The sequence below is a fragment of the Macaca thibetana genome, chromosome 11, assembly GCF_024542745.1.
Source record: "Macaca thibetana thibetana isolate TM-01 chromosome 11, ASM2454274v1, whole genome shotgun sequence".
Lineage (NCBI taxonomy): Eukaryota > Metazoa > Chordata > Mammalia > Primates > Cercopithecidae > Macaca > Macaca thibetana.
This window is the reverse complement of record NC_065588.1, coordinates 67462414-67534502: the sequence shown is the minus strand read 5'-3', so window position 1 is coordinate 67534502 and position 72089 is coordinate 67462414. Positions and strand designations below refer to the sequence as shown.

At 37.0% G+C, this 72089-nt stretch overlaps 1 pseudogene across 1 annotated transcript; it reads left to right on the top strand.

The window, feature by feature from the left end:
• The first annotated feature begins 46620 nt into the window (after positions 1 to 46620).
• On the top strand, positions 46621 to 48834 carry LOC126930141 (60 kDa heat shock protein, mitochondrial-like; annotated as a pseudogene). Its single transcript, XR_007717467.1, has one exon. The product of XR_007717467.1 is annotated as a 60 kDa heat shock protein, mitochondrial-like (transcript).
• The last annotated feature ends 23255 nt before the right edge of the window (positions 48835 to 72089 follow it).

Below are 72089 nucleotides of genomic sequence, written 5' to 3'. Positions count from 1 at the left end.
CTATGTGAACTCCAGGCAGCTCCCTTATCTGGGCTTAGTGCTTGTGAGGACTGCAGGGGACCCCAGTGGTAATGTCTGCAGGTGTCCAGGGTGTTGACGGGAGTTGCTGAAATCCTCTTGCTTACCTCCTTGAGAGGGGGAGAAGTTCCTCCTGGTTCCCAGCTGATTCTTGTTGGGAGATGGGGTTGTGAGGTCCTGGTGTTTTCTGCTGTTTCCTGTGTGGCCATCCTGGGATTTTGTGCTCACCAGGGTTCTGTTACTCCTCTGATGCACGTGGTAGGACTTGAGGTTTCTAGTCAGCCATCTTGCTGATGTCACTCTATTGCTTTCTTCATTTTTTTTTTTTTTTTGTTAAAAAATGTAATTTTGAACTATATTGAAGAATTTTCAGCTTAATCTTTGACTTTATAAAACAGTTCTTGCAGGCCTTACTTCATATCTCCCAATGTGGAAGTAACTAGCCTCTCCTTTATGTTTGTAAAGACATTTGTTTTAGTAACTGTAGCCTTGTATTGCTCTTACTTACTTGTATATCTGTCTCCTTCCACTGTGCCATAAGCTCTTTGAAATCGGGAACCATGTCATATGCATTTTTAAAATCTCAAAAGCCAAAAAATTCAATAAGATAAGTTTTGGCCCAAAGTGTGCACTGTCTTTTACTTACTAGTAAGTAAAGAATAGATGCTTTGGTTCTTAGCTTTGTGTATTGCTCTTTCTAAACTAAAGCCTCTGAAGCAAACTATCATTTGTTATCAAGAGGAAAATGTCAAAAAAATCAAAACATTGCCATATGTGAATCTCGAAAGTAAGAATGTTTTAAAACAAAAGTGCTAAGCTTCAGAGGTACTATTTCTAGAAATGTACTCATAAATAAAAGAAGGTGAGCAAGACAGTCGTATACTAAAACAACCTGCTAGTATAGTATGTATTAACTCTCAATATTTTAATTTATTTTTCCTTTTAGGGTTTTTAGAGAGGGAGAATGTTAAAATAGAAAGAATGTGGCTAGATGGTGAGTCTTGGTTCTGACTACATATTATTGGGTAAATCAGTCATTGAATTTTTCTGGGCATGAGTCAGCTTCTTATCTGCAAAATAGGATTGCTGTATCATGCATTCTAATTTAATGATTTCATAACTCATTTTGAAAATAGGATGATTAAAAGAATCAAGTTCATTAAAAATGTTTTATTAAATAATTGTATTCAGATATATTAATTTTAAAAGGCTTATTGCATTTTAAATGTTCACAATTTTAATCTTGTGATTTACTTTCCATTCTCATTTTTCATTTACTAATATTTTAAATAATGTAATTTTAAAATTTATTTTGATTTGATTAAAAAATACATAAAAGTACAAAGAAGAAAGTATAAGTACTTAAAGCTTCCTCATCCAAAGAAAGAAACCACTGTTCATATTTTGCCATAGATCACTCCAGTGTTTATATTGTATACATTTTAAAAATCAGGATTATGCTATATGTAAATATTTTCTTTCTTTTATTCTTTTTTTGATATTAACATTATCTTCAGAGCATTTTCCTTTGTCATTGATTTGATATTCCTTTGTGTGGAATATCCAGAATTTATTTAATCGTTTTCTTTTTACAGTGTAGTTATTAGTTATTTCTACATTTCTAGTTAGAAAAAAAAAGGTGGGGGTATAGACTTCATTCTCATCATCTCTTGTTTATAAAGGCTGCTTATGGACTATAATGAAGTGCACTTCAAGTAGAAAACATAAAATTCTATACTCTTAAATTACTTTGCTATGCATGAGAAATCAGGTTGACGTTTGCCATCATCTAATAACTTACATGTACTCTCAATTTAGAGTTCCTTAATTATTAGTAAAGCAAGATAAACTAGAAAAATCAAGTAGCATGAGGAGAGCACATTTATGAATCAGAAAATGTTTCTAGAAACCTTCTTAATTAAGTGATTAGAATGGTTTATGTTCTGTTTTTAAAGTAGTTATTAATCCAAGTGCTACAGAGTCAGGCTAAGTAATGATAAATCCATTTATATAATTTTTTTTAATAGCACATAGCCATTATATTTAGTCACAAATATCTTTATATTACTTGCTAAATAATTATGGATAATGATGGATAAAAGGAGTCATCTGTAAATGTTTGTGATCATATTTCCTGCAAATGAAGATTTTACTATTTAAATTAAAAAACTATAAATTTCCAAATATTGTTTTGGAAAAAAAGTCCTCATGAGTGAAAAGTTATTAGTACACATTATTTAAAAAGGTTGAATACTCTGGGGAACCAGTGTCGTGGTTTGATGAAAGGGCGTGGATCCAGACCTTGGAAAGTCAGCTTTCTAATGTTAGGCTTATAACTATTTAGATTTTGTTCATAAGTTATTAAATCTACTTATGCTTCAGGTTCTGGCAAGCGATTTGAGAGCATAACATGAAAGTCTCATTTAGGTCTAAAATTTTACAGATCTGTAATTCTCTTTTTCTAAGTTGAATAAACAGAAACAGGTGGTTTCAGAAAAAAAATGGATTAAGAAATATGATACATTGATTGCAAAAATGGCCCTTATTCTCCTTCCCTCTCTGTATTTATGCCCATTGTATTTTGACTTTGAACTTCTTCCCATCAAGAGGCAGAGTCTGTTTCCCTACCCCTGGAATCTGAGTTGGCCTTAGAACTTGCTTTAGTCAATAGAATGCGCAGAAGTAAAGCTGTGCCCAGTTGATAGGCCTCTGGGGGCCTTTTGTGCCTTTGCTTCCTCTCACTAAACTTTGCCAGTCCCTTGAGAATCAGTCTGTTGGAGGATGAGAGACCACAATAGCAGTGCTGAGACAGCCCTTTTGTTGCAGCCAAAGCTTTAAAGCTAGCCGAGATCAGCAATGTTAACCCAACCAGGCTTGCTCCTGACCAAAGCAGCACGAGTGAGCCTAGCTGGAACCAACAGAACCATCCAATCACCAGCAGAACCTTGAACGAAATAAATGCTTATGTAGTTGTTCATTATGCAGCATCATTGTGGCAAATAGATAGCTGATACATAAACCTTTAGAGTACTTTGACATATATTGAATTTGCCCCTACCCTTTTAAAAAAGTTTTTTTTTTTTTTTTAGATTTTTAGTTGACAAGTAATAGTTGTATGTATTTACTACCCTTCCTCTTGAGTATTCAGGTGGGGTTGTTATTTTCATCTACCAGTACAATATCACAGCTGAAGGCATTTGATTCTGAGGGCATTACCTAAGCAATGTGTTTGTGACTGAAGTGGTCATTTCTTTCCATCTCTGTCACATCAGAGATGCTCCTTACATATTTCCTATCTTGTTGGATCTAGTACTACAACTCTCCCAGGTTGCCAACCAGAAAAAATCTTAGAGGCATACTTAATATTTCTTCTTCTCCATTGCCTCCCTGCCCTTTCTGCACTGTGACTGTCTTACTTGAAGTCTTAGTATCCTACTTCAGAAAAGTTACATTCATTAACTTCCTAGTTGATCTCTCAGTATAAGCTCCCCCAGAAGCTAAGTGTGGGAAACTGGTGAAAATAAGAGCATAGGGTCTCAAACGTTTCATAGAAAAAATAAATCAATCTTGTTGGAAACTTGATTTAACTATCAAAAGTACCCATTAGCTGTGGACAATATAAAGCAGAGGTCATAGTTTGTTTTTTCTTTTTCAACTTTTATTTAAGAATCAGGAGGTACATGTGCAGAATTATTACAAAGGGATATTGCATGATGCTGAGGTTTGGGGTATGACCGAACCTGTCACCCTTGTAGTGAGCATGGTACCCAATAGGTCATTTTTTAGCCCTTACCCTTCTCCCTCTCCCCCACCTCTGGTAGTCCCCAGTGTCTGTTGTTCCCATCTTTATATCTGTGTGTGCCCAATGATTAGCTCCCACTTACAAGTGAGAACATGCAGTATTTGGTTTTCTGTTCTGTGTTAGTTCACTTAACGATAATGACTTCCAGTTGCATCCATGCGGTACAAAGGACATGATTTTATTCTTTTTTATGGTTGCATGGTATTCCATTGTGTATACATATCACATTTTCTTTATGCAGTGCTCATTATTGATGGGTACCTAAGTTGATTCCATGTCTTTGCTATTGTGAATAGTGTTGTGATGAATATATGGGTGTAGATGTCGTATTAGTAGAAAGATTTCTTTTCCTTTGGATATATTCCCAGTGCTGGGATCACGGGTTCGAATGGTCGTTCAACACTTAGTTATTTGAGAAATCTCCAAACTGCTCTCCATAGTGGCTGAACTAATTTACATTCCCACCAACAGTGTATATGTCTCCCCTTTTCTCCACAGCCTTGCCAACTTCTGTTATTTTTTGACTTTGAACAAAAACCATTCTGGCTGGTATAAGATGGTATCTCATTATGGTTTTGATTTGCATTTCTCTGATGATTAGTGATCATGAGCATTTTTCATATGTTTGTTGGCTGCTGGCATGCCTTCCTTTGAGAAGAGTCCATTTATATCCTTTGCCCACTTTTTAGTGCGGTTATTTGTGTTTTGCTTGTTGATTTGTTAAAGTTCCTCACAGATTCTGTATATTAGACCTTTGTTGGATAATATTTTCTCCCATTCTGTAAATTATCTGTTTATTCTGTTGATAGCTTCTTTTGCTGTGCAGAAGCTCTTAGTTTAATTAAATCCTGCTTGTCAAGTTTTGTTTTTGTTGCAACTACTTTTGAGGTCTTAGCCATAAATTCTTTGCCAAGACCAATATTGAGAAGAATATTTCCTAGGTTTTCTTCTAGGATTTTTATAGTTGGAAGCTTTACATTTAAGTCTTTAACCCAAAAACTGGGCATGATGGCTCATGCCTGTAATCCCAGCACTTTGGGGGGCTGAAGCGGGTGGGTCACTTGAGGTCAGGAGTTCGAGACCAGCCTGGCCAACATGGTGAAACCCCGTCTCTACTAACAATACAAAAATTAGCGGGACATGGTGGCGTGTGCCTGTAATCTCAGCTACTTGGGAGGCTGAGGCAGGAGAATCGCTTGAACCTGGGTGGAGGAGGTTGCAGTGAGCTGGGGCGCCACTGCATTCCAGCCTGGGCAACAGAGTGAGACTCCATCTCAAAATAAAAATAATAATAATTAATAATAAGTCTTTAACCCATCTTGAGTTGATTTTTGTATATGGTGATGGATAGGGGTGCGGTTTCATTCTTCTGTACATGGAGAGCCAGTTATCCCAGCACCATTTGTTGAATAGGTAATCTTTTCCCTATTGCTTATTTTTGCTGAGTTTGTAAAAGATCAGATGGTTGTAGGTGTGTGCCTTTATTTCTGTGTTCTCTGTTCTGTTCCATTGGTCTATATGTCTGTTTTTGTACCAGTACCATGCTGTTTGGGTTATTGTAGTCTTGTATATAGTTTGAAGTTGGGTAATGTAATGCCTTTAGTTGTTTTTGCTTAGGATTGTTTTGGCCATTCAGGCTCCTTTTATTTGAGTTTTATATGAATTTTAGAATAGTATTTTTAGTTCTATGAAAAATGACATTGGTAGCTTGATAGGAGTCTGCAGATTGTTTTGGGCAGTATGGCCATTTTAACCCTATTGATTCTTCCAATCAGTGAGCATAGAATGTTTTTCCATTTATTTGTGTCATCTCTGATTCCTTCCAGCAGTGCTTTGTAGTTGTCCTCGTAGGGATCTTTCACCTCCTTTGTTAGATATTTTATTCAGTCTGCAATAACAGAAAAATATTTAAAATCTCAGCAGTAAAGAGAAACCAGCCATTACCACATGTATACCATTTGCTTCATTAAAATATTGTTTCCTTCAGTGAACTTAACCACTTGTTGGGAAATTGTATGAACAAATTAATCAATCATGGCACTGAAATTGCCTACTAAAACTGTTTATTTAGTTTGTTTTAATTTTTTTAGAGATAGGGTCTTACTGTGTCACCTAGGCTGGAGTATAGTAGTATGATCATAGCTCTCTGAAGTCTTGAACTCCTGAGCTCAAGAGATCCTCCTGCCTTAGTGTCCTAAGTAGCTGAGATTGCAGGCACATACATGTCTGGCAAATTTTTAAATTTTTTGTAGAATGTGAACACAGTCAGATTCTGTTTCTTCATCAAAAAGCGTTGCTGGAAGTTGTCAGATATGTTTCAATACCGAACTCCCCTTCAATGGCTAGGAGATGAGAGAGCAGCAGAGATGGGAAAAAAAGCTTTATAAAATTCTTCTGAAATTCTGCCCCCTTTCTTCATAATGCTCATGTTTCTCATGCTGAGAGTAATTGTGCACTTTGGGTGTTTAGAGAGTAAATGCTTTTAGGGGAATATTTTCTGGCTGACTTGATCAATCTTATATCTAAACTGAGCTTTTTCTTAAGATCATTTTAACTTTTTTCTCTCAAAATTATCTTGCTCAGATGGAGATCTGTTTTTCTCTCCAATAATTTGGGTGTCTGTTTCAGAAGCCCTATTAGTATCCCATGGTGTCTGAATGAGGTAGGCTGTCACCGTTGAGCACTTTTGGAGCTATCTCTATCTGGACTCATGCTGGAAATGCATCTGAATTTTTTTCCATGTCGTCATTATAGTTAAAAACTGGGACTGAAACACTGGTCACATTCCCATTATTGTGAAGTTGCAATTCCACTCACAAGGCCTGCAGGCTCTCCTCCTGCAGCTCAGGCTTTCCTCTGTGATGTGACACTGGAGTGCTGCTGTGGCAATTGTGGTTCACATAAACTGAGCTGTGCTCAAGGCTGTGCCTCAGTGGCAGATGATAGAGGTCAAGAGAGGACACTAGCAACAAGGAAAAAGCAAGCAGGAGTGCTGTAGCCAGTGCCATAGAGTGCAGAGCCACTGTTCTAAAATGTAAATAGCCAAAAGGATAGAACTCTTTACAACCATTTTTGTAGCAGAATGAAAGCCTAGTACCTGGCTTCAAGCTGCTAAACTACCTCCTGTTATGAAGATGTGAAAAGTTTTTTTGTTGTTGAATATAAACAATTAGCATACACAGCCTCTTCAATCTCCATGTGAATTTAGGATGAACTATGTATGACATGGTGCTGTAAATTCTTCTACTTGTGGACTAATTTTGGTGACCATCTTTCTGTCTGCAGTCTTAAGCAGAATGACTATGATGCATGTCACATTCAAATTTGATTGTGTAATAAAGCAGTTTTCTTTCTGTTCTATGATTGTGGAGTTTTTCTGGGGCTGGAGAAAATTTTTCTTTTAATTATTTTTTCCAAAGACTGTCTATAATTACCAGACATGATATAAACACATAAGGTGCCAACCAGAATTTACTGTAGAGGGGACTTTCCCTCTCAGACTTCCAGTCAACTCACACTTGTGCAACACAGTGCATGCTGTCCCCTAAATATGCAGGCAGAGTTGTGTTTCTGCCTGTTTGGTATCTGTAGTCCTCTACAGTCACTTCTAGAGAGGCTGGACCAAATTTCTACCAACTTCACCAGGCAACAATCAATCATTTTATCTCCCTCAGTGATTCTTGTTCAGACCTGAAACTGATTCAGAGACCATGGGGACCACAAACCTAATCAGAGTAACATGTATTCATTGAGTATACATGTAGACATGAGAATCTCCACTTTCCCCTTTTTTCTCTTGGTAAAATATTCACAAATGTGCAGGTAAGACCTGCTGCTACTCCAGCCATTCAGGCCCTAAATCAGCACCTCCACATTTTGTAACCAGGTCTCGAGATTTGGGAAATAGAAAATTTTTATCTGAAAAATGCACATACTTTTGGTTATCAAACTCAGACATTGAATTGAAAGTGCAGTTATGTCGTTCCCCCCTTTAAATTATGTATTCATCTCTTGAAACTGTTCACTATTGCCACAAGTAGATATATATTAAACTAATAATGCCACACTGGACACTATCTCATACCCTAAACCGTAATGATATATATCTAATCAATAACCAGTGTTATTTATTTAAGTAAATAAAAATTTCTGACAAACAACTCCATCAGCCCACTCTCTGTCCCTTTGTTTTTGTCTTTACAACTCCTCTTGCAACTGCTATTAGTCAAAGTGTCGATTCCAGGCAACTTGAGTCTTTGCCCCCAGGTTATAATCCTTAAACTTGACCCAAATAAATTGTCTACTTATATATAAAAAAATTTGTAGAAATGGGGTCTCACTCTATTTTCCAGGCTGTTCTCAAATTCCTGGCTTCAAGTGGTCCTTCTTTCTCAGCCTTCTAGTTTTTGGGATTATAGGCATGAGCCACCACTTCTGGCCTCTAGTTGTTGTTTTTAAATAATGTGTGTGTTTATCATCTTAGTACCTGGCATATCAAGACACTCAGTAAATATTTGTTGTTGTTTAGCTTCCTTTTAATCATTATTGCTTATTGTCTGAATTTCTCAAGTATGATGGAATGACATAATGCTGCATTGAATTCCATAATTTACGTTCCATAAGTATTTTCACATACTTATGTTTGTAATCAAGGCATGAGGTGTTTACACTGATAAATGGTTTCTCTTTACATCGGAACTAGAAACAGTCACTGTATTTTATGGCTTCATGAAAAGTACACTTCTGTGTATGCACATCAGCCTTTATTTTCAAAGACTGGAAGAGCTACAGAATGAAAGGCGGTTTGTGATTGTTAAGACAGATGATGGGCTTATAGCAGGAGTAAAAAGGATTTTGTGGCTGACACCTGATTTTAGGTGAAGATCAAAAAGATGAAAAGAAAATCTACCTACTGATGAGAAAAGGCATCTGGGGCCTTTCTGATTATCATTAGAGCTTTGACCAGATGTAGCAGTCTTACTGGGAAAGAGTCCTCTGTTGTGGGATTCCAGAATCTGAAATGCCATCAGGACCAGCTGGAGAGCACCCCAATCAAAACCAACAGATTCTCCAGGCTGACCCTGTCATGGGGTCTAGTTGTCTGTAGTCTTAAAAACTGACCTGGTGATTCTAATATCTGGGGTTGAATGTAGAATACAATATATACAATCTTTTTCTTCCTTTCTTTCGCCCTTCCCCCGCCTTTTTTTCCCCTGAATACTGCTCATTTCCCTATGTATAAAGCATCTGGATAAAGATTTTTGAACTAAAGATGTTTAAATGTACATTAGAAAAAGGGGTGGAAGTCAAGTAAATTTTTATGCCCTGAAAATGGAAAAATTTTTTTTTTTTGGTTAAGAAATTATATAGGCCACTGGTTATGATAAATTTTTATTATAAACCTTTAGAACCAACACTTCTATATTTAACCAGAAAAAAATCATTTATTTTGGGTGATCATAATTTTGATTTCCTTTATTTTGGCATCTGGGCATTTTTTTTTTTTTTTTTTTTGAGACGGAGTCTCGCTCTGTTGCCCAGGCTGGAGTGCAGTGGCGCAATCTCGGCTCACTGCAAGCTCCGCCTCCCGGGTTCACGCCATTCTCCTGCCTCAGCCTCCCGAGTAGCTGGGACTACAGGCGCCCACAACCGCGCCCGGCTAATTTTTTGTATTTTTAGTAAGAGACGGGGTTTCACCGTGGTCTCGATCTTCTGACCTTGTGATCCGCCCGCCTCGGCCTCCCAAAGTGCTGGGATTACAGGCGTGAGCCACCGTGCCCGGCCTGGGCATATTTTTAATAACAATAGATGTGAAAATGCCTTTGCAAAAGTATTATGTTATCATTTCAAAAGGTTTATTTGCAGTGCCATGTTGTTTATTTTGTACTGAAAGTTAAAAACTCCCCTTTTAGCCAGCAAGCTATCAGTTGTGACAGTTGACTGAAAAGGGAGAGTTCTTGAAAGGGAAGAAAACTTATGAATCCTTTCTGGGAATACTTGGTCAGAAAACAAATTCTAAAGACTCAATAATTTCTCTAGGGATAGAGGGGTGTTTTGTTTTGTTTGACAGTGTTTTGTCAAAACATTGGCTGCCTTCATTAAAAAAAAATCAACTGCCGAAGTTCCTGCTAAAACCACTGAGAGCTGTCAAGAATCAACCAGATGGCAGCTTACCTGCCCTGATGAAACTGAAAAATTAAAACAACATGTGAGTGGGAACATGCGCTTAAGAAACAGCTTTTAAACATGCCTATTTCTACCTGACCACTTTTAAAAGGAGTAAATATATGCAGGGCCACAGCTTAAGTTTAGTGCATCTTTTAATGATGTTTTGAAACAAGAATAAATTCCCTAACGATAACCCAGTGGAAAAATTTAAGAATAAAAGATAGACTTCGATCTTTGGCATGAAGCTGAGTTTCAATTATTCAGCAAATGCTTCTCTAATGACAACCTACTTTATGCCACACTGACAGATATGGACTATTATGTAGTTGCTATTACGATTGATATAGAACAGTATTGTGTTTTGAAATTTATTTTTATTCATTTAGTTAATACATTTTAATATTCTTTGTATGATAGGTGCAAGAGGTGCAAGAACAGATAGTTTCCTGCTGTCATTAACCCTTCAGTTTAGGTCAAGGGCAGCAAACTCTGGCCCATGGGCCAAATCTGGCCTGTCACCTGTTTTAGTAAATAAAGTTTTACTGGGGCACAGCCGTGTTCACTTGTTTACATGTTGTCTAAGGTTGCTTTCACATTGCAATGACAGAGTGAGTAGTTGGGACAAAGATTGTGTGGTCCTCAAAGCCTAAAATACTTACTGTCTGATCCTTTACAGGAAAAATTCGCAGACTCTGATCTAAGTTCATTCTGAGGTTGTATGTCTAAGATGGAGAAATTAAAGAACAGACACAAAACAGCAAGCCCATACACTTAAAAAAATCACCATGTCATTCATATAGTAAATACTAAAAAATACTTGGATAGAAAATATCTCTTGCTGACTGGCTCATTTATTTACAAAATCATATTAGTAAGTCTAAGGGTATGTGCTTGATCCTCGAGTGGTACACTAGTCTTCTCTCTAGTGATTACAATGTAGTCTATAAACACAGACAGCCAACAGTACTGTGGCCTTATGCTCCAAATTCGTGGTGTTCATTATACGGGGAACAGGTTGAAGGAATGTGACATAATACAAAATTTTCAGCATGACAGAACAGTAACTTAAAGTATATCCCTTCTAATGGGCTCATAGTGTCTTTTTTGGGTTAGACTGAGAAAGAAGTGTTGGGAAAGAGTGATCACAGATAAGAAAGAGACTACAACCAAAATGGCAGCACCTCTAAGGTGGTCTTTGTGCCCAATGTGGGTGGCTGATGTCCCAGCCAGATCACTATCCCCTTGGAAGCTGTTGTAGTTGAGAAAATTCAAGATTCGCATCTTATGTGATAGAATTTAGGGACAGAGGTGAATGCCACAGTGCCAGTTCTGTGTTACTAAACTGCTAGTTTAAGAATCTCCAGAATTGTCCCTATAACTTTCGAGCCATGTGGGAAAGACTTCCTTCTGACTGTGGGCTGTGACATAGAGGGATCTCCAGGGAAAATGTGGGACTTTATGTGAATTCCTTATCTACCTAAGACGATAAATCCATCACGATCTTTATGCTACCATGTGGAAGCCCACCAACTCTGTAAGGACGTAGAGGAGGAGAGTAGGTTTTTATTATAACTTTCGACTAGCGGAAGGATGCCGGGGTTCTCCAAGCCTCCTGAAATAGGGGCTAAAGAGATTCTTGTCATCTTTACATCACCGATAGAGGCTAAGCTTACTGCATGTGCACAGTGCCTAACAATTGTTTGCAAAGTGACTGGGAAAAGTGGCCTCAGTGGCAATGCATTGGGTTGAAAGAGAAAGTGAGAATGAACAACTCTTAACTTCATTAAATTATCAAAGGATGCAATATCTCATTTTCTTCAATTAAATTAGTTTCACTTGTTCATAATTTGCTTTATAATATCATACTTGGTAAAACATACACATTATCTGGCTTTTAATATATAGGGATGACCAATTCAAGTAATAAACTTCATTTAACCCAGGAAAAATCAATACAAGTAAAAAGCAGAGAGAGAGAGAGAGAGAGAGAGAGAGAGAAATAATATCCCAGTAGTGCAAATTTATTTAAAATGATGAAGCTTAGTGGATTGGACAGACTATCTGGTTTCAAGACTTTGGCCTTCTATCTGAGCATCATGAGCTTGTTGCTGTATCACTCTAAATTAGCTTCTTGCCTTTGCTTTGTCTTGAATTTTTTTTTCTTAACTAAACCAAACATCCCACTTGACTAAATATATAGTTCTATTTTCTTCTACTTAAAAAAAGAAACTAGAGTTTTGGGAAATTCAGTTTCTTTCCTAGAAAATATCTCTATAATAATATCAGTCCTATTTAACAGATAGTTGTGAACTACAAATGTGGGCTGATGTATATAAACATGAAAAGCCGTCACCTCCCGACCCCCTCTTCTTACAATCTTATTCTTAGTGGTGGTTCCTTCTAGTTCTTATGTCCTTCAGCTGTCTAATTTGGTTGAGTAGACAACTAGGGAGGTCTCAGCTTTTCATCCCTGCTAGGATCAGGGGGAAGGACATTTTTTGTGATACTATTTTCCTTTTTTATCCTTTTTAAATAAAATAGAAATTTTTATAATACTTAACTAGGTTTCCCATGAGGATTGAATAACACCATGCATATAAAACACTTAGCGGCAAGTCATGCACTTAGTATTAAATAAATTATAGGTATTATAATTCAAAGTCTGAAATAAAATGTGGCAAACATTTTCTTACATAGTGATTGTGAAGTGAGGGGTGTGATCCTTGCCAGAAGTCAGAGTTTATGGGTTTGAATCTCAATATGAGGTTTAAAATATTTAATTCAGGGGAATCCAGACTGATTTTCCATGCAGGGATAATTTCTGTTTCTCTAAAGCGTCAGATTCTCTGGCTATGTTAGGCTGCTTTGTCCTGGGTATCAGAGACGAGTGAAAAGGAAGTGGAAAGCCATCATCTTCCTAGGAGAGTGTGGCCTCCTGTGTCGTAACTATTTAAGACGGTTTTTATGTTACATCCAGGATCAGATAAGAGGCATGATGATAAAAGACCAGGGGAAACTAAGGATTGCTATTGTAAAATGTATGTGTATTGTGAATTCAAATAAAGATCTATATAAAGGTGATATCACATAGGTTGGGGAGAGGAAAATTATTCACTTAGTCACTACCATTTTATTTGATGACAGTGGAGTTGGGTGAGTGGTACTATTAGGGAGCTTTCTATTAAAAATAAGAATGAGGATGTACAGTTGAGCATGATGGAATACTTATTGTGTTATGTGCTTCATAAGTAGGTTATCTCATGTGAACCTCACAACAGCCACATGAGACGGCTATTGTTACTCCACCTCAGAGATGAATAATTGCGAGAGGATAAGCAATTCATCTGAGACCATAGGGCAAGTAAATTGCAAGTTTGGGATTAAAATTCAGCGTTTAGACCTCTGAGGTCCATGTCCTTTTATTTATTTATTTATTTATTTATTTATTTTTAATTATAAAATATTGCCTTCCATAAAATAGGATGTTTAGACAAAAAGAAGGAAACACAGATAAAGAAAATCCAGATGCTAAATACTTGAAGTTATGAGATTGAGAAATAGCCTTGAAGAAAAACTCAAAACTTCAGGCCCCAAGAAAGTGAAAGTGGAGGCTGAGCCGTATTAACCAAAGTTGAAATGGGTGACTGGGAAGTCAGCTAGAGCCACTGTGCCTTCTACCCTTCTTCCTACTGCATTTGACATGTCTCCGCTTTAAAGTGACGTGATTGGGAGACAGCATAATGTGGTGGAAGAAGCCCAGGTTCAATAGCCTTCGGCTGAAATCTCAGCTTTGTAATTGTTGGCTCTGTGACATTAGGCAAATCACTCAGTCTTTTTAATCTGTCAAATAATCTCTGAAAAGAAAAACTATCCAAACAAACAACCTAGTATAATACTAATTACTTGTAATCTGGAAAAAACCCTGCTTCTCACAGTTAAATTAATTCCCCCCCCCCCACTTCTACCCCCAGTATTATCTTTTGTTCAGGGAAACAGACTGTGAGATGGGAATTACGGTGCAGGACATTTACTGGGGAGTGCTCTTCAGGAACACCTGTAAAGGACAAGGGAAGTGGGGTGGATGGTGGGAGAAGATGACCTGGGATGCATTTGCAATATAAGTCTCAGTTGATCCCACAGGTCATTCCGTAGCTGGAATTTGCTTTTCAGAAATGTCCTGAATTGCAGCTGTCTCTGGGGAAGGGACACGACTTTGATAGAGACACCCTCATTTTGCCAAGGGCCATTCCCTGAAAGGGATTCAGCTATGAGCTGTTAGCAGGCAGCACCCTTGGTGTCTGCGGGAATGAAGTGGGGCTCTGGACAGCACAACTCATCATCCTCCAAATCTTTATTGTCCTAGATATAGCTAGCTAAAATCATCCATTTGCATCCTCAACTGTCTCTTCCTTTCATTTCTTCCTTCTCCTATCCCAGTCCTTCAATGTAGGGGACTGAGGATTCACATTTGCTGAGGGTCTGTTGTGTACCTGGCACTGTGGTAGGTATGTCACATACATAATCTTATTTAACCCTTAAAACAGTTCTAAGAAGTAGGAGGAAAGTGAGGTTTATAGAGTAACTTGCCCAAACTGACAAGGTCCAGGACTGGGTGTGGAAGGCAAAGCAGTTTATGTACCCCTGCACATATGCTTACATCTCTTCACTGCCTCCACCAAATCTATTCTTCTTATAGTTTCTAATGTTGCTATTTCTAGTATTCCTTCAGTAGCTATCTCTAAAATATGCTATACCATAGAGCTTTTTGGAAATGTGTTTGTTTTATTTTAAAATGTCTATATTATCCCTTTAATATATTGTGTTTAATTTGCAGACTTAAAATCTGGCAATCATCAAGGATCTATAAATATTAAGGTGAAGACAAAATAATTCCATCATGTTCATAGGCAGCTTGCTAATTTAATTTTGAAAGCTTTATTAAAAATCCTTTTAGTATAATAAAAATATATCTTCAGATGGGGATCAGTTTTTCAGTACTCCACATAATGAGTCATCAAGTTCTATCCCCTCTTAACATTTTCTAGTGACTTGGTAATTCTTAAAAGCAAGAACACAATCAAAGAGGCTCATCTGATTATAGTCAATTGGGAAGAGATTTTTTGTTTTTTGTTTTAATGAGGATAACACAGTGATGTCAACTTAGTAACAGATAACAAGTATCTTCTGTGTTTGATTTTTTCCCCTGTGAGTTTTGACAATAGTTCCCAGCCCAAACTGATCACATTTTTCTTCTTCTTCTTCTTCTCCTCCTCCTCTTCCTCCCCCACCTTCTCTTCCTCCTCCTCCTCCTCCTCCTTCTGCTGCTGCTTCTGCTGCTTCCTCTTCCTCTTCCTCTCCTCCTTCTGCTTCTGCCGCTGCCTCCTCCTCCTCCTCTACCTCCTCCTTCTCCTTCTTCTTCTTCCTTCCTCCTTCCTCTCTTCCTCCTCCTCCTCCTTCTTTGTCTTCTTTTCTTTTAAAAGTGCCAAAAGAGGAAAATATTTCTTGGTCAAATTCTTTCTCTGTGTCCTACAGAGTTGTTGGCAGTTTACTGAATTTAAACCAATTTCCAGTTCTTTCCTTACTTCCACTAAAATCTGTAAGATATTTCCAAAAAATTTTTGTGTGTGAGTCCCACATATTATCTCTAAAATAATTACTGTGAATCAAATTTCCATATGAGTCACTTTTCCCCCTATTGTAAATAGTAATATAATTCATTAGTTTTTTTTTTAACCACTAAATTTCCACATCCTGGAATCTACTGATTTTCTATAGTAATCTGTCACATTGACAAATCTTGCTTATTATAAGGATACTTCTAAAGAATGTTGAAAAAATCATATTGCTTCCTTGCCTTCACAGAAGATGATTTTCCTATGTTTTATATTTCCTTAAAAAGTATGGATTTAAGAAACAAAATTCACCTCTCAAAGTCAAAGTCATGGTGTTCAACAGAGAAATGTGGTAAAGCACTGGGCAAAGTACATGACTAATATACCACTCTTTCCTTCCATTCTAGGATAAATGGTAGAAGTGAAGATTTGTTTCTGATCCTCAGTATTTGTCTTAATATTTGATTTGCTTTCTTAGGTAGTTCACCCTTGCTGCACAGACTCTGAGCTTTACTCGTGGACAGTCATTCTCATGGATCCTTCTCTACTAAAGTTTCCAAAATGTTTAATTCATACAGATTGGCCTCCTCATATTATAGCAGTATAACTTCTGGAAGGCTTTCTTGGTTTTTAAAAAGTGCCATCTCCTTCTCCATTCTTTTATTTTGTTGCTAACCTATAGTATTTTTTCAATACCTTATTGGTTAAGCATTTTCCATCAATGCCTAAAAAAGAGAAAGTGTTTTTGAGTTTTGACCACCCTGATTAAGTAAAAACATTAAAGCACAAAAGGATTCAAAGTTTGTATGCTTTAAAGATCAAGTAATTAAGAAATACGCTTTGTTCTTAGTTTTACGTGTAGGAAAATGTTGAGGTTAATTATCTGGCCATGTGGGATAATTTGACTCGTAATCAGTAAATTTAAAAGATCTTTCATAACATAAAAAAGATCCAGCCCTGCCAAGGACAAATGACTGGCACTGAAATTCCGTTGTTAGCTTAAGTCATTGATATGTAAAACAAAAGAAAATTCTTTGGCAGAAAACAGAGGAATGTCCAGATGGTTTCTATCTATTTTCCCATTGATTGTATAATTAAAATCCCCTTTAATCATCAGAAAAATTGAGATAGAATGTTTGTAATAGAACAGTACTCTGTTTTAAAGAAATACTTTTTCGGCAGTAGGTTCACTAGTAGTGAAGTGTTTTGTGAATGTGCTCTATGGAGAAAAGGTATCCAGATAGCTCATTTGGGGATGTAAGTGCCTATTTGCAGCATTATGTTGGTTGTGCCAGATGAGACTAAATGCTAGCCCATTAAAATGAGTATGAATTAGCAATGATCACCTGCCTTCAGGTGGTATTTCCCTTTATCTGAAGCAGGATTTGTACCTTCAATGGTTTCATAGGTGGGCTAGTTCATTTATGAGGTTAATTACTAAGGAAAGCATCAATAAACTAATTAATAAATTTCTAATTCATATCCTCAGTGATTATGAGACAGAATTTGTTTAGCCAGGAAACTCAGACTTAGTTTTGCTAACCTTTTCATATCCTGTGAAATGATGCATCTGTTGATGTTGGTCAGTAGTAGAAATACATTCCCATGTGTTCCTGCTAAATTCTGTCCACTGATCACTAGGCAGTTATTGCTCTATACATATAGAAAGTGCATGTAAATCCATGGTTATAGTATTTTAAGTTGAATGACTACTTAGAACCTTGCATAACATTATCTATATCTATGTGTCCATATCTATATATCTATGTCTATCTCTATCTTTACCTGTATCTCCTTAGTTTATAAATGGTGTCAGTGATGATTTTAAAATGAAAAACAGAAAAATAAACAAAAACAAAAATTCTAGTGCCTCATCTACAATCTCTGGGATATTTTTCTTATTTTTAATTCTTTTTACTTAATGGTTATTTTCTAGCACTCTAGGAGGCTGAGGTGGGCGAATCACTTGAGTCCAGGAGTTCCAGACCAGCCTAGGCAACATGGCATACCCCATCTCTACAAAAAAATACAAAAAATTAGCTGGGCGTGGTGGCACATGTCTGTGGTCCCAGCTCCCTGGGAGACTGAGGTGGGAGGATTGCTTGAGCCCAGGAGGTGGAGATTGCAGTGAACTGAAATTGAGCCAGTACACTCTGGCCTGGTGATAGAGAGAGACCTTGTGTCAAAAAAATATTATTTTCAAGGTCTTTACTTTGGGCTAAGGAGGTAATAGTGTCATGAGTTTTAGGATGCTGGTGAGACAAAAATGCAGAAACAGGGGATCTCTTTCCTAGTAATGGTGGATCCCGTACTCCTGAGAAAGAGTAACCCTTAGGGGAAAGAGTAGTGTTTAAGGAGAAAAAACAGGGAAGGATGTGGAGAGGATTTAGTTTTCTGTACCTCCTGGTAAGCCTATGTGGTTCCTGCTGGGCAGTGGCTCACAATCATGGAACCTAAAGATACAGGCAGGTAGGGCAGGAGGCGTTGGTCCTAATAATTGCTATGCTTATTAAGAACTTACTATAAATCATGTGTGGTTCTAAGGACTTCACATAGTTTTTCTTTTAACTCTTACAGCAGTACCTAGGGATGGGCACTATCATTATTCTCATCTTATGGATGAAAGACTTAGGTGAGTTAGGTAATTTGGAGGTCCAATCATTCAAATCCAGGTGATTTGACTTGAGAGGCAGCCTCTCTTGATCATTGCTTTGCTCTGTTTCTAAGTATAAATAACGGCATAATCAAGCAGAGGTGCTTGTCACCATTCAAAATAGGTCATTGGAAGATCTGTGTCAATACCAGGGAACATCCCTGAAGCAGACATTAAGGAGGAGAATTGATGTCTACCATAGCCAGCCATTTCCTTTCTGCTCTCTAAGTGTTGGTGGTTCCAGAGGGAGTGATGTTACAGAAATGATAGGAAAGGGGATAGGTGGCACTCAGGGTTTGACCTATCTTGATTCTGCTTGTCAGTTACGAGAATGTCTCAATACCTGTTCTGTATTTCCAAACCAAGCTTTGTTTTTGTATAGGTTTTGTATGGTTTTGATTGGTGTGTCACTATATTTTTGGTTGGCTGATAAGTTAGATCCTGTGGTGATCCTGCAACATGACTTATTATTTAGTCCTCCAGTAATCCAAGGGGACAGATATTATTATCATATGGCATAAAACCTGTCACATATTCCCTCCTTCCACGTACTTTAACGTCACTAAGTCAGGATGTCTCTTGCAATTGATGTGTGTCTAGTTTAATTGGCAGCATGACTTTCCTTCTTAGTGGCACATAAAGTAATAGTGCAGCTTAAATATGATGGTGATTTGCCATGGAATATTATGCAGCCATAAAAAAGAACGTGATTATGTTCTTTGCGGGGGCATGGATGGAGTTGGAAGCCATTACCCTCAGCAAACTAATGCAGAAACAGAAAACCAAATACTGAATATTCTCATTTATAAGTGTAAGCTGAACGATGAAAACACATGGACACATGGGGGTGGGGAACAACACACACTGGGGCCTGTTGGTGGGATTGGGGGAGGGAGAGCATCAGGAAGAATAGCTAATGGATGCTGGGCTTAATACCTGGGTGATGGGTTGATCTGTGCAGCAAACCACCATGACACACATTTACCTATGAAACAAACTTGCACATCCTGTACATACACATACCCCAGAACTTAAAAGTTGAAGAAAAAAATGATGGTGATTTGGATCCAATGAAATATCCTATCTATATTTCACAGAGGCAACTGAGGAGGTTAAATAATTTATTTTGTGTTACTTATCTAGAGACTTGTTGTGACATATAATGCCTAATTATTGAGAAAATCAGCTTTTATTTCATCCTAGTCACAGTTGGTCTACATTCTCCAACTTCCCCTGCAGTTAGGTTTGGCATGAGAACGAGTTCTGGACAATGGAATGCAGATGGATAACTGGACCCATAAAAATTATTGCTTTTCTCCTTTTCTCCACTCTTTCTTTTTCCCAGCCTGCCAGCTGGATACCAACTTCCATGGGAACCACATGTTGAAGATGGCTGGACTTCTGCAACGTGATTTATGAATGACTGTGTGGAACAGAGCTGCCTTTTCTTTCCTACTTTCTTTAGTCTACTGATTGACTTTACATGAGTGAGAGATAAACTTACACTGTATCAAGCCACTGAAATTTTGGGATTAATGTGTTGCAAATAGATGATGTTACTTTAATTAATACACTGGCAGAATTGAGATTCAAACTTTGTCATTCTAATTCTAAAACCTGTCTTCTTAACTAGCATTTCTCAGAGTTAACAAGTGTTATATTGAATAAAGGTTTCCATTCTATAAGAAGTTTCGGAAACAGTTAAGCAAGTTTCTTGATGTAAGTTTTCTTGGAGCCATTCCAGTATGCATTGTGAATCTCTTAAAATTGTCATATGCAGTTTTAATAGAGCTCTATGACATTGGTTATGCTTCAGACTTCCTTTAAAGATGCTGAGTCTTGTAAAAATGTGTTAGTTTGGATAGGGCCATATTATTAATCAAACCTTGTAAATACATTTGAAATTATACTTTTTTTTAATTATTATACTTTAAGTTCTAGGGTACATGTGCATAACGTGCAGGTTTGTTACATATGTATACTTGTGCCATGTTGGCGTGCTGCACCCATCAACTTGTCAGCACCCATCAACTCGTCATTTACATCAGGTATAACTCCCAGTGCAATCCCCCCTCCCCCCTCCCCCCTCCCCATGATGGGCCCCAGTGTATGATGTTAAACCTCTCTAATCCTTTTTTAAAAACAATTTCAAATTTTATTTTAGATTTGGGGGATATATATGCAGGTTTGTTACCTGAGTATATTGCGTGATGCTGAGGTTTGGGGTACTGAGCATAGTATCCAACAGTTTTTCACCCCTTTCCCTCCTCCTTCTCTCCCTGCTCTAGTAGTCCTCAGTGTCTATTCTTCCCAACTTTATGCCTGAGAACCCACTGTTTAGCTCCCACTTGTAAGTGAGAACATACAGTATTTGGTTTTCTGTTCCTGGGTTAATTCACTGCGTAGATATTATTTTCCTGCATTAATTTGCTTTTAGGATAATGGCCTCCAGCTGCATCCATGTTGTTGCAAAGGAGAGGATTTCATTCTTTTTATGGCTCCATAGTATTCCATGGTGTATGTGTACCACATTTTCTTTATTCAATCCACTGTTGATGGGTACTTGGGTTGATTTCATGTCTTTGTTATTGTGAATAGTACTGTGATTAACATTTGAGTTGATGTGTCTTTTCAGTGGAACAATTTGTTTTCTTTTGGATGTATAACCAGTAATGGGATTGCTGACCCAAATGGTAGATTCATTTTAAGTTCTTTGAGAAATCTTCAAACTGCTTTCCACAGTGGCTGAACTAATTTATATTCCCACCAACAGAGTATAAGTGTTCCTTTTCTGCCACAGCCTTGTAATCATCTATTGTTCTATGATTTTTTAATATGAGCCATTCTGACTGATGTGAGATAGTGTCTCATTGTGGTTTTGATTTGCATTTCTCTGATAATTAGTGATGTGGGGCATTTTTTCATATATTTGTTGGCTGCTTGTGTATCTTCTTTTGAGAAGTGTCTGTTCATGTCTTTTGCCCATTTTTAATGGGGTTATTTGTTTTTTGTTTGTTGATTTAAGTTCCTTATAAATGTTGGAAATTAGGCCTTTGTTGAATGCATAGTTTGTGATTTTTTCTCTATTTCCTTAGGCTGTCTGTTTACTCTCTTGATAGTTTCTTTTGCTGTGTAGAGCTCTTTAGTTTAATTAGGTCCCACTTGTCAATTTTTGTTTTTGTTGCAATTGCTTTTGAGGACTTAGTTATAAATTATGTCCCAAGGCTGATGTTCAGAGTGGGGTTTCATAACTTTTCTTCTAGAATTCTTAAAGTTTGAGGTTTTACATTTAAATCTTTAATCCATCTTGAGTTAATTTTATTATATGATAAAATATAAGGATTCAGTTTTATTCTTCTGCATATAACTAGCCAGCTATCCCAGAACCACTTACTGAATGGAGAGTTATTTTCCCATTGCTTATTTTTTGTAGAGTTTGTCAAAGATCAGTTGGTTGTAGGCATGCGGCTTTATTTCTGTGTTTTCTGTTCTGTTCCAATGATCTGTATGTCTGTTTTTGTACCAATACCATGCTGTTTTGTTTATTGTAGCCTTATATATAATTTTAAGTAAGGTAATGTGATGCCTCCAGCTTTGTTCTTTTTGTTTAGGGCTACTTTGGCTGTTCAGGCTCTTTTGGTTTATATGAATTTTAGAATAATTTTATATAGTTCTGTGAAAAATAATGTTGATAGCTTGCCAGAAATCTGTAGATTGTTTTTGGCAGTATGGCCATTTTAGCAATATTGATTCTTCTAATCCATCCATGGGCATGGAATGTTTTTCCATTTGTTTGTGTCATGTATTATGTCTTTCAGCAGTGTTTTATGGTTCTCTTTATAGAGATCTTTCACTTCCTTATCTACCTGTATTCCTAAGCATTATTTTTTTTGGAAGCTATTGTAAACAGGATTGCATTCTTGATTTGGCTCTCAACTTAAACATTATGAGTGTATGGAAATGCTACTGATTTTTATACACCGATTTTGTATCCTGAAATGTTACTGAAGAAGTTTAACAGTTCCAGAGGCCTTTTGGCAGAGTCTTTAGGGTTTTCTAAGTACAGAAACATATTATCAGTGAAGAGAGACAGTTTTGACTCTTCTTTTTCCTGTCTAAATGCCTTTTATTTCTTTCTCTTGCCTGGTTTCTTTGGCTAGCACTTGCGGTACTATGCTGAATAGGTGTGGTGAGAGCAGACATCCTTGTCTTTTTCCAGGTTTCAGGAAATGCTGCCAGTTTTTACTTAATCAGAATGATGTTTGTTGTGGGTTTGTCATAGGTGGCTCTCATTATTTTAAGGTATATTCCTTTAATGCCTAATTTCTTGAGGGTTTTTTAAAATCATGAAGCAATGTTGGATTTTACCAAAAGCTTTTTCTGCATCTATTGAGATGATCATATGGTTTTTATTTTTAATTCTGTTTATGTGGTGAATCATATTTATTGATATGCATGTGTTGAACCAGCCTTGCACCCCAGGAATGAAGCCTACTTGATCATGGTGAAGTAACTTTTTTGATGTGCTGCTGGATTTTGTTATTATTTCATTGAGGATTTTTTTGCCTATGTTAATCAAGGATATTGGTCTGTAGTTTTCTTTTATTATCGTGTCTTTGCCAGGTTTTAGTATCAAGGTGATGCTGGCTTCATAGGATGAGTTAGGGAGGAAACCCTCATCTTCAGTTTCTGGGAATAGTTTCAGAAGTATTGGTAACAATTTTTCTTTGTATGTCTGGTAGAATCTATCTGGTCCAGGGCTTTTTTTTTTTTTTTTTTTTTTTTTTTTTAGTTAGTAGGTTTTTTTATTACTTACTCAGTAGTTTTGGAACTTGATTTCAGTCTGTTTGGGGTTTCAATTTCTTCCTGATTCAATCTTGGGAGATTGTGTATTTCTAGGAATTTATTCATTTCTTCTAGACTTTTTAGTTTGTGTGCATAGAGGTGTTCATTAGAGTCTCTGAGGAGCTTTTGTATTTCTGTGGGATTGGTTGTAATGCCATCTTTGTCATTTCTGATTGTGTTTATTTGGATCTTCTCTCTTTTTCTTTGTTAATCTATCTGGTAGTCTATTGATTTTGTTTATTCTTTCAAAGAACCAACTTTTAGTTTCATTGATTGTGTGGATTTTTGGGTCTCGATTTCATTCAACTCTGCTCTGATTTTAGTTATTTCTTTCCTTCTGCTAGCTTTGGGGTTAGTTTGTTCTTGTTTTTCTAGTTCTTTTAGGTTTGATGTTAGAATGTCAATTTAAGATCTTTCCAACTTTTTGAGATTGGCATTTAGTGCTATAAACTTTCTCCATAACATTGCCTTTGCTGCATCCCAGAGTTTTTGGTATATTGTGTCTCTGTTTTCATTTATTTCAAAAAGTTTTTTGATTTCGGCCTTAATTTTACTATTTACTCATTTCCAAGTAGTTGTATTGAAACGTCTCTAATATTAATGATTTTCTGGCATTATATTTTTCAGTCTAGTTGGTAAGTTTTCTATCTAGTCAAGGAACTTAATTACCACATACTGTGCAAGTTATTAAGCAATAATTATTAGTAAAACTCTTGAGAAAAGGGTCTGAAGTTTTCTTATTCACCACTGTGTTCCCAGCTCTCTGGCGCAGTGCCTATCACATAGTAGGCACTCAATAATTATATGCTGTTCTTATTAAAGAGATAGCTTGGTGAAATAAATGTTATAGGAGCTGTGAACCTTATATCTTCAATTACAAAATAAGGCAAATGATTTTTTATTTCACAGGATTTTGTGATAATCAAATGAAATAGTGTACATATGATGTAAGATATTTACAGTACTTAGTAAACCTATAATGTAAGATATTTGTACGACTACTAGAATGAAGCAGTATTCAATAGACTGTATTTAACACATATTTTTTCACAATTGTTAGGCTTTGGCACAGACGTTGTATTATGTATAGGTGATAAAGCTGAATCATGTGTCTCTTCTCCTTAGAACACAAGGAAATTTGAAACTCAACAAATTTTTTGTGCTTAGCCTTGCTTAGCTCCCAGAGCTAGTCTGTTTTCTTGGGTATACCAGGTAGCCATATGGAAATGCATTCAGGAAATATTGAAAGGAGGATATAAAGAACTCCAGAAGTACCAGAAAAAAGATAGTTAAAAATCATGTAATGAGTAATCTCTTGGACTACCTGGGAAAAACAGAATTCAAATTTGTAAGTCCTTATTTTCCTTTCTGAATTTTGCTATGTCTGTTTGTCTTGGAATGAACAACAGATTAATAATCAAAACCAGACTAGTGTTTGAGTAAGTGTCCTTCACATCAACCCCTGATTTCCCTTTGGTTCTACACAAGAAAGCATTCATTACTTTCGTTGGTATAAGCTTCTCATTTTGAAAAGTACTTGGAGGAAATGTGTCCTGTGATACTGAGTATTCTCCCTGTTAATGTACTATGTATATTGGATGTGTTGTCAAGTTTATTTAGACCCTCTTTAAGTGTTAGTGGTGAAATTAGATTAGATTGCTTTCTTTCAAACATCTATCTTTCATCGCAGCAAGATGAGATGCTTTTATTGCCAACTGACAGGGACACATGTGTCAGTATTTTTAGGCCGCAATATATAGTGCTGTATCAAGGAAAGGAAGTAAAGCCCTTAGATTTTGGTAATGTACTGAATGGTCCAGGGAACAACTTACGCCCTTTTCCAAGAAACAATTCCAAAAACAAAATGTTTTCTCCTGAGCTTAAATGAAAAGCAGATACAACAAAGGCTTTAAACTGAAAAATAATAGATTCACTGGCATCAGGTACTGAAGGAGTTGCACATTATTTAGACTTCTCAAAAAGTTGGCTATGCCTGTTAGATGGGGGTCCAAAAATTCTCTGGAAATTATTGTCTATGTTAACCATAAAACTACTAAACAGTTTATTATTGTCAAATTCACTTAAAATGAATAACCTTGATCTCTCAGTAATTCCCTTTAGGGAATAGCCTGTGGCAAGAGTATATTTTACATGTCCATTGTTAAGCATTTCAATAAATCAACATGATGCAGGAAAATCTGATATTTCTATGGAAATCTCTATGCTTTCATTGCTCTTTTCACATTATTAAGGCTAGTGAATCTTATGCTAAAGAATTTGGGACTGACATTTTTCAGTTTAAAGTATAGTTTATTAACACTGATGGAAAGTATGTTTCTTTCTGTGGAAATTCATTTTTCTTAGTGTGCATTATCTCTCCTCTTATTCTCCAAGTTTACCTTATACTCCTGTCAATTCAAACTAGTTCTATTATTCAATCACAGATATACCCCTCATATTTTCCATAAGAATGATGCAGGCATCAAATGTTTGGCTTATTTAATTTTTTGATGGAGTCTTATAAAAGCTATTGTTGAGATCATGTTGGGATTCTGTGGTATAGGTTTTAGCTATAGATAAATAGTCATCCTTGTTTGCCCATGACTGAGGGATTTCCTGGGACACGGGATAGTTCCATGCAAACTAGAACAGTGGGTCAGTTTAGTGAAATACCTAAATTAAAATTATATGAAAAATACTCCAGTAGCATTGATTATGAAATATATATCCCCAGAAGATCTTCATTTTTAAAAGGGTTTGTAATTCATTTTAGACTCATTCTTTGAAATAATGCTTATTAGTTCCTGATCATTGTTTAAAAAAGAGATAATTAATTTTATACCTCTGGCTTTTAAAAATTATAATTTATCCATTATGTACTTGGCCTAGACTAGTAGATTTTGCTGTGTTCAAAATGCATAATTTATTGTAGCCTTCCTATAGTCTTTCTTGGTTTTGATTTAATAAGACATAAGAAATTATAGACCAAAACTTCATAAATATAACTTTAATTGCTTTATTTTCCAGTTACCCATTTTCTATGTTGAAATATTTACTTTTAGAGGTCATTACATGTATTTCTACTTCTTTGTGAATTTGATTAATTATAAAGTTTCCTACAGATTGTTTTTGATGAGAATCAGACATTCAGGTTTTATATGTCTGAAAAATAAATCTCTTATCAACACTGCTCACTCCTTTTTATTATCCCAGAACTCTAGTTTGTAAAACAGGCTTGATATGTGTTGACCTTTTCTTGTAGATGACTCTGCTGTCTCTCGTGAAATGTTATAAAACTCCAAAGAGCTTGGACTGTCCTAAATTTTGAATATTTTGAGATATATTCTAGTAAGACATAGTACATGGGGCAAAGAATACCCATATTCTTTGGAGACTTTGAGCTTGGAGGATCAATCTTAGAAAATAACCTTCCTTTCTTCAACTTTGGTCTGAAGGGTGTTCCTTTCAGATTTGCAAAGAATCACTTTTATACTACAGGAGTAAAGTGGGTCATAATATTGAACACAAAAAGTTACGTAAGCATATTAATTCACTGAGGTTATGGCTAATAACTGCAGTGTGTGAACACACCCAAGTGGCCCATTTACTCCTGCTGGTGCAACATGGAATGACAGTTGGTCAGCAAATGTGTTGAATGTCTATTTCATTCCAGAAGAAAGTGAAAGGAAATAGAAGATCTGGCTGGCCCACCTCTCTATCTCTTATGGAAATAGATATTCTAATATTATATGTCAGAAGATGCCAATGGGTGGCCATATTAAATAATAGAACTTGTACCTAGTTTTCTCCTTCTAGGTGTAGTGTGTGGGCTGTTTTGTCATACTTCATATTATCCAGGGGTTAATTAAAGACCTCTGAGGTCTTCTACTCATCTTCATTCTTTAACAATGAGCAGATCCTTATATAAAAAAGTAGTGAGTTAAACTACATGTCATGTCTAGTATTAGGTGAAATTATGCTTCCAAGAAGAGCTAAAAAAATGACTGCTGTTTCCTTTGTGCGTCTTTTGTAGAATACGTGTTTTGATATTTTAGTACTTGGTATAATTAGTATTTTTAATACTTATATAATATTATAATTCTTTTCCAATGGGAAAAGATACATTTTAATTACATCACAGATAGCTTTTCATGACATTAAATCTATAGAACTGGCTATAGATCTTCTATTCCTTGAGTCTGAAATAGATACATAGAGATAGATAGATAGATAGATAGGAAGATAGATAGATAGATAGATAGATAATCTCCTATAAGGGAGTAAAGCTGACTATTAGCTCTACCAATATGGCATGCTGCCTTTCCTTACTTTAATAATTCAGTTGTCTATTGAAGATACATACCTGATAGCTGCACAAGAAATGTTTTTTGTTTTTAACTTTTGAAGAGTAAATTTATGTTTTTTCTCTTAGGATGGTAATGGGAAAACCAGGGAATGTAAATTTTAATTCCTAATGACCACCTTATTTTAATAGTTAATAATTTCTCCTGGATCGCTAAGCAATATATATAGCAAGATTTGTATACCTTAAGAAGTGTAAATCGCACATTATCTTTATTCGGAAATAGAATATCTTCTGGGTTTATCTCTTTCTCTAGCAAATTATACTTTAACCACATGTGCCGCTAAATTATTCATTTCCATCTGTCAGCAGTTTCTTTATGGAACCACTGAGGAAGCCTGAAATGGTTAATGGTTAGTTGTTCTCTAGGCAGTCATAAATATACAACGTGTGTGGCTGAGAACCCATGACCCAATGCCAGAGAAATTAGGTGTAAGGCCTGTGCAAAAGCAGGCTGAGGTCTCAAAAGGCCATAAATGAACGCTGCCTCTCCCTCTATGGCATCTTTCGTCAAGCATATCATTTCAAAGGAAACAGTAATAGTTCTTTAAAAAATGTATTAATATTTTTATGGGCAAATCATAATTGTATACATTTATGGGGCACAATGTAATGTTTTGACATGCATACAATGTGGAATGGTTAAATTTAATTAACATATTCATCACTTCAGTCACTTATTTTTTGTGATGAAACATTTGAAATTTGCTAAGTAATTTTGAAATTATGATATATTATTATTGACTATAATCACACTGCTGTGCAATAGATATCAAAACTTATTCCTCTTGGCCGGGCGTGGTGGCTTACGCCTGTAATCCCAGAACTTTGGGAGGCCGAGACGGGCGGATCACGAGGTCAGGAGATCAAGACCATTCTGCCTAACATGGTGAAACCCCGTCTCGACTAAAAATACAAAAATTAGCCAGGCACGTGGCTGGCGCCTGTAATCCCAGCTACTTGGAAGGTTGAGGCAGGAGAATGGCGTGAACCCGGGAGGCGGAGCTTGCAGTGAGTGGAGATCGCGCCACTGTAGTCCAGCCTGGGCAACAGAGCGAGATTCCGACTCAAAAAAAAAAAAAAAAAAAAAAAAACTTATTCCTCTTGTACAAAGCGAAACTTTGTACCCTTTGATCAACGATTCTCCATTTCCCCCTCCCCACAACTCAGCCTCTGGTAACCATCATTCTACTCTACTTTCATGAGTTTGACTTTTTTTTTTTTTGGTCTCAGTCTCTGAGTAGCTGGGATTACAGGTGTAAGCCATCACAACTGGCTAATTTTTGTATTTTTAGTGGAGACAGTGTTTTGCCATGTTGGCCAGGCTGGTTTTGAACTCCTGACCTCAGGTGATCCACCTGCCTCAGTCTCCCAAAGTGCTCAATCACAGGCATGAGCCGCCATGCCTGGCCGAGTTTGACTTTTTAAGATTCTACATATAAGTGAGATCATGTGGTATTTGTCATTCTGTGTCTGCCTTATTTCATTTAACATAATGTCCTCCAGATTCATTCTTGTTATTGTAAGTGACAGAATTTCCTTCTTTTGTTAGGTTAAATAGTACTCCATTGTGTATATATACCACATTTTCTTGATATATATACACAATGTTGATGTTGATGGACACTTAAATTGGGAAATAATTCTTCACCAGACTTTAATACTGAAGCAAGTCAATCATCTGGTATCTGATGCCCAAAGAGAAGGTTTCTGGGTCTTTCCCCCTGCTTTATTCAAGTAAACAAAGTAAATACGAGAGGCCACTAAAAATCCCTGTTTTTCAGAATTTCTATTGAGGAAGAAAATCTGAGGAATCTCACATCATGTGAAAAAAAAGAACTAGTGAAATACTGGAAAGCAAAGTGTGAAGAAATGGTTTTAGTGATACACTTTGTGAATTAATATGTTGTGAGTTTTTCACATCTTTCAAGTTTATCTTTAAAGTGGTGGAGTTACCTGCTGTTCTTTCAACATGCCAGGATCCTGTGCTGAGCCTCAGGGCTTTGCATTGGTTGTTCTTTCTGCCAAGAAGGCCCCCTTCCCAGTCCCATATTAGCTTTTCCCTTTTCTTTATTTCAGTCTTAGCTCAAATATCTTCTCAGAGGCCCTGCCTTGTAGATCACACTATCTAATTTGGTGTTTTCATTAGAGCACTTAGACATAGAATTTGAGATTGAACATCTTTCATTCATTTATTATTTGTTCCTGCCAGTAGAATGTAAGCTCCGTGTAGGCAGGGAATTTGTTCAGCTTAAGACTGTACCACAATCTTGTACACATCATGAGCATGATAAATGCTTGTTAGCAAATCAGTGACTGATTTAGAGTAAAGCCAAAATGGTATATGGCTGTTTTACTATAAGAAGGAATCATTTCTTTTCCAAGTTAGAAGCACAAATAATCTGCTTCATTATAATATATGCCAAAATCAGGTGAGAAACTGAAATTGCTTTTAAGTGACACCTGATGATGAGTTGTATGGGAACAAAGACCCAACTGGGGAAAAAAGTTAATCTGTTCCCAAACTCCTGAGATAGAAATCGAAGCAGTTCCTGGATTTAATGCTTCTCATGCAGGCAATCCAGATACTTATCATCACCATATGAATACATATCTATTGCATAGCAAAACTGTACCTCTCTTCTGAGGATACCTACAGGCAACAAGGAAGAAGGAGGTGGTGCCTGCACACGAACACCAGCACAAAAAAACTGCACAAAGAATACAGGGATATTGGCTCTGAGCCTCATCTCAGTCCCATTTTTGTTAATCTCCCAAGAGCATATGGTGCTGATCACTCACTACTTCTTAAAAATACTCCCCACTCTTTCGAAAAAGTCTAATGCTTGTCTACGGCACTGTTTTCTTTAGCAGCTCTTCTTCCTTGGTCTTCTCTTTAAGAATGGATGTTCACTAGAATGCTACCATTTTTTTCTTCTTACTCACACTCTACCTGGCAGCCTCCCTTATCATCTTTATACTTATCATGATGCCTTAACATATGCCTCTAACACTGACCTTTATCCCATTTCCCAGGCTTGAATTTCCAACAGCTCCTGGACATCTTTGCCTAGGTTTTCCCCTAAGCACCTCAAGAATATTATGTCACAGACTAAATATGTTCTACCATTTCTTCTCCTGCTTTCACCATTTTAGTTTCGATTGATCTAAGAAGCTATCTTCTGCTTCTTAGGTCACATCTCACTAGCTGTCTTTTTGTTTTTCTCCTCCCTACCATTTCTCTGTCACTGCTCTGTTCAGACCCTCATTGTTTTCCATGTTGGCTGTTGTCATAACTGAAATGGTTTCTTGCCTTGTGTCTCTGGTGTCATCAATTTATTTCCCTCTTTTGCAAACTCCTCAACCTAATTATCATTTCCATAATCACTTCCAGAAGAAACATAATGATTTATTTCCAGAAAAAATTTCCAATTATTTTAATAAAGGCCTAGAAGTTCTGCTGAAATCTGGCCCCCAGATATCTTTATAGTTTCCTTTGCCTCTACAGTTTTGACACAGCCAGCCCTGTTAGACTGTTTGTTCCCATTGGACACTCCCTGGGCCTCTTCTCTGTGCCCTTAATCATGCTCTGCTGTAAGTCTGTGTTCCTTTTCTCGATTATTCCCATTAAGAAATCCCATTCGCCATTTTATTTATTTATGTGTTAATAATATTTTACTTAAGAGGAAGGGCAATGCAAATGAGGAAGTCTTTATACACTGAGGTTTGGAGTCTATTAATCTTGTCACCCAAATAGTAAACATAGTACCCAATAGGTAGTTTTTCAGCCTTTGCCCACCTGTCTCTCTCCCTTCTCTGGTAGTCATCAGTGTCTAGTATTCCCATCTTTATGTCCATGTGTACCCAATGTTTAGCTCCCACTTATAACTGAGGACATGTGATGTTTGGTTTTCTGTGTTTTACATTAATTTTCTTAGGATAATGGTCTCCAACTGCACCCATGTTGCTGCAAAGACCCCGATTTCATTCTTTTTTATGGCTGTGTAGTATTCCATGGTGTATCTGTACCACATTTTCTCTATCCAATCCACCATTGATAGGCACCTAGGTTAATTCCATGTCTTTGGTATTGTGAATAGTGCTGTGATAAATATACAAATGTGTGTATCTTTTTGGTAGTGCCAAGACCAGCTCGGTTGCTGAGACCCTAACTTAGCAGGGCTAGAGGAATTAAAGACACATACACAGAAATATAGAGGTGTAAAGTGGGAAATCAGGGGTCTCGTAGCCTTCAGAGCTGAGAGCCACAAACAGAGATTTACCCACATATTTCTTAACAGCAAACCAGTCATTAGCATTGTTTCTATAGATATTAAATTAACTAAAAGTATCCCTTATGGGAAATGAAGGGATGGGCCATATTAAGGAGTAGGTTGGGCTAGTTAACTGCAGCAGGAACTTGCCCTTAAGGCATAAATTGCTCATGCTATTGTTTGTGGCTTAAGAATGCCTTTAAGAGGTTTTCTGCCCTGGGCAGGCCGGGTATTCCTTGCCCTCATTCCCATAAACCCACAACCTTCCAGTGCGGGCCTTCGGGTCATTATGAATATGTTATGGTGCTGCAGAGATTTTGTTTATGGCCAGTCTTGGGGCCAGTTTGTGGCCAGATTTTGGGGGGACCTGCTCCCAACACATCCCCCTTCTCTGATTTGCAAATTGATAAAAGCAAAGGCAGCTTTGTCACGGTGAGCTACTTCTCACAGGAGTCAGGATCCGCATTTGCAGACTATACTAGACTAGCAACATAGATTAAAAGCACAGTCATCATTGAAATCACAGAACTTCCAAGTGTTTTTATCCATTTTAATGGGTTACTAGCTGTTAATTTGTCTGCCGCTCCTTTAAGCACTTCAGTTCCTGGCATTAAGGTCAGGTGTGCCTGGGATGCTTTAAATATTTGTTCTTTTAATTTTAAATTCTTATGTTCAGCTCCTAGAGCAGGCCATATCATTTGAGGTTGAGGTGCCACTCTACTGCCATGGTTCCAGATAATAGGAACTTTTGCCGTACTTCTTATCATTTCTACCATCTGACCATTTTGTTCAGATCAGCTGAACATAGTGTGGCCATGGCATGTAGACTGAGAGGTGCAATTCAAGCTAAACATCCCCTTAGGGGACCAAATAATAATGATTCCATAGGAATTGTTGCACAGCACCTCTGCCTGTTCTGCAAAGCAATCTTCCTAAACAAGTGTGTTCATTTTTTCTAACTGGGTCCAATCCTGTTTACAAATAGGTTTTTGAGGGTGGTATGCCTCAATTATAGGAGCAGATTTATTATGGTAAATATTGAGATCAGAAAGCGTGTGTAAATGTGTCAGAGTGATTGCATCCAGGCATTATTACCAGCCCTTATTGAAGGAATACTCACGGCAGTGGTGATAACCGCTATCATAGCTACCATTAAATTATTCATTGTGACTGGTCCCACTTTCCTCAGGTTTTCTTCCGCCATCTGTGACAACTTCTTGATCTGTCCCCAGGTGGGTGGCTGTGTTCGACGGGTGTTGCTCGTGACAGTTGGGGTCCTCCTCAGCATCAGTCTCCACATGGCTGCAACCGGTGGGGGGGGGGTGTCCTCGGGATCCTCTCAGAGTCTCTTCCTCAGCATCTGGCTCATGATAAGGTTTCAGGTATCTTGATGATATCCAAATCGGCTGTTGATTTTGGCCTGGAGAAACACAAGCATAACCTCTACCCCAAGTTATTATTTTATCTATTTCCCAACTTTTTGTTATCGGATTTCTCCACCAAAGCAGTTGTTCTGTTTTTGTCTTTGCAGCTGGTTTCTGTAGATGCTGTTCAGCTGCTGATAACATCTGGCCTTTGGGCAGGCTCAAAAACTTTAAAGTTAAAAATGCTAGGTTCAGTTGTATCTGTGGGGTTCCATATTCTCTGTCTCCCTTCTGCTTTTGCAACTGCTGTTTTAGGGAGAGATTCATTCTTTCCACTAGGGCTTGTCCTTGAGAATTGTATGGGATACGAGTAATGTGTTTAATATTACACATAGACAAAAACGTAGCTAGAGCTTGGCTAGTATAGCCTGGGGCATTATCTGTTTTAATAGAAGCTGGAATGCCCATCACCGCAAAACACTGCAAAAGGTGACGTTTAACATAGGCAGAAGACTCCTGTTTGGCCTGTAGCCCAGAAGAAGCGAGAAAAGGTATCCACACATACATGTACATAAGCTGGTCTCCTAAACGAGGGAACATGTGTGACATCCATTTGCCAAAGAGAGTTAGGCTCCAATCCTTGAGGATTAACTCCTCCTGTAAAAGATGAGGAATGTACCATTTGGCAAGTTAGGTATCGCTGGATAATAGCTTTAGCTTCTTTCCAGGTAATGCTATATCTGTGTTTGAGACCAGAGGCATTAACATGGGTTAAATTGTGAAAGTGTCTAGCATTAGATATTGCATTAGCAACTAGGTGATCAGCCATTTGATTCCCTTCAGTCAAAGGTCCTGGAAGAGGTGTATGAACTTTAACGTGAGTGATATAAAAAGGATGCATTCGACTTCTAACTGCTGTTTGCAATTGGGTAAATAAGTCATCAGTTGTTCATCTGTATAAAATTGTAACAGAGCATTTTCAATTTACTGTGTGGAATGAACCACGTATGAAGAATCAGAAATCCCATTAATAGGCATATCAAAAGCGGTCAATACCTCAATTACAGCTACAAGCTCCACTTTTTGAGCTGAAGTATAGGGCGTCTGGAAAACTTTACTTTTTGAGCCAGAATAAGAAGCTTTACCATTACTAGACCCATCTGTGAAACAATGAAAACGCTTAGCAGGCTGCAGGTTGTTTGTTGCAGGAATTGTAAATGCAAACCTTTCACAGTCTTGCTCAGCTACAGGGATAGTAGATAAACAGTCTTTTAAATCTATGACTATTAAAGGCCAATTTTTTGGAATTATAGCAGGAGAAGGCAATCCTGGCTGTAATGCTCCCATAAGTTGTATAACTGAATTGATGGCTCTTAAGTCAGTTAACATTCTCCATTTGCCTGATTTTTTCTTAATTACGAAAACTGGAGAATTCCAAGGGGAAAATGTTGGAGCTATGTGCTCATTTTCTAATTGTTCAGCAACTAATTTCTCTAAAGCCTCCAGTTTTTCTTTACCTAGCGGCCATTGTTCTATCCAAATTGGTTTATCTGTTAACCATTTTAAAGGTATAGATTCTGGAAGCTTAACAATGGCCGCCATCAAAAATTATTTCCTAATCTTTGGCAGGAACTTTGTTTTTCTGCTTGAAGCGGGTTCTTTCAAACCTTGCAAATATTTTCTAGTCCCATACCAGGGACATACTCCTTTTCATGCATTGTATGTTGACTTTGAGGGCTATATAATTATTCTGGAATTAGAACTTGTGCTCCCCATTGTTATAATAAATCTCTTCCCCATAAATTTATAGGTACAGAAGTTATAATTGGTTGAATATTCCCAGGTTGTCTGTTGGGCCCCTCACAATGCAAAATATAACTACTTTGATATACTTCAGTGGCTTTACCAACTCCGACTATGTTAAATTGAGCGGGTTGAATTGGCCACGTGGACGGCCAGTGCTGTAGAGAAATGATTGAAATGTCCACTCCTGTATCTACCAAACCTTTAAATTTCTTTCCTTGAATAGATATTTCACAGGTAGGATGTTTATCAGTAATTTCATTTACCCATTAAGCTGCTTTGCCTTGTTTGTTTGTGCTTCCCAATCCTCCTGTTTGTTTAATTTCACTTTTTCCCATTCCCACATACGGCACAATCAGGAGCTGTGCTATGTGCTCTCCTGGCTCTGCTTTCCAGGGAACAGAGGTAAATATAACAGTTTGAATTTCCCCATTGTAGTCTGAATCAATGACTCCTGTATGTATTTGTATGCCTTTTAAACTTAAACTAGGCCTTCCTAAAAGTAATCCTATTGTCCACACTGGCACGGGTCCACATACTCCTGTTGGGACCTTTTGTGGGGGTTCCCCAGGCAGAAGGTTCACAGCTTTTGTGCAGCATAAATCTACTGTGGCACTACTGGCTGTGGCAGGGGACAGACATTGTTCAGGGGTGAGGGAATGGCCTGAGCTGAAAATGCCCCGGTTTAGAACGGGGCCTGGGACAGGCCCCTCATGGCATTTCCTGAAATCAGGTTCCCTTCTTTATCAAATTTAGAGTGACACTGACTAGCCCAGTGTTTTCCTTTTTTACATTTTGGACATTTCAGGTTCAACAGTTTTCTTTTTTCCCCTATCTGGCGGCCTGACTCACTGATTTTTTTTATATTCTTTTTTAGTATGACCATGCTTCCCACAGTTAAAACAAGCTCTGGGAAATGGAGTATTTCCTTTATCCACTCTCAGTCCTGCCATTGCCTGTGCCAACAAGGTAGCTTTATGCAGATTACCTCCGATACCATCACAGGCCTTGATATAATCAACTAAATGTGCTTTCCCTCTGATAGGTCACAGAGCAGCCTGGCAATCGGGATTAGCATTGTCAAAAGCTAATAACTGAAGCACTATATCCTGAGCAGCCGAATCTGCAATCATCTTTTTAAGAGACTCCTGTAACTGAGCTATAAAATCAATGTATGGTTCTCTGGGTCCCTGTTTTATAGCTCTAAAGGAAGGGTATTGTTCTCCACCTGAAGTGATTTTTTCCCAAGCTCTAATGCACACTCCTCTAGGCTGTTCTATGGCATCATCCTGCATGACAAGTTGTGCATCTAAACCAACCCAGCTGCCAACCCCCAAAAGTTGGGCAGTTACATTAATTTGAGGTTGGGCCTGGGCATTGCGAGCAGCCTGAATGGAAGCTTCATCTGCCCACCAAGTTTTAAATTGTAAGAACTGAGCAGGAGTTAGACAAGCTCGAGTAAGAGCGTCCCAGTCAGTAGGAATCATCAGACTGGAAACGGTAACATTCTTTAGCAGTCCCATTTCAAAAGGAGAACCTGGTCCATACTGGCTTATTGCTTGTTTTAATTCTTTGAGTAATTTAAAAGGAAAAGGCTCAAATGTAGTTATAATATTTTCCTCTTGATCTGGGGGCTGTATACTAACAGGCAACTGCCAAGCCTCTATATCACCCTCTTGTCTAGCTTACCGAATGCCTGCCTGAATAAAATAGAGCCGTCGCTCGAGGGGCTGCTCAAACAGTCACTGGGGCAACTAATTTTCGCCCAGTGTCCTCCGGAAAAGAAAGATCTGGGGGGTCATTTTCTTCAAAATAATAAGGAGGGGGTGCAAAAGGGTAGGGATGAACCTCTCCTTCCTTTGCCACTTTAGCTTTAACTGGCAAATAAACATGCTCTGTAACCTCTTCTGTTACTTCACTATACTCTTGTTCCTCCTCATTATCAGTGTGAAAAAGTTCCAAGGTGAAACGAACCAGACCCCATACCTGTCCCATTGTTACCCTGATGCTTCCGAGCTCCCCTTCTTACTCACCAGGGGGATTGCTTTAAGAGTACTTGGGTGTCCTCCAGCTAGTTTTCTGTTCCAACTGTCGCTCTGGGGACCCTTCGACCTGGATTTGAGCCCCCACGAATGGATGCCACTTGCCGAGACCAGCTCGGTCAGGGAGACCCTAACCCAGCGGCACTAGAGGAGTTAAAGACACACACACAGAAATATAGAGGTGTGAAGTGGGAAATCAGGGGTCTCACAGCCTTCAGAGCTGAAAGCCCCGAACAGAGATTTACCCACTTATTTCTTAACAACAAACCAGTCATTAGCATTGTTTCTATAGATATTAAATTAACTAAAAGTATCCCTTATGGGAAGCAAAAGGATGGGCCAAATTAAAGGAATAGGTTGGGCTAGTAAACTGCAATAGTAACATACCCTTAAGGCATAAATCGCTCATGCTATTGTTTGTGGCTTAAGAATGCCTTTAAGGGGTTTTCTGCCCTGGGTGGGCCGGGTATTCCTTGCCCTCATTCCCGTAAACCCACAACCTTCCAATGCGGACGTTAGGGCCATTATGAACATGTTACAGTGCTGCAGAGGTTTTGTTTATGGCCAGTCTTGGGGCCAGTTTATGGCCAGAATTTGGGGGGCCTGCTTCCGACATGGTAGAATGATTTATTTTCCTTTGGGTATATACCCAGTAAATGGGATTGTTGGGTCGAATGACGGTTTTACTTTTAGTTCTTTGTGAAATCTTCAAACTTCTTTCTATGGGGGCTAAAATAATTTACATTCCCCTCACACCCCAACAGTGAATAAGCATTCCTTTTCTCTGCAACCTTTCCAACATCTGTTGCTTTTTGACTTTTTAATAGCCATTCTGTCTGGTGTGAGATGGTATCTCATTGTGGTTTTGATTTGCATCTCTGTGACCATTCGCCATATTAGATCTAGCTTAAATGTCTACTGTGAAGCCTCTGCATTCCGAGAACTCATGCTTCTTTCTCCATTTATTTAATTCTACCTGTGTTAGAATGGCTTTCTCCCTCACTGACTGCAAACTCTATTCAGATCGGCTGCTTTACCTGTCCTCTTCATAGTCTCTGTTAGCACCTCTAAGTGTACTGTCTTGAAGGAATACAATAAATATTCCTTAAAATAACTTATGTTGTATGTCTTGGGTTCAGAGAAAACTGACCATTCTGCATAATAGATGATAAACAATTGTAAGAGTCACTCTTCTCCTATTCATAGTTTGCCATTCATATGCTATTTATATTTAGAAAAGTGGTTAAGACTTAGGCTTTGATGTGAAGCAGATATAGGTTTAAGTCCTGTCTTTGCAATATACTAATTAGGAAACTTTGGGTAAGTTACAAAATTTCTCTAAGCTTCAATTTATTTGTATATCAATCGGGGAATAATACTTCTTGTGTAATGTAGGATGATTGTGAGCACTGATGAGTTATAAATGTAAAGTGCTTAGCACGGTGCCTGGCATATAGTAGGTTCTCAATTAAAGCTATCTATTATTATACTTGTCATTGTTATTCTGAGCCTCTATGTAGTCAAGTGCAGTCCTAAGATACCTTCATAACAAATATTAGGTGGAGAGCAAGCTTTCCATGTAACTCCTTTATGTCTTTGGAGATAAAGTAGATATGTCTTATGACACAAAGTCTTTGGTTATATAATTTTTCAGTATTCCTATTATCAGTCTTGCCTTTTGTCTATGGAATTTTAAAAAAGAAAGACAAATAACTATAAACATGAATTATGCTACAAAAATTTCTCCTCGTTACTGATATAAAAACAAAACAATTGTAACCTGATGTGAATTAGAAAGATAACACATCATCAATATTATCCTCTTTACTTTCCTTTTGAACAACCATTGAAAGCTAAATTAATTTAGATTGCTGAAATATAATCTTGGCTATGGTTTTTGTTATCTTAAAGCCAAGAGTAAAATTGAGATTTAATTGGCTTCTCTGATTTTGGCAATAAATGGTATAATAGATTTTACTTAGGAAATTTTGACCTTTTCAAAAGAATCAAGATTTGTTGTTTTACCACTTCTAAGAGTATTTAAAGCCCAAAAGGGGGTGAGGAGAGAAAAAAGAGAGAGGAAGAGAAAATCATAAAAAAAAATATATCGTGGCCAAGTATAATTTTTGAATAAGAAATTGGACTAAAGTGATGTTCGTGAGGTAATTTAAGCTTCATGAAAGAAAACTGGCATCACAAATACAGCATTATTATCTGCATGTGTGTTTATGTGACATCCATCAATATGCTAGAAAAATTTAGAAACAGATCTTTAGATAGATGTTATTAAACATGAGGGGTATCAGGTTAATACTCAGAAGAATACTGTATCCTGGAGTTTCTAAGGAAATCACAAAATTGTCTACCCAAAACCTTTCCTTTGCCCAGAAATATAACTAAAATATTCAAAGATTGCTTATTTGGTTTCATTTAAAGTCTTTCCACAGGTAGAACCTGTTTCTTGATCTCAGTGATCTTTTCTGGGAAAAGAGCTTCTGCTTTCTGAAGATTTTTGCTCTTTTTTGGTCATCATTGCTACGTAGTTGCTATTTTTGCACCTCCTTTATCTAAGCAGCCTGGTCTACTGTTTCTTCTTTGTATGTGCATCTAGAATTTGCTATTCTAAAAATAATGTATGTACATGAAAATAGTTAAAGCTATATATATGAAAGTAAAGTTTTTTTTTTTTTTCATCCGGATCTAGCCCCTCAGAGAAAATTTTCTGGTCTCAGGAAGCTTTATTTTACTTTATTTTTTGTTATTTTTAAATTTTATTATAATACTTTGAATTTATTTTTTGAGGTATGATTGACATACAAAAAGCTGTTATATATGTTTAATGCATAGTTCATGAATTTGGGGATGAGTATACACTTGTGACAGCATCACTATCATCAAGGCCTTAAGCATAGATATTAATATTATTTCCCAAAGTTTCTTCCACTCCCTTTATTATTACTATTGTTTTCGTTCTTCATTTTGGTAAAAACACTCACCATAAGATTTATTATCTTAGCAAATTTTAAGTATACAATACAATACAATATTGTTAGATATATAGCCACTGTGTTGTATTGATTTCCACAACTAATCATGCGTAACTGAAACTTTGTACCTTTTAACCATTACGTCCCTATTTCCCTCACCCCCAAGTCCCACACAATGACCATTCTACACTCTGCTTCTATGATTCTATTTCAGAATAGTGGCGGAATATGGAATATATATACAACAAAATATTAACCTTAGAAAAGAAGGAAATCCTGGCTTTGTGACAACATGGATGGACCTATAGGGAATTATATTAAGTGACATAAGCCAGACCAAAAAGATAAATACTGTACTTTTTCACATACATGTGAAATCTAAAATATGTTTCCATTTCTTGGCTATTGTGAATAATGCAGTAATGAACATGAGAGTGCACATATCTCATTGGGATCTTGATTTTGATTTCTCTGGATATAACACTCAAAAATGGGGTTGCTAAATCATGTAGTAGTTATACTTTAACTTTTTGAGTAACACCCATCCTATTTTCCATAATGTCTGTACCAACTTACATTCTCACCAACAGTGTACAAGGATTTCCTTTTTTTCCACATCTTTCCTAAAACTTGTTGTTTTATGTTTTTGACAGTAGCCATCCTAACAGGTGTGAGATGATATCTTACTGTGGTTTTGATTTGCATTTCCTTGATGCTTAGTGATGTTGAGCATCTTTTCATATACCTATTGCCCATTTGTATGTCTTTTTTGGAGAAATGTTTATTCAGGTCCTTTGTGAATTATAAAAACTGGGTTGTTTGGTTTTCTGCTATGGAGTTGAAGGAGTTCCTTATATATTTTGGATATTAACTCCTTCTCAGATGTATGGCTTGCAAATATCTCCCCCTTCATAGATAGCTTTTTCCTTTTGCCATTTCTTTTGCTGTGCAGAAGCTTTCTTTGCTTTCATTGCCTGTGCTTTCTTCTAATTATCCACCTTGTTGGCATTTAATTGTTCATAGTAGTCTCTTAGGAATCTTTTATTTCTGTGATATCAATTGTAATGTCTTCTGTTTTACTTGCAATTTTATGTATTTGATTTTTCTCTTTTTTTCAATTTGGCTAAAGGTGTGTCAATTTTATCTTTTCTATCAGTTAACTCTTACTTTCACTGATTTTTTTCTATTGTGTTTCTAGTTTGTATTTTATTTTTTTTTCTGCTTTATTTGCTTCTTTCTGCTAACTTTGGTCTTAGTTTGTTCTCTTTCTGGGTCCTTGAGAAGTAAAGTCTTTTTATATTAATTTTTTTTTTAAGGGAGAAGTTTATCACTATAAACTTTCCTCTTAGAACTGCTTTTGCTACCTCCCATACATTTTGGTAGGTTGCATTTCCATTTTCCTTTGCTTCAATATTCTTTTTTTGTTTCTCTTTTTTATTTCTTCTTTGACCCATTTGTTGTTCAGGAGTCTGTTGCTTAGTTTCCACATATTTGTAATATTTCCAAATTTTCTCCTGTTTTTGATTTCTAATTTCATATCTGTGTGGTCAGAAAAGATACTTGATATGATTGATATGATTTCAGTGTTCTTAAATTTGATAACACTTATTTTTTGGCCTAATGTATGGCCTATTCTGGAAAATATTTCTTGTGCACTTGAAAATAATGTGTATTCTGTTGCTGTTGGATAGAATATTCTTATGTATATGTCAGCTCCATTTGGCCTAAAATGTAGCTTATGTCCAATGTTTCTCTATTGATTTTTCTGTCTCAATGATGCATCTGTTGTTGAAAGTGGCTTATCGATGTCCTATATACAATTATTGTATTGCTGTCTATTTCTCTCTTCAGATCTGCCAGTGTTTGCTTTATATATTTATGTGCCCTGATGTTCGTGGTATATATGTGTGTGTGTGTGTGTGTATATATATATATATATTTACAATGCTATACCTCTTGATGAATTGATTTCTTTATCATTATATAGTGACTATTATTTGTCTCTTGTGACAGCTTTTGATTTCAGGTCTATTTTGTCTAATGTAAGTATAGCTACCCCCGCTCTCTTTTGGTTACCATTTGCAAGGAATATACATTTTAATCTCTTCATTTCAGCATATGGTGTCCTTAAAACTAAAGTGAGCCTTTTTTTAAGGCAGCATATAATTTGATATTTTAAAAAATGTTAACCTATTCAGTAGATTGGTCAATTTAACCTTAAAGTAATTATTGCTAGAGAGGACTTATTGTTGCCATTTAAAAAAAATTGTTTTCTGATAGTTTTATAGTTCTTTTTTTCTTTTCCTCTTCTCTTGCTGTCTATCTTTGTGATTTTACTTTTTTTTGTAGTGGTAGCTTTTATTCCTTTCTTTTAATCCTTCATGTATCTATTACAGGTTTTTGTTTCTTTGTAAGTACCACAAGGCTTACATAAAACATCTTATAGTTACAGTAATCTATTTGAAGCTGATATCAATTTAATTTTGATTACATACAAAAATTCTACATGTTTATTCCCTCCTTTGCATGTTATATTATTGCTGTCACAACTTACATCTTTTTATATTATGCACTCATTAACAAATTATTCTACCTATAGTTATTTTAATATTTATGACTTTAAACTTTTGCAGTAGAGCTAACAGTGATTTTCTTTTCTTTGTTTTTTTTTTTTTTTTTTTTTTTTTTTGAGATGGAGTCTTGCTCTGTCGCCCAGGCTGGAGTGCAGTGGCATGATCTTGGTTCACTGCAAGCTCCACCTCCCGGGTTCATGCCATTCTCCTGCCTCAGCCTCCCAAGTGGCTGGGACTACAGGCACCCATCACCATGCCAGGCTAATTTTTTTTTTTTTGTATTTTTAGTAGAGATGGGGTTTCACCGTGTTATCCAGGATAGTCTCGATCTCCTGACCTCGTGATCCACCCACCTTAGACTCCCAGAGTGCTGGGATTACGGGCGTGAGTCACTGTGCCCAGCCCACTAACAGTGATTTTCACACCACCATTTCAGTATCAGAGTATTCTGAATTTAACCACATATTTACCTATGCTGGTAATTTTCATACCTTCATATGCTTTCATGTTGTTAGCATTCCTTTGTTTCAACTTGAAGGATTCCCTTTAGCATTTTCTATAAGGCGGATCTGGTGGTGATGAACTTTGCCAGCGTTTGTTTGTCTGGGAAACTTTATCTCTCCGTTTCTGGAGGATAGATTTGCTGGGTTTATTATTCTTAGTTAGCAGGGGTTTTGTTTTGTTTTGTTTTCACTTTGAAGGTATCTACCCACTTTCTCCTGGCCTTCAAGGTTTCTCTTGAGAAATCTGCTGACAGTCTTATGTGAGTTCCCTTGTATGTGACAAGTCACTTTTTTCTTGCTTCTTTCCAAATTCTCTCTTTATCTTTGACTTTTGACAATTTAATTGTAATGTGTCTCTGTGAAGATCTCTTTATGCTCAACCTATTGAGAATTCTTTAGGCCTCTTGGATGTAGATGTTCATTTCCCTTTTCGGGCTTGGAAATTTTCTGTCCTTATTTCTTCAAATAAGATTTCTGCCTCTTTTCCTTTCCCTGCTCCTCTGGAATTCCATGATGTGTAGGTTGGTTTGCTTGATGGTATCTTACATGTCCCATAAGCTTTCTTCATTCTTTTTCATTCTTTTTTCTTTTTGTTTCCCTAACTGGATAATTTCAAATAATTTGCTTTGAGTTTCCTATTATTTCTTCTGTTGGATTGAGTCTGTTGTTGAAGCTTTCTATTTAATTTTTTATTTCAGACATATTCTTCACCTCCAGAATTTCTGTTTGTTTTTTTTTTAAAATGGTTTCTATCTCTTTGTTTAACTTCCCGTTTTGTTATTGTATTGTTTCCATAACATTGTTTCATTGTAGCTCACTGAGCTTTTTTAAGACTTTTTTTTTTTTTTAATTCTTTTTCAGGAAGTTCAGAGTCTTTATTTCTTTGGAGATAGCCACTGGAGTTTGACTTTATTTCTTTGATGGGGCTGTATTTTCTTAATTCTTTGTGTTCCTTGAAGCCTTGCCTTGCTGTCCTAACATTTGAAGAAGCATGTCTTTACTGACTGACTTCTGGATAGAAAGATCTTCCGCAGTGAACTTGGCCTGAGATTCCAGTGATCTCCCAGACTTCTATTGATGCACTCACTCCATTTCTCTTGTTCCATCTTAAGGCATATGTCTTAGGATTGTATGCCTTCTCTTAATCCTGTAAGGCCAGATTTGGTGCTGAGAGCCTCTTGTTTTCCCTAGGGCAGTGCCCTGAGGCATTCCTTAGGTCAGTGCCCTGAAGTTGTATTCTTTCTCCAAAACTAGCAGAGTCAAGCTGGTGGCTAAGATCTGCCCCTGCTGTTGATATTTGTGGGCTCTCTATGGGACTTTGCATGAGTTGCAATGAAGATGCACAGGGTGCCACCCATCGGTATTTGAAGGACATATATCACTTAGTGGGAGATATCTTTAGGTGAGGTTTCCTGCAGGGTTCATGGGCAGGCCTCTTGGTAGAAGTAGTTAGCAAGTTTGCAGGATGTGTGGCTGGATGTTAAAATCTGTGCACCAGTTGCTGTGTGCATCTGTCTCTTCTCTGGGCTCCTAGCTGTCCCTAGATGATTCAGCTGTACTGATCTCCTCACTGTTCTTGTGGGCAGCATAGAAGTGGGCCTCTTGGTCAACTACATCCCACAAGGCCAAGGAAGGTGAGTGCCCACTGCACTCTCACTTTTTCCCATAGGGAATATTGTGGGCAAAGAGGTCCTGTCTCAATACCAAGTTGTGTTGCCTTTGGAGTAGGATAACAATGGTAAAGTAAAAATGTTCTTCATGGGTGGTTGCCAACATCAGAGTTTCTGAAGAGAGGTGGTCTGCAACCTCCTATTCCAGCATCTTGCTGATGTCACTCCTATCAGGACTCTTTTAGATTCTAAGAAATTATTGAAGAACCTAAAAAGCTTTTGCTAATTTATCAATATTCATCATATGAGAAATTTAAACTAAAAATTGTAAAATATTAATAAAAATCATAATAACAAACTAATTGTGTATTAACATTGAAAACCATAATTGAATAAAATGTATTTTAAAATGTCAGTCATAATTAGAAGAGTGGCATTATTTTGTATTTTTGCAAATCTCTTTAATGCCTGAATAATAAAAGATAGTAGGCTTCAATCTGTTGAGATATCATACATCATGTATCCTATAGAATCTTGCACTGTACAATGATGTCAAAATGAGAGTTGAAAAGGCAAATATAAAAAAATTATATTATTATAAAAATAGTTTTGACCTTGTCTGGGGTCCTAGGCTGTACTTAGAGAATTGCTGCCTCAAACAAAATTATGTTTGACCATTTCTGGGTTTGACTTTTCTTTCACGTTAAATAATATGCTTAAACCTCTAGTTATTTATCTTCTAGTTAAATTTGTGTCTAATCACTCCCTTCTCTGACTATTTTTCATTCATTTCTTCTTTCCTAATTTTTGTTTTTGGTACTTGTATTGGCTATCTTTATAACTTTAAATAATACCTTTACATTGTCTCCTGGTGAATGTCAGAACATTTTCTTTCCTTCTAATTATATAAAATTGAAAACTTTATTAGACTTTAGTTTGCTTACATATTCGTCTCCATTTCTGTTTCCCTTCTTCTCTTTCAAAATCTGCCAACAGTACCCTCAATTTACATGGTCAAATTTTTCAACAGTTACATTCTTTCCCTTTACTAAAATTATGGCTTCCATGCTTTGCCTATAAATTCAACTTAAAATGGAAAATAAGAAGAAGCACTTAAATTGTGCTGATTATGTAAATATTTCTACATGTAAAAATTCAGAAAAATAAATAACATTTTACATCTTTAAATCTGTATTGTTTGGAGGAAGATGTTCCAAGCATGAAAGTCAAATAAATTCTCTTGTCTCAGATGCCTGTTGTTCTAAACAATAACATTTTAATATGTTTCTTACTTGGATCCAAATTTTCTTGTATAATTTTTGTTCTTAAGAGTTTGTAATTGCCTTTTGTGTACTGGTGTGTGTGTGTTTATAGGAGGAATGTGGGCCTTAAAAATAACTATTTTAAAATTAAAGTTCTTAATTATACTATTTGTTGGATGCACAGATATGTGTCCTAGTCTTGCTGCAGAAGCATTATTATGGATTCTCTTGGATTTTATGTCTTCCCCTTTGTGGTTTCCACTTTAGTTTAGCTGTAGCGCATCAAGTAACTTCTTTTTTTTTTTTGAAATGGAGTTTCACTCTTGTTGCCCAAGTTGGAGTACAATGGCACGATCTCAGCCCACTGCAACCTCTGCCTCCCAGGTTCTAGCAACTCTCCTGCTTCAGCCTTCTGAGTAGCTGGGATTACAGGCGTGCGCCACCATGCCCAGTTAATTTTATATTTTTAGTAGAGATGGGGTTCCACTATTTTGGTCAGGGTGGTCTTGAACTCCTGACTTTAGGTGATCTGCCCTCCTCGGCCTCCCAAAGTGCTGGGATTACAGCCGTGAGCCACTGTGACTGGCCCAAGTAACTTTTTATAGAAAGGAATATAAATTTGCTCATTACCTGTATGTACAATAATGTCTTTATAATTTTTTCATATTTTGACTGAAACTAGATACAGAATTCTAAGTTGAAAATAATTTCCTACTCTGTCCCTCACTCACCGCTGACGACTTGTCTCCCTGCCCATACGCCCCGCCACCGCCCCGCAGAAATGCTTCGGTTACCCACGGTCTTTCGCCAGATGAGACCGGTGTCCAGGGTACTGGCTCCTCATCTCACTCGGGCTTATGCCAAAGATGTAAAATTTGGTGCAGATGCCCGAGCCTTAGTGCTTCAAGGTGTAGACCTTTTAGCCGATGCTGTAGCCGTTACAATGGGGCCAAAGGGAAGAACAGTGATTATTAAGCAGAGTTGGGGAAGTCCCAAAGTAACAAAAGATGGTGTGACTGTTGCAAAGTCAATTGACTTAAAGGATAAATATAAAAACATTGGGGCTAAACTTGTTCAAGATGTTGCCAGTAACACAAATGAAGAGGCTGGGGATGGTACTACCACTGCTACTGTACTGGCACGCTCTATAGCCAAGGAAGGCTTCGAGAAGATTAGCAAAGGTGCTAATCCAGTGGAAATCAGGAGAGGTGTGATGTTAGCTGTTGATGCTGTAATTGCTGAACTTAAAAAGCAGTTTAAACCTGTGACCACCCCTGAAGAAATTGCACAGGTTGCTACGATTTCTGCAAACCGAGACAAAGAAATTGGCAATATTATCTCTGATGCAATGAAAAAGGTTGGAAGAAAGGGTGTCATCACAGTAAAGGATGGAAAAACACTGAATGATGAATTAGAAATTATCGAAGGCATGAAGTTTGATCGAGGCTATATTTCTCCATACTTTATTAATACATCAAAAGGTCAGAAATGTGAATTCCAGGATGCCTATGTTCTGCTGAGTGAAAAGAAAATTTCTAGTGTCCAGTCCATTGTACGTGCTCTTGAAATTGCCACTGCTCACCGTAAGGCTTTGGTCATAATCGCTGAAGACGTTGATGGAGAAGCTCTAAGTACACTCGTCTTGAATAGGCTAAAGATTGGTCTTCAGGTTGTGGCAATCAAGACTCCAGGGTTTGGTGACAATAGAAAGAACCAGCTTAAAGATATGGCTATTGCTACTGGTGGTGCAGTGTTTGGAGAAGAGGGGTTGACCCTAAATCTTGAAGACGTTCAGCCTCATGACTTAGGAAAAGTTGGAGAGGTCATTGTGACCAAAGACGATGCCATGCTCTGAAAAGGAAAAGGTGACAAGGCTCAAATTGAAAAATATATTCAAGAAATCATTGAGCAGTTAGATGTCATAACTAGTGAATATGAAAAGGAAATGCTGAATGAACGGCTGGCAAAACTTTCAGATGGAGTAGCTGTGCTGAAAGTTGGTGGGACAAGTGATGTTGAAGTGAATGAAAAGAAAGACAGAGTTACAGATGCCCTTAATGCTACAAGAGCTGCTGTTGAAGAAGGCATTGTTTTGGGAGGGGGTTGTGCCCTGCTGCGATGCATTCCAGCCTTGGACTCATTGACTCCAGCTAATAAAGATCAAAAAATTGGTATAGAAAATTCCAGCAATGACCATTGCTAAGAATGTAGGTGTTGAAGGATCTTTGATAGTTGAGAAAATTATGCAATGTTCCTTAGAAGTTGGTTATGATGCTATGGTCGGAGAGTTTGTGAATATGGTGGAAAAAGGAATTATTGACCCAACAAAGGTTGTGAGAACTGCTTTATTGGATGCTGCTGGTGTGGCTTGTCTGTTAACTACAGCAGAAGTTGTCATCACAGAAATTCCTAAAGAAGAGAAGGACCCTGGAATGGGTGCAATGGGTGGAATGGGAGGTGGTATGGGAGGTGGCATGTTCTAACTCCTAGACTAGTAGTGCTTTACCTTTATTAATGAACTGTGACAGGAAGCCCAAGGCAGTGTTCCTCACCAATAACTTCAGAGAAGTCAGTTGGAGAAAATGAAGAAAAAGGCTGGCTGAAAATCACTATAACCATCAGTTACTGGTTTCAGTTGACAAAATATATAATAGTTTACTGCTATCATTGTCCATGCCTACAGATAATTTATTTTGTATTTTTGAATAAAAAACATTTGTACATTCCTGATAATGGGTACAAGAGCCATGTACCAATGTACTGCTTTCAACTTAAATCACTGGGGCATTTTTACTACTATTCTGTTAAAATCAGGATTTTAGTGCTTGCCACCACCAGATGAGAAGTTAAGTAGCCTTTCTGTGGAGAGTGAGAATAATTGTGTACAAAGTAGAGGAATATCCAATTAGGTGACAACCTTTGTGTAATAAAAATTTGTTTAAAGTTAAAAAAAAAGAAAATAATTTCCTGTAATATTCATAAAGACATTGCTTCAGTAGTATACAATATTCATTGTGGCTAATGAGAAATGTGATATGAATCTGATTTTTGCTTCCCTGTAGTCAACTTCTTTGTGGATACTTTTTGGCTATTTTCTTTTCTTACTGTTCTGAATTTTGTAAGTATGAGCCAAGATGTGGGTATTATTATTATTATTGTTGTTGTTATTATTATTATTATTATTTTTTAGATGAAGTCTTGCTCTGTCACCCAGGCTGGAGTGCAGTGGTGCAGATCTCGCCTCACTGTAACCTCCAACTCCCGGATTCAAGCGATTCTCCTGCCTCAGCCTCCTGAGTAGCAGAGATTACAGGCAGGCACTGCCACGCCCAGCTAATTTTTGTATTTTTAGTAGAGACAGGGTTTTACCATATTGATCAGGCTGGTCTTGAACTCCTGACCTCGTGATCTGATCTGCCTGACTCAGCCTCCCAAAGTGCTGGGATTACAGGAGTGAGCCACCACCTATGTGAGTATTATTTTATTTATTCTGCTCTTCGAACAGCAAGACCTTTCAATTTAAATACCTGTTTTCAGTTTTCACAAAGTTTATTCTATTAACTCTTTTATTATTCCCTTTGCTTTGTTTTTTCTTTTTTTTCTGGAACTCTTATTAAGTAGATACTGGACATCCTTGATTTTTTCTTTGTGTCTTTTTGTTTTTCTCTCATTTTTAAAATAATTATGCCTTTTATATTTACTGGGAGATGGCCTTAAATGTTTTATTCCAACTTTCCTTTGCAAGTTTTATTTTGGCTGTCACATTATTATTTTCCAAGAACTTTTTCTTTCTTTCTTATTACTCCTTTATGAGATTTCTAAACATGTGTTTTAAAATCTCTTCCAATATTTTTAGTAACATTGATTTAAATGTCTGATAGTTCTGGGTTTTATATTCATATTTGTGAATGAAGAATTAGGTTCATTCATTTAGATAACTGCTTTGTTGTTTACCTGACTTTACTAGCCTATGTCATGAATGAGAGAGTTTACTGAGCTCAGTGTAGTGTGAACAGCTTGCTGGCCGTTTGACCTTACTGCAGGCTTGGGACAGGAAGGCAGAATCCTCTACTCCCACCTCCACAAGACTTGCCTAAACAATGAGGACTCTATTATGTGGCTTTAGTGCCCTACATGAAAGCCAGAGTTCCTTTGAGGCAGTGTGTCAATCTGTTTTGGGCTGCTATGACAGAATACCTAAGATTTGGTAATTTACAATGAACAAAAATTTATTTGCTCACAGTTCTAGAGTCTGGAAAGTCCAATATCAAGGCACTGGAGGGTTTGGTGATTCTGATGCCAAGATGATGCAGAGGAGAGGAAGGCTTTGTCTTCACATTGGCAGAAGGTAGAAGGGCAACAAGACAAAAGGGGACCAAACATGTCTTTTTAGAATGGCAGTAATCTCACCCATGAAGTAGGAATCCTTATGGCCTAATCACTTCTCAAAGGTCCCACCTCTTAATACTGTTGAAATAAAATTTCCACATGAGTTTTGGAGGGAACAACCACTCAAACCATAGCAGGCAGATAGTTCGATTACTTCACATAATTTTTCTGCTTTAAACTTGGGTGCACATGAGAGGGTGGAAAAGTCAGCCAGTGCAGGTTTTCTGCAAACAAATCTTCAACCAGTCACCATTTTTCTTCTTATTTACATTTTCTGTTAATTCTTACTCCTGTTCTCTCTTTAACTGCTGCCTGGGGTTGGGATGAGGCTGCAAAGAGAGCAATGAGCAACTACTTTCTCCTCTACCGATGGCTTCTCTTATGGATCCCAGTGTTGTAATGACAGCTGTTGTTTAGTAAATGTTGGCTTGAGTTAAACAAGGCATTCATTAGTTTACTCTTTAGTCTGGTGCAAATAACAGGTCTGGCCATTTCTTGTGCTTTACTTATACCCTGAGAAGACAGCTTTTGAGTCTCTTGACAATGGGAATGTCATGTAGGCAAGCTTGTTTAGTTGTTTCACTGAGGAAGTAATTGGTGAAACATCCTGCTGAAGTATTCTTAAATGGCCTGCTCTTTATGTTTCAAATATTATCTTAGGAAACCTGACCCACAGACCTGTAACTTTGGCTCAAGTTGAGAGAGGTGTGGACTCATCTGAAGGCACACGGAAGCTCCAAAAAGAGTCCTTTGGAATATAAGCTGTACTTCTGGACAGAGAGAAAAAACCCTGCAGATTAATTAAAATGAAACAGTTTGATTTGATGAATGCATGTGCTTACATTTTTATAGTAACCTTCTAACATGACCCTCCTCATGATGTACATAAGTCTTTATGAACAAAACATGAATGTTTGCCAAATGATATTTTTAGGAAGCATTTAATGAGTGCCAGTATGCCTACAGGACACTGAAAGAAGCAAAACAAATGTTGCATTTCATTGATGTCAGCAATAACTTATAAACCTCAGACATGATTTCACACCCAGAGATTGCTCCACTGCCCAGAATGAAAAATCATTTTCAGGGGAACTCCTGGCACCACTTTTAAGAGCACTTCGTGAATGGCCACACTATAGCCTTCGTGTGAAGGACAGTGAAACAGCAGCTGGTGAGTACATAAGCCTCTCGCCTCGGGAGGTCTGAGCTCATAATCAGACTTGCTTTGGCCACAAGAAAAAGTTTACTTCGTTCATTCTTGTTCCTACTTAGCCTCATTAGAAAACCACCACACCATTTAGCTTGGTTTGCTCAGTTGGCAGCGTCTGTTGAAGAGGAGGCCAGAGGTTGGGTAAACAGGGCCTGCCTGAGGTGTGTTGGCTCTGCTGAGCGGAATTCTGCCCGCCACCTGCCAGGGCTTGAGCTTTCTTTAGGCCAAGCACTATTAATCCTTCTCTGTCTTGAACACTAAATCCATATCAAACTTTTTCTGTTTTAATTTAGAACTAATTCATAAGGTATTTGCCCTTCTGAAGTTGGAATCTGTAAAGATTTAAAACATGAGACTGGTAAGTACAACTGTTGGACTGGGATGGGGTCCTAGTTTTGAAAACATTTCGCTTTCATTGCACCGGGGTATTCTTGGCCTCCCCAGCTATTAGTGTATTACTGTCACCTTTTTGTAAGTTGGAAGTGAGGAGTGAACATTTAAGGTTTTCCACATGAGACATTTGAAAATAATGGCAAAAGTAAAAATGGAAGACTTGAGGAATATTGACAAGTTTTACTCTTTCTACAATGTTAATTTTAAGGAACTTCTTTATCCGGTAACAGTAGAAATCCAGCAGATTTGAGAGTTGAGATAGAAACTTCCTACATGGGCTTTCCTGCTGCTCCACACCGGAGCACCTGCTCAAGCCAAAGCAGGCTTTTCTTTCTTTTGACTGTCATCAACCACACCATCCTCTCTTGCCTTTGCCCAATATGACTGCTGCTCTGGAACATAGCACACTTTTAGTTTTCAAAGAAACTGCAAACTAGCTTTAAACTTCCTGAGCTATTTATAAGAATTTAAAAATCTCCTGTTTACATGTGCCATGGTGGTTTGCTGCACCAATCACCCTGTCATCCAGGTTTTAAGCCCTGCATGCATTACGTATTTGTCCTAATGCTTTCCCTCTGCACATGTATCCTGGAACATAAAGTAAAATTAAAAAAAAAATTGAAAAAAGACTCCTCTGAAAACAGTGTAATAAATCAGGCATTGTCATGAATTCAGACCAAAGAACAGTGGGAAGGAATCTTTTCTAAGTTTGGTGGAAAAATATTCAAAAATAAGTAATAGGAGCTGATTATCCCTTGACAGACAAGTTGTTAGGTGAGGTGTAAATGACCCGCTGTTCACTTGATGGCTGCCCCAATTCTGCCATCTGAGGAGAGAGAGCAGAAACATTTAAGAAGCAGAGATTGTCTGAAGAAGAAAAATCTAACACTCATTCTGAGAGGGCACAGAATGTCTGAGGCTATATTCTGTCATCTATTAGAAGCAAAGAAGTAAGAGTATACAGTGCGTTTCTACTGGCAATCTAAAAGACAGGCTTTGATTATGCTTCTGAATGGTATTTTCAATATCTCACAGCAGAGTAGAGGATGCAGGGGAAAAAAATCAGAGTTCATCTCGAGTCTCACTTCCTTCATTAAGCCTTTTAACCTCAGGGAGTAGCAATTATTTAGCAGGTATTGGTGTAAGTTTTGGAGATACAGTGATAAATAAAGTAACAGGATTTTAGCTTTCAAGGAGCTTACATTTTAGTAAAAGAGACAGCCTGTATGTTCATGATGAGAACTGTGAAGAGGCTGAGTTTCACCCTACTTACAAAGCCTACCACAGTTTCATGAATGCTGTTAAAATAGATGAGACTTCTGGGTCAGAAATAAAGGACAATTATTATTAACAGCAATAGCAGTTGCCAGAGAGTCAGCATTTATGTGCAGATGCCCTTAACTCCAGTCCCACAGAGTGACCATGAAGAGGGCCAGAGGATACTCCCAAAAGCTGGAGAGGAACTTTAAGTTTAGGAACCTAAATCCTTAATGGGCAGTAAGCATGCCTCTCCTTTGATTTGATGGGAGACATTACCTTTATTATGCTGGACAGTGAGCATGCCTGCCCTTTTCACCAAAGGGGGAGGCATTATCTGTATCTTCCGAGGCTGTTCACCATACAAACTCCTTGCAAAGGCAGTTTTGAATAAAGAACAGTCAGTGACTCATTTGCAAGACGTGCAGAAACATGAGAGACCCATGGAGAATTCTTTTCCAGCAGTTCAAAGCGATGGCCTGATTTGTCAGAGTAAAGACAGCTCTGCTTATAATGTTAAGTAGTAGTTTTTCACATGCTGCCTTCTGGGATTTATGGATGTGACTACAATACCCAAAGGGGCATGTCTTCAGTTGGGACAGAGGAGGAGCAGGGCTGAGCCAAAGAAATTTGCAGTGTGATGATTCTGCTGGCAGTGCCCAGAAAACTTCACAGTCCTATGACAGCATGAAACGTTAGCTATGCACCTCATGGCCAGAAGTGTTGGGCTGCAGGTGTCAGCCAGGCCAGCTACCAGTGTGATCAGGCATCTAGCCAGGAGGGGGCTGAGGGACTTGGAGCAGATATGAGAGCCAGTCATGGAATAATTGCATTAAAAAACAAAAATACAAAACCAAAAATACCCCCATTGTTTTTGAAGTGAATTAGCCTAAGTAAGTGTCACCTGTTGGCCAGGATTTATTTTACTTTAGCCTGATACATAAGAATTTAGAAACAGCCATATGAATGTATTGAAAGTTGGTAAAAACAAAATGTGCTTCTAAGCTGTCTGCCATTTCCACCTTATTTAACTTTTATGGATGATCTTTAAACTCCTAGAAAGCAAATGTGTAATAGAAATGCTGACGTAGACACAGACTTGACTGTAAAAAGATGTAGTGGAAGCTGATATAGACATCATGGAATTTTACAGGAAGAATTTCATAACAGAGCATTTGGTTTAATAATAAAGTTGAAAATAACAAAATGAAGTAAAAATAAGAAAAATATTTATTACTGGTGGGAGGGTTTTATAAAATAAAGTATCTCTTAGTCAGAAACCCGGGAATACACAGAATATATCTCCTGAAATGTTTATTGCATGTGTGTCTGGTGTAACAAATTGACTTAAGGCAAATTGTCTTTGAATTCTTAGACCCGTGGTCTGGATTCCTCCTCACTAAGAGTGTTAACAAAAATAGTAGTTGTATAACGTATTTTCTAGGCTGCTTAGGAGAGAAGCTACTGTGCATTTTATTAGCCTTATGCAATTTTTAAATTTTAATCCCCTTCCTCTGCATACCCTTTCCCCAAACTTGCCATATGTATGATGGGAAAGAGTATTTGTTTTTGAAAGTTTCACATAAAACTTTGCATAATTGTTGCATGTGACCTCATGTAGTTCTAATGATTACACATCATAGAGTAATTATTATCTCCTTTACAGATGAAGAAACTGAGAAAGAGAGAACTTCAGGAATTGCCTAGAGTCATATAGTGGGGACAGTACAAAACAATAGATTGTCAGAAAGATACTATGATCTGGTTCCTTCTGAAATAATAGTGTTATGTAAACAGCTTGTTTACTTGATGGGACGACAGCTTCTGCCTTAAATTAGTCTTACAATTTTATAGGAGCTATGTCCATTTAATGAAGTTATCTCCGTTTAAAACTAATACAAATATGTTAGTAAACAAACCAGTAACACACACAGATATACACGCATGCAAATATAAAAAGTGTTTTCTGTGGTTTAGTTTTGTAAGAGGCCAAATTAAACCAGTTCTGCCAATGCCTCAGAAAGGAAGGAAGGGAGGAAATTAAAGGAGAGAAGAATGCCAGGCAATGCCTGAGATTCTTTTGTGGACCTTAACTTCTGGCTTATGAAAATGTCACACATTAGAGACAGAACTGCTGGAAGATTTGAGATTCAGACAGTGACTTTCCATTTAAAGGAATTACACAGTCTATTTTGTGAAAACCTTAGGGAAACATTAAAAAGTTTATTTATTCAATAAATGTAGTTTTAGAAAGCAAATGTTTTTGTTAAGGAGATAAATTTAACAATTCAAGACACATTAAATGTATCCAACGATTATATCCCATACAAATTTCATTTGTTTCCCTTTCCAGTTGGAAAAGTAATTTTTAGGGCTAATTTTGTAGTAAAGATGATGGAAACTGACATTTTCGTGGTGAAGAAAGCGTCATCATCAAATGGGTATTGTGTTCAGCAGTAACTTAGCAAATAGAATTAGGAAACTGTGTCTGTATTAAGGTGAGCATAGATATTTAAACCTTTATAGTAAAGGTCAAAAGGGATATAATGGAACAGCTATAACCCTTCTTATACACAGAGAATAATGACAGTCATAAAATGCAAAATAGTAGGAGCCCACAGAGAGCCATTCAGCTTATGCTCTGTTTCTGATAGTAATACCAAAGGATGTATCAGCCAAATTTGTTGTTTTCTGCCCTGCTTGTGGTAAACTTTTAAATAAAAGTCCCTCTCACCCTTCACTTCTCCCTTCACATGCGGACACAGAGAAATGTGAAAGGAATAATTTGCTTCCCCCTGAACTTGTTCTTGGAAAAGTTAGAAGTAGATTGAAATTGAATAAAGCTTATAGGATTTACCAAAGTTCACAAACACTATTATGGCTATTTGTGTGGTTCCCTGATCCCAGATACATACCTTGCCAGGTACACAAGAGCTTAAAATTTCACCAATAAATTTATTACTTTGAGTTTTATGTGCCTTGGGTCATTGAGAATCTGTCTGTGAGGGATAACATGCAGCATAGGATCTGACACACTGTGAGTGCATAATAAATGTTTTTGAATGGAGGCTTTATCACCTACTTATGGGGGTCAGTTGACAGTCAAGTGAGGTCACCTTAGGTCCTCAGTTAAGACAAAGAGAGCATACAGAGAGTACCACAGAGGCTGGGAGTGAGGGTATGGCAAATGGAAGAGAGGATCAAGCAACCACTGTTTAATTTATTGATTTGTTGAAGCTTTGTCTTTCCCATAAATGTTATGTTAGACTTATTTTTTCTCTTCCTTTTACCCTTTCTCCTTTATTGTCTTTCCTCATTCAGATACTACTTTCCTTCTCCCTTCTTTTCTTTCCCATCTGTCTAGTCTCAGAATGGATTTAAGGTTGTATTAGAAGTCAGCTTTATAAGAATTATAGGTAACATGAAACATAAGTAACTTGTACATATGTCAGATTAGAATTATTTTAATCAGCTATGTATCAAGTCAATAATTTCTCATCCATATATTTCTATACATTTCTCATGTCTTTACTGTATTTTAGGATATCTGGGGCCATTAAACACATTTTAAAATATTGTGCATTTTACTCTTTAAATTCACAGAGGAGCAGCCAATTTATCTCGCCATCTTTGTTTTTTAATTTCAATGGTTAGCATTAAATCTTGATTGATTGTCAAAGCAGGTGAGATTATGACTTAATATCTGAAATTAAAAGACAAAGCTGAGCTGATTGCTTATAGCAAGGGAGAACTATGCCATTCAGGCAGTCTCCTGGAGAAGAGTAGACTACTGATTATATACAGGGTTTTTGGACAGCATGGGGCTCAAGGATTAGCATATTTTAAGAGGCATAAGTAGATTGACATAATCTGTTCAAGCATGATTATTCAGCTTAGATTTTTGTAGATTGGTTGGCATTCAGAGGCATGTTTTTTAGAGTGAGTCTATTCCTTATTGGTTGACTTTCAGAAGTGAGGGATGGTTATGGATTGATTGGCTTTAAAAAGCATGTTAATTGAGGCAAAATTGCCATTAATCAATTGGATGGACTTAAAAGTTGTTCCTAGGAGTACTTGCTATCATGGCTAAAGAACAATCACACTTTTTCCAAAGATTGTATCAATATTTGTATTCTAACTCCTTATCCAGATAAAGCAGCAGGAAGATTGCAAAAATATTCACCCCTGTTGTTTATTTTCATGAAGAGGGGAGGTTTCATTTTTAGTCAGCATGATTTTATCCTGTTTTCATTTGTGAATCATTTGTTGGACCATCTATTTGGACAGCAGCTATGCAGAAGCTTTCAAGACAATGAACAACAATTATTGAATAACTGTGACAAGAACAAGTTTAAGTATTATAAGTAGGGCCTAGAAGACACCATAGAACCATGACAAAAGATTTCTCAGGCTTGATCAAGAAGATAATACTTCCCCAAGTCTGTTTTAGAAGGCCCGGATGCCTTTTCTTTTAGCTTAGATTATTCTGCCTCACCTATAATAAATAACATGAAGTGGAAACATGGTATAAATAACATGAAGTGGAAACATGGGCCAAATCCCCAGTTGGCCAAAATAATTAAATAAAATCCAAGGTTACCTGATTGGGTTAAGAAATTAAACTAGTCTATTGTGCCATCCTTGCCTGGGTTGATTTCTTAACTATGTCAGGGAAGAAAAAAAATATTTTTGAATACTATAACAAGTTATCTATCTCAAATGAATGGGATCTTTAAGGGAGTTATTATTTATCTCTTCAGTTTATTTGATATATTTTATTATTAAAAATATAACAGGTACCTTCCTGGATTTCTGATTTATGAACAAAGAAAAAAATATAATATTAGATATAATAAAGAAAATATAATTATAGATATCATTGAGATTAACAGAATTTTAAGAAATTATGTGGAACTGTCTGGTTATAAATTAGAAACAAGTTTTATTGAGCAAAATATAAATGCTAGATTTTACCATGTAAAAGAGAAAACCTAAACAGACCAATGGCTGCAGAAGAAATTAGAAATGCTGCTATAAAAGCTTGTTATAGAACTCTTAGTATTTTTAAACTTATTAGGTCCAGATGGTTTTATATCTGTGTCCTAGGTAACATTCAAAAAAAGATGAGTCATGCATAAAGCAATGACTCAAGATCACAGAAAAAGCACACACACTATTTTACTTAGCTAGCATAACCTTAGTATGGAAATAATACAGTATAAAAATTTTAGACCTAGATCCATGTGAGTAAATCAAATTTAGAGTTTGTTAAAGGAATAACAAAACAAAGCAAGTTGCACTCCAGGAATGCACGGAAGGTTCAATAAGAAAAAGGGCAGCAACATAATTCATCTCATTTTCAAATGAAAGAATAATAAAGCAATATTATTTTATTGGGTCTTAAAAATCACTTAATTAAATTTAGCTGCATTCCAAATAAAACGATAAGTAAAATGGAGACAGAGAAAATGATCCCCACACAATAAAACTATTTATTAAAAATCTCAATAGTGTGCATCATAATAAACAAGAAAATACTAGTTCTTATCAGTAAAAGTGGGACTAACAGAATGGCAATTATGAAAAAGTCAAGAAACAATAGATGCTGGCAAGGCTGTGGAGAAACAGGACTGCTTTTACACAGTTGGTGGGAATGTAAATTAGTTCAACCATTGTGGAAGACAGTATGGCGATTCTTCAAGGATCTTGAACCAGAAATACCACTTGACACAGCAATCCCATTACTAAGTAGATACCCAAAGGAATATAAATCATTCTACTATAAAGACACGGGCACATGTATGTTTATTGCAGCACTGTTTACAATTGCAGAGACATGGAACCAACCCAAATGCCCATCAATGATAGACTAGATAATGAAAATCTGGTACATATACAGCATGGAATACTATGCAGCCATAAAAAAGAATGAGATACTGTCCTTTGCAGGGACATGGATGAAGCTGGAAGCCATTATCCTCAGCAAACCAACACGGGAACAGAAAACACATCATAAGTGGGAGTTGAACAATGAAAACACATGGACACAGGGAGGGAAACAACACACACCAGGGCCTGTGGGGTGTAGGGGGTGAGGGGAGGGAAATAGAGGACAGCTCAATAGGTGCAGCAAACCACCATGGCACATGTATACCTGTGTAACAAACCTGCACATTCTGTACATGTATCCCCCAGAATTTAAAGTAAAATTGAAAAAAAAAAAGGTGAGACTAAGATACTCAGTTATCTTCATTATTAAGTGGTATTTTGGAGGTTCTAAATAAAGCAATGAGACAAGAAAACCAAAAAAGTAGCATAAATATTAAAAGAGACAAACATCTTTATTTTCATAATTTCATCCTGTTCTTGTTTGTGAATCATTTGTTGGATCATCTGTTTGGGCAGCAGCTATGCAGAAGCATTCAAGACAATAAACAACAAATACTGAATAACTGTGACATGAACAAGTTTAAATATTATAAGTAGGGCCTAGAAGATACTATAGAACCATGACAACATAGAACATTATTATTTGCATATAATCCAAGGGATATAACTAAAGGTATTATAATTTAATAAAGAAGATATAAGATTATTGGGGAAAAGCAAATAAATTGCTTGTCTTTATATTAGTAATCAATCAGAAAGGAAGGAATGTATTTAAAAGAAAGCTTCAGGATATGTGCAGACAAAATTATAAAATATTATTGAAAGCTTTAAATAAATTAAGAGACATGTCTTGTTTCAGAATTTTAAAAATTAGTATTATAAAAATATCAGTCATTCAAAAATGAATATAAAAAGCTTTTATTCAATCAGAATTTTCACATATTGTTAAAAATAGGACAAAACAAAAGTTCATCCAGAATAAATGTTGCAGAATTGCCAACAATTTTTAGAATAATATTAGTAATGGGGTCTTGGCATAACCAAATATCAAAACTTGTTTCAAAGCTGTTATCATCAAACCTGTATGATTTTGGTACAGAAGTAGATGAGTAGATCATAGAACTAACTAGAGAGTTCATGCATATAGTGGAACCTGATATGAAGATGCCATTTCAATTCAGTAAGGAAAGAATGATATATTTAGTAAATGGTGGTGGCAGAATTGATTTCCCAATCTAGTTGGAAAACACAAATTTACAAAATTATGTTCTTACATGATGTCTTGTACAAAAACCCCCGCAAATACATTAAAGGGCTAGCTACGAAAGAAAGTAAAAATGAAAAGTTCTTTAGGAAAGAAAGAACAATGGAGACCTTAAAGGAAGAGATAAATGGATGACTATGAAAGAAAATCTTTTTCTATACCTTGAACAACATCATAAAAAGTCAAATGAGAGATTCAGAGAAAATATATTTGATACTTAATGACAGAGAAGGAGTTACTATTTCAAACATGTAAAGCATTACCATACCTTGATTTAAAAAGATAACCTAATTGAAAAATAATAATAAGGTCAAGTGTCCAATAAATATTTGAAAACGTGATTCATCTCACTAGTAGTCAAAAAGTGCTTACTGAAGCAGTAAAAGATATAATTTTCCCCTCATGCTATTGAGAAACATTACAGAATTTGATAGCATCAATATTCACATATACTTGGAGTGAACGCATTTAACTTGTCAGGAAAGTTACTTGACAGCAAATTCCTCTTTGGAAATATGTCCTAGAGGATATTTGCACAGGTGCATGAAAAAACATGCATATGGATGTTTGCAGTGGAAAACATGGAAAAAAATCTGAATGTTCAAGTTAGAGAATGACTGGAAGTATCTTAATACAATCACTTTGCGGATTATTATGCAGCCATCAAAATAGAATAAGATCAATTTATTTATATACAAGCATGTCCACAATACATTTTAAAATGAAATGAAGTTATAATGAAATAATATATTTTGCTTAAATTTTGTCAAAAATCAAGTAAACAAAAATTAATACGTGGGTAAATAGATTGGTGTACACCTCAACGAATATAGAGACGGGTGAGAGAGGATAGATATCAAAAAGGCAACACTGGTAATCTTTGGATGGGATTGGTTGGGGTTTAGAAGAGATGGAAAACATGAGAAAACTATGAATGTTTATCAATTTAGAGAATGGAATATTTTAATAGATTTGTGTACTGTTATATAGTGGAATATTAATATGAAATATTAATGTCTCCATAAGAGGTTGGTTGGGGGCTAGAGAAGATGATTAATTTTTGTTTTTCTATGTTTTTATTGTTTAACTCTTTACATTGAGCAGATACTACTTCAAATAATTACAATAGTAGAAAAACTAAAATTGATTTTAATTCATAAGGCAAGTAGATAATGTAAAACATTAAGATTTTAGAACTCTTAGAAAGTTAGAAACTCTAGGGAAAATAATAAATTCTAGAAACTCAACAGGTACACTAAAAGTGTCACAAGAACCAAGAGGAGGAGGAGATAAACATTCTCTGAACTTTTGGAAGTCTTGGACGACATAGCTCTAAAAATATCATAACACTAGATAACTAGGATTATTTTAGGTATCAGTTGTGTCACATACATATATATGTATATATACACATATATCCTTGGTCAGCTTGAATTAGTATTTAAAAATGAGCAAGCAACAGGCAACAATAGCCACACAGACTGACTCTGGTGACTTATGTAACAGCAGAGATCTAGAAGTATTAGTCCTGACTCTTGGGTCAGAAATGTAACCTCCAGTCAATGGGCCTCTTTTTTTTTTCCTTGGCTTTCACCCAGCTTTGCTGCTCTTATACAGATGTGACATTATTCCCTGAATCACCAGCACATGAACAAAAGAATTTCTATGAGAAGTTAACAAAGGGGAAACTGTGACTTGGGGAGTTTTTAACTTCCCAAAGTTCAGGTGAGTCAGTGATGATGTTGAGATGGGCCCCAAACAATCATTTTAAGTAGAATTCTCCCTATCCTTCTTCTGCATTTTAGGTACTAAGATTAGCTCTTATGAGAGTATGCCTTTTCCCCCAGCAAACCATGAATAATGCTTTTTTTTTTTTTTTTAGATGAAGTCTTACTCTATCACCCAGGCTGGAGTGCAGTGGCATGATCTCAGCTGACTGCAACCTCTGCCTCCCGGTTCAAGTGATTCTCCTGCCTCAGCCTTCTGAGTGACTGGGACTACAGGTGTGTGCCACCACACCCGGCAAATTTAAAATCAAAATGAACACATGTGATAAGATTGTACTTGTTTTATTTTTTAAAATAAGTGAAGATTGTCTCATTATTTATAGTTTTGGTTTTCATTTTCCTTTTAATAGCTGATATATAAACTTACTAGATTAGGAGATATTTAAATCTCACAGATATCCTGTTCCTGTTTTTCTTGTATGACATTTTGCAGGAGACAAGGCCAGAGAGGACAGAAATGCAGCATAAATAACAATGTGGATGATTATCTGAACTTTATAAACATATATGGTTAATTCATTTAGATTATATGTATAAGTTTAAAATAAACAAAATATATATCATGAAATTTAGTTTCAGGAAGATCCTGATGCATATTTTATGAACCTTATATTTATGGAATAACCATTGATTTTCCAATAAAATATCATTTAGAGGAAGAAATGATTAAGTTCAAGGGACTAGATCCATTAACAGAGTGCCCTTTCCTAAATCATATCTGCAATAAAGACCCTCATGCTTGTATTATGATGCAGGCATATCAGGTTAACCATAGGAAGCTGAAAATAAGAATATAGTTACCATTTTGTATGTATTTTGAATTTGGTTCTATCAATTTGGTAGTTTTGGAGAAATGACTTTAGATTCAGTCTTATCAGAAATAATTGAAAGTGGCTCTGTATGGAAACATTCTCCGATGATTGTAGCATGGACTGGAACCTAGGGGGTCGACAAATTACAGCCCACTTATTTTTGTAGGAACTGATTTTTACATTTTTAAATGGTTGAAAGACATAAAAAGTATTTTATTACACATTAAAGTTATATGAAATTTAAATTTTAGTGTTCATAAGTCTCACAGACACATGCATTCATTTTTGCAGTATCTGTGGCCATTTTCTCGTTACAATGGCAAAGTTGAGTGAACATGAGAGTATATTCCCCTCAAACCCAAAAATATTTACTATCTATCCCTTTATAGAGAAAGTTTGCTGATCCCTAGATTAGGAAGTCTCTGAGTATATTTACTGGAAGGACTTGTATATGTTATGTTTCTTTTGTGGTAGGCCAAATGACATTAATTGATTAATTAATTAAGCCTTTTATTCATAAATTCAATAAAGCCTTTTTTGAGTATTGACACTGAAACAGCATTAGGAATAGAAAGATATGTAAGACAAACTCTTTGTCCAAGAGGAGATTATATGAAACGATTACATGTCATTAAGACAGTCATACTAAGAATGTTTACAAATAAATGCCTTAGTGGACAGGGAACCATGGTAATTTTAGGTCCTACAAATTCTTTCCTGAGAAGAGTTCTATCACAGGGTTTCCTGCAATGCTTGTAGACTGTGAACATTTCTCTCTACCCTCTTAAACAGTGTCCTGAGCTTCCATTTTCCTGCTCGTGTGTTTACGTGGGTTCCCTGGTATCTTGAGATAAACACTGTGTTTCCCAATCATGACAGTCTTGGAGGTTCCGATTGGCAGCCACCATCACTGAACACTTTTTGTGTGACAAGTATCGTGCTAGGGTGCCTGCATTGTTGTCATTTCACTCCTCATACTCTGTGAGGTAAACAACATCAGCCCCGTTTCTGTAAATGAGGAAACTGAATTTCAGAAAGGGCAAGTCAACTTCTAGAAAGCGGCAGAGGAAGAGCCTCAAACATAAAGATGCCAGTTTCCAAAGCCAATTCTTTCTATGCCAATTTATGACATTTGTCTTTCTTTTAGAGTCAAATTCTTCTTCTCCTCCATCATAGTGCTGCTGTCTTTGGTTACTCTTGAGGTGATGATTGTTAGATGAGTCTTTCAGGCTGTGGCTATGGGACAAAAATATAATTGGCAGGAAGTATGCTGTTTCTATGTTTGTGGATGGCAGTGTGTTTTCACAAGAACTAGTTCCAGCTTGCATTCCCCTTTTGTTCTTTCCTTTGTTTTTAAAGCATTTGTGTTTACTAGACTGAGGAGAATATTCCAGGTGGTCAGTAACTGGCCCTAGGTTATAGCCACAGGGTAGGTATTGTGAGATAGCAAAGAGAACTCCAATTTCGTGGCGGAAGAAACAAAGGTCCAAATTTTGAGTCTGTCACTTTCTTGATATGATTCTTGCCAAAATCACTTGACTTTCTAAGCCTCAGTTTTCTTATTTGTAAAATAATTCGTGGTGGAACTTTAGATAGGTATCTCTCTATTCCCCATAGGCATATGGCCATCTTTGGAATCAGTTTTCACCCAAAACTATCAATAGCGATGATCCCTTTGCCTGATACAATTATAGAATCACAGAATTAGGAGGAGCAGATAATGTATAATCTTTGGAGACAAGTGGACTGAGGTCATTACTAGGTGAAGGATCTGAGACAAACTGACTTCATTTCCTTGAGCCTCAATTTCTTTAAATGTACAATGAAGGAACTATAGTATTACCTCATAGTAATCATAATATTGAATATTTACTGTGTGCTAGGAACTGTTCTAACTACTTTACGTGAATTGACTGATTAAATCTGCATTACAACCCTATGAGGTCATTACTAATATAAGTCCCATTTTGCAGAAGGGGAAATTAAGACAGAGAGAGGTTTATGAAGTAGAAGAGTCAGGAATTGAACCTTGGCAGCCTGATTTTTGAGCCCAGGTTCTTAATAATTATGCCATAACTCCTACAGAACTCTGTTACATCTTAATTAAGAAAAATAAATAGGCCGGGCGCGGTGGCTCAAGCCGGTAATCCCAGCACTTTGGGAGGCTGAGACGGGCGGATCACGAGGTCAGGAGATTGAGACCATCCTGGCGAACATGGTGAAACCCCGTCTCTACTAAAAAATACAAAAAAGCTAGCCGGGCGAGGTGGCGGGCGCCTGTAGTCCCAGCTACTCAGGAGGCTGAGGCAGGAGAAGGGTGTAAACCCGGGAGGCGGAGCTTGCAGTGAGCTGAGATCCGGCCACTGCACTCCAGCCTACACGACAGAGTGAGACAACGTCTCAAAAAAAAAAAAAAAAAAAAAAAAAAAAAAAAGAAAAATAAATAAAGCCCTTAATACAGAGTAGGAGGAGAGTCTGGTTGCCCTTCTGTGAAGAATGTTTTAAAAAATATGACTCACATTCACATGCATTGGAATCACGTAGGGTGGAGAGGGAAAAGGAGTGGATTTGTCTTAAATGCTGATTCTTGGACTTCAATCTGGACTTACTGAATTCTGGGAATTCCACATTTTTCTAAACAAGTTGTCTGACTGACTTTTTGTACACTAAATCTTGAGAGATTCTATCCTTAGAATCACTCCAGTTCAGTTTGCTAACAATGCAGAAATCCTTTCATGGCATTGGAGACCAATTATTCCCAGGCTTTATAAAAGTTCCTAGTGACAGTGAACTTCACCTCTCACGAGGAAGCTTATCCTGTTTTTTAAAAAGTTGGGACTATTGGAAACATCTTCCTTGTAACTGAATAAAAGAAAAAAAAAAAAAGAAAGAAAATGCTTCTCCACTTAGTTTCTCTTTACATGATCAGTTAAGCGTTCTGAGTCACAGAGATTATCAGCATAGGAAGGCACCGGAAAAGCCACCGTGGGAGCGTATGGGGCCTGGAGATGAGAGATGTTCATGAGCCTGGCATGTGGAACATAGTCTCCAGGGTCAATAGTGACCCACGAAGGAGGTCCTCAAGATTATGTCTGTCCCAGCACAGTGACAGGAAGCCTTCGGAAGGATCAAACTCAGAAATCCCGAGCAGGAGGCAGGCAGGTGGCAGCATCGTCAGGAAGATGATCAAAGCATGGAGAACAAACAAGAACTCAGATGCTGAAATGGGAAATGGGGAGATTGGTCACAGGGGCGAGTCCATAAAATTAATATGAGATCACCAACAATTTCACTTGGCCCTGACACAACTGAGCTGTTGCAACTAAATGTGACATCCAAATGTGTCACAACTAAATCAGGGTTATTTGGTTTTTCCTTTAGTAGGAACAGGATTCCTGTCTCTAGATAGTGTGCATTAGAGATATTTAATGACAATAAAAATGGTAGTCAATTGGTCCTATTCATGGAAGTTGCAAGGTAGGGAATGGGGCACATTTTCTACATTCAGTTATTAAAATATTCAAGGAAAACCTTTCCTTCTCCAGCGTAAATATCTCAAGTTTTTTCAGGGTCCAGCATAGGAGCATAGTGTTTGGTTTCTGGAGATTCTTCCAGTTGGCAGGAGTCATCATCAGATGCTGCGGTTTTTCAATATCCCTCTTAAATGTGGTACCTAGAGCTGATCACAGTGCACTGATATGGCATAACAATGCTAAGTGCAGCAGGCCCGCTTTCTTGTTCTATGTGTTACGCCAAAACTAATAGCCACTTCAAACCGCTTTCTAATGAGGCAGCCTGCAAATTGTAAATAGCACACTTCAGGTTAGGTAGCCTAAGATCACATTAGCTTTTCTAGCAGCCAATCGTGCACTTGGCTTGTACCAAAATTTCTGTCAGTAAAATCCCTGAAACTTTGTCATATAAAGTAGCACTAAACTGAGATAAAGTTGGCTTGTATTTGTGCGACTGAGTGTTTGAACCTAAGTGCAGGATTTTACATTTGTCTCTGCTAAATTGCATCCTATTTGGGCCCAATAGTCAAACCTATAGAGATATATTTTAATTCTGTTTCTGTCATTAGCTAACCCTTCCATTCTTGTGCCATTTGAAATATTACCAACCCTTCTGTATCATCATCCAAGTCACTAATAAGAAATATTTAACAGAAATAGGCTTGTTGCATGTTGCTAGGATCTTTCTCAAGATGACATTACTGTATTTGTCAATATTGTCTTAGGCACCTACTATATGCCAAATGCCATACTATGTCCTGGGGATGACAGTATAAACATGGACTAGTTCCTGTTCTCAAGAGATTCACAGCCTAATAAAGAGACAACAAATTAGTAGACAAATGTAATGCTGTGCGATGAGGGCTGTAATACAGGGATGTACAAGGGATAATGGTAAAATCAGGACTTTGGTAGAATAATCATAGAATGATGAAAATCCATTTGGAGTGAAGCAGACCTGAATAGTTTAGAAACACTTGTCTCATTTACTTCCAATCTTATAAGCCTTTTAAAAAAATGCTCTTATGCAATACTTAAAAAATTACCACTATTGTGTCTTTATTAACCATTAAGTTGAAGGCCCAGCTGTGGTATGCTGCTGTCAACTCTGCTTTTTTATTGTGCCTGAATGCTCTTACCAGCCAGTTAAAAACAACCACTTATTGCCCTCCTGTGAAGAATATTTTTGACCCTTTTTCTTTTACATAACTTATCTATGCTTCCCCTATCCCCTCAATTCTGCCCCCATACTGATGATGAAGGACACTTTACTGAGACACAGATGGCAACAATTAGCTGTTTCCATTTCAAATTACAGTTGTGTCTGTGTGTGTGTTCTTAAAATGCTAGTGCCTGCAGGGGCCCACCGTGCTGTCTTAGCCTAAGTTGGGTTACGATGCCAAAGCCAGTATCGAATAGTTCTAGTCAGTTCTGCCACACAAAACAAAATAGAGGACTAGGTAGCCTGCTGCGCCTCACACACTCAACACAATCAGGCCCAGAATCTTGCTTCAAGATTCCATGGAAAATATTAGTTATTTTTGTATACACAAGTCAGTTCTGAATTAGTTTAGACATGGATTTTTTTTTTTTTAACTATAAAATGAGGCTTGGAGAACTACCCAGATGGAAATTGGGTTAATTCAGTATATGCAACTTGGGCTGTTTCTAGTCATTCCATCTATTGAAAGAAAAGAGACTGAATAGTGGTACTGGGGGTGTTAACATCAAGTACAATTTAACCTCATCCAGCAGCTCATTTTTTAAAAAATTCCTGTCTTTCTATTTTTGCCTCTAAGTTTTCTCCTCAGGTTTCCATTTATGTTGCTGATTTGGGGGTGGGGGCCCATGTGCATTAAGGGTTTGTTTCTGAAGTTAGAGGGACCTGCGTTTGCATTCCACTTCTTTGTAGTTATGTGAACTGGGTGGGTCACAACTTCCCTCTGCCTCATTTTTCTGGAATGTAAAATGGTGACGATCAACAGTGTTTTTATTAGTGGGCCATTGGGAGGATTAAACAATGTATGAAAAAAACTCTGGATAGCAGAGACCATATAAAGAAACAGCTCAATACATGTGATCTATTTTGTTGCTAATATTAACATAATGCTTTGAGGATTTGGATGATGGTGCTGACCAAAAAAATGAAACCATTGTATTCCCATATATGTAGAATATTTCTTACAATGACTCAGGGATGTTGTTTTCTGAGCTATTGACATATTGGACCACATGATTTTTATGCTTTTTTAGGGGTGGTGGTGTTGCTGTGCTGTGTATTATACATAGCAGTGTTTCTGGTTTTTACCCACTAAATGCCAATAGCACCTCTTCTCCTCCCAGTTGTGAAAACCAAAAATACTTGCAGAAATTGCCAAATGTCTCTTGGGATGCAAATGGCCCCTAATTGGGAGCCAGGATTTTATGCAACTAATGAACATAAGACAGTTTCTTCAGCCCTAGGATCGTATAGTTCCCTTTATCTTTCTCGAGAGCTGTGAAATTGAGTTGAAAGGAATTCCCATGGCTTTGTTGGGCTGGATCCCTATAACATTTAAGTAGAAATGACAGTAATGTTTTTGTATTGTGGACAATGTACCCATCTTAAGCGAATGCAGTACTCCAGTGGTCTCCTGATACAATTCTGGAGTGAGGAATAACGGTTCATTGCATTTGCATGATATTCCACTTACTAGTTTTGATCCAGCACTGAATTTTGCAGGAAGAAGGAAGGAATTTTCATTAACAATAAATGCCATTTTCAATATTCTTAAGGCTCATTAAAGGCAAACATTTAACTAGGGAAAATAAATGGCAGAAAAATTCTGTCCGCATAAAATAAATGTGCTAATTGGCATGAGTGGTTCAAGAGTGTTTCTCTGCTCTCCAGACACTTTCAATTGTTCCCACTTTTTTCCTTGGCAGTGCCGTGTAAAAAGGGATTCCTTGAGCCTTTCGATGACATTTTGTTGGCATATTGTCATCGAAAGGCATATTGGGTTTAGATTTGTGATCTGCAAGAATTCCATCTGCGTCATTCATTGGAGGCGATGCCACTGATGATGATTCCAAGTAGTCTAATCTTATTGTTTATTTACCTGCTTTATAAGAACAAATTAAACTGAAAGGACCATTTAATCTGATGTGGATAATTTAGTCAATTATTTTATTTCTCAGAATGGCTTGTGTGAGACAAAAAGGGGTCCACAGTTTGTATAGAGGCAGTTAATTTTATTTTCTTCCTGAATAAGCATCCAAGATTTGTAAAGAAATCTATCGAAGGACATTCTTAGCAGGTGAGTGCTAGAGGTAAATAGAAAAATAAAACCCACAATTCTTTCAAATCAGTTACTTTTTGCCTTCATCCCAACCCAAGTTAATCATGTCACTGAATTTAATGAATTGACGTTGTACCATTTTCTAGATGTTGTGATTCTTTGAGGGCAGGATTCTGTGGGAATAAAACATGTTTCTGGTTCAACCTTGGGGGACCAATTATGGAGATTCAGTTGGGGGCTATTGTCATGGACACTTAAGTGTCAAGGCTTTTGATACTCATTTGTAACCATAACCATACATTTAAAAATACGACTACTTTCTTTGGCAGCCATCCTAACCTAATTAGGAACTGATGCAGACTTGTACATTTCTTGTAAACACATCAGCCGACCATAGGGATCTGGCCAGGGCTAGAACATGATTTGAGTTTGATTGAGGGGTTTATCTTTTTCTTCTTTCCTATAATACACTTTCAGGTCTGGATTATATTCAGCAGAGCTGCTTCTCCTTTTATTTCCCAGTTTCGAATTTTAAATGGATTTACTCTCTTATTCTCTTGCTGTTACTCTTTTCTGGCATGGTTTTTTTTTTTCTCCTTCTTCTTTATTTTGTCCTTATTATTATGATGATGATTTTGTTGTTACAACTTTAGCATTTAACCATTTACCTAAGGCCTAGTCTGATATCTTCCAGGCTGGAAGAAACAAGGTTTAATAATGACATCAGAGATGATAATATTTTTTTTTTCAGTGACTGTGTATTACAAGTTTGATTTTAAAAAAACCCTTTGTTTTGAGAGGAGGGCTGCTTTATTTTCTGCACAGTTCTAGTGGTAGCCTGTAATTCAGATGAGCACACAGAATAAGGTGAAAGCCATAGTGAAATGGGTGCTTGCAAGTGGTCATACAGTTTTACCAGAGATGAGTTGCAGGGGACCATGAAGTTTAGATTTTGCATGTCACCCGTGGTAAGGATATATCAACGTGGGCTCTAAAAATAGTAATGTTAATAGCTAATTTTAACTGTCTACTATGTGCCATGTTCTATGCTAAGTACTTGACATGTTCTTCATATAATTTTCACAACAGTCTTATGGAGATGAAAATTTTCACACCATTTTGAGATGAAACTAAGTGTGTTTTCATACAGTCGCACATATAGAAAGTCTGATTCCAAAGCTTATTTTATAAACCACCACATTTTGTCTTTCCATTAATTTGAATGTATTTTTATTATACTCTATAAAAAGTATGACAATTATATTAAATAAGATAGATATAAACAAACATTGTCTCTGGTAACTATCTACTTTGGCTAAGAAAAATCTTGTTGAGTACTGGCATTTTCTATGCCTCATATTACTCCATGGGTGTACTAATAGCTTGTAGTAAATAGTAATGGGTCAATGTGGCTTTTCTTTTAAGTTTTGTTCCATTTTATCCACTAAACTTCTACTTTCAAACTATTTTTATACCATTTTTGGAAACAGAAATTCTGTTTGGCACAGAGATGATCATACATGCAAATAATACATTTCCCTATGGCCTTTAGTTTTGAGAGTAGATTTTCAGCTAATGGGAAGTGATAAATAAGTAATGGGGCTAGAATAAGAACACAGTTAATGAATTTCAAATGGTGAATCAGATGGTGTTCCTGTTGGCCAAATGATTCTTCAGTTTTTGGCTTTTAAGATAAAAATGTTTTATGACTGAATAGAGACTTGACATGAAAGTAATAAATAAAGTCAAAATTAGAGTTTTTTGGGGGGCAGTCAAGTGGTGAGATTTACATGATGAGAATCTTTGGTACAGATAATGAAGAATCAAGTCTTGAATGCTGCCTGTGTGGCTCAGTAATGCTTGTATGAGGGACAGGTGTTTGCAAAGAGAAAGCAAGGGAGCAGAGAAAGTATTAAGAGAAGAGAGCAGAAAAAGAGAAGATGGAAAGAGGAATGCAGGCCTGGAAGGAAGTAAGACTGATTAGATAAAAGGAGACCAATGGAAGAAAACCATCTTCATGGTGGGAACAACTAACTGTTGTCTTAGGCAAACGTGAATGCCAGTTTAATTTCTATAAACACTAGTATGGTAGAATGTATTTGGACATTAATGAATAATGTCTTCGTCCATTTGTACTACTATAACAAAATCATCACACACTGGGTAATTTATAAATAATAAAAATTTATTCCTCATGGTTCTGCAAGTTAGGAAGTCCAAGATTAAGGTGCTAACAATATTGGTGTCTGGTGAGGACTTCTCTCTGCTTCCAAATGGCACCATGTTGCTGCTCCTCTGGAGGAGAGGAACATTTTGTCCTCACATAGCAGAAGCAATGGAAGGGCAGAAGGGGGGAAAATGCTATGTCCTCAAATGGCAGAAGAGTGGAAGAGCCAAAAGGGCCTAAGCTAGTTCACTC